Raw genomic sequence first — 72,089 nt, 5'->3', positions numbered from 1 at the left:
TTGAGGTTTAGATACCTGTGTTTAAATGATAGATTAGAGCCTCTATTTATGTCTAAATGTGATTATAAATTATGGAGTTTATGTAAGTATAGTAATATAATGCTGTCTCAAAGGTTTTGGTTTTATTTGTACATGCAGGAGGAATTTCAATTGGCACTTTTCAAGAATAGAAAGAGGGAGAATCTCTTTGCTAACAGAGTACAGCTCTTACACTCTGTACTATTTTTTAAGGAAATGTGAATAGTAGATAAGAGAGAAGGAATTAAATCCATTACAGCCTGTTCCATACATATCATAAATTCAATATAAGTTTTGAATTGCACTTGGTAGTTGGTACTATTGATATCTGCAAAGGACCGCATTTTCCCCCATATTTATAATAAGAAAGTAACACTACTAGACATGGCACATTTAAAAGTTCAAGTGCCTTGTAAGATTATATCTCCATTGCAATAAGCGAAAAAAACATTGTTATGATTTTTTTTCCTCGGTGAAGAATGTTTTATGGTTAGAGTACTTTCCTTTTGCAGATCTTTGATCTTTTCGATGTTAAGAAAAAAGGAGTAATTGATTTTGGTGATTTCGTTAGAGCACTGAGTGTCTTCCATCCCAATGCTCCACAAGAAGATAAGATAGACTGTAAGTTTATTTACATTGTTCAATACCTTTGATTCATTATTCATAAACTATATATAGTATTGCCTTCATCTGCTATTCTCTATATAACTCTCACAATGTCTTGCTTTTCATTGTCCTCTTACTTACACGTAGTGTATGTAATCCCTTGCAGTTTCCTTTAGGCTTTATGATTTGGAGAATTCAGGATTTATCGAGCGGCAGGAGGTACGATAAGTCCTTTTATTGCATTATAGCTAGATAATATTTTGTCTCTTTTACTGTATCGTTTTGTTTCAAACTTGAATTATTATGTCTATCCAAATTCTTGGTGATAATTTTCCTAGATTGGAACCTTTAGTTTATGTTCTCTGTGTTGTTAATTTCGCTCTCTTGGTAAATTCCAGTGGAACTTCTGAAAGTAACTTTCTTTGAGTACATTCGTTGAATTCATATGGTTATTGAATTTTAAAAAACTAGTGAAGGTGAAGACAACGCTATGTTTTTGAATTATTTAGAAGGAGTTAAAATGTTTTTAACAATCTTGATTGGGGAGAGTCTCCTTTGAATCAGAAATAAGTGAGGCTACATCAAACTATTTCCCCCTTTTTCCTTCTTTCTGGCTGTATGAAGGCTGGTGATTACTTATCTCCGGTAGTTCTGCTTATCTTCATTTTAGTTCATGTCGAGGTGGTCTCTGAACCTTGGTTCATGGGCAAAAGTGTATGGTGAACAGACTCGTGGCCGTGGGCATGAGCTGTTCATTAGGTCAGTTTCTCCATAGGGAAGTAAACGATCATGATGTAGATATTATTCCTTAATTTTGACGGCATGTCTTACACGGAAATGGAAATGATTGCTACTTTCACCATGCCCTTTCTTAAAAAATTAACATTTCTTACCAAAATTTTCTTTCCCTTAGAATTTATAAATATTTTTCTATTGAAGAAAAAGGTGCACCACATCTTTCAGATTTGGTTCATTCGTATAATATGCCTTTATGGGGAACTCCTTGCAGGCATCTTCATTGTATGTGATTTTGGCAGGTTAAGCAAATGTTGATTGCACTTCTTTGTGAGTCTGAAATGAAGTTGGCTGATGAGACGATCGAGATAATTCTTGATAAGGTCAGTTGTTGCATCTGAATTTAGTTAGTTATTCTTTTTTTTTTTTTGATGAACTCTATCAAGGTTCTTAGTTTTCTTCTATGCTGTTGCTACCTTAAATTCATTGAAGACTTTCACACGTTGCCGTGATCGCCATAATACAGTAAAATTTACAAAATTGTTATGGTTGCTCCAGTCTCATATATGTAACTTTGGCTGAAACACCCCAGGAGGGCATTACAATTACTGAAATTTAATTCTGGTATAGCTTGCAATCATAATTATGAAAACGTGAAATATGTATTGTTAATATGAAGTCAACTTAGAAGCACCTACGCTGCATGGAAATGGAAACAGCAAAATGACAATTTCTATAAAAATAGGTTATTAATATAAAATTGTAGAGTTTCAGAAGCGTTTCCGGAAATGAAATTATAACGTCGAAAAGTAGGACTTGACAAGTTTTCGTGCAATTTAGTGGACCACAAATGTTAAAATGGCCGCGCTAGTGAGTTTCATTTTGCTGTCCTATGTAGTTATGATCTGAGGGGGTTTGCATATATTTTGACTCAAATTTGTGTAATCGCTGTCTTTTAACAATTATGAAATTCTTGCTTGGCTTTTAATTCGGTCAACAGACTTTCATGGAAGCGGATGCTGACAGCGATGGGAAGATAGACAGACCTGAATGGAAGAACTTTGTATGTAAAAACCCATCCTTATTAAAGATCATGACTCTGCCTTACTTAAGGTAACATAGCGAAATGGGATTATCTTTTTCTTTTTAGATATGAAAGAGTGGTGCGTTTGTATGTCCTCTAATTAGTCTCCTGATTCATCGGCTTTTGACTGTAATGCAGGGATATCACGACGACATTTCCAAGTTTTGTTTTCCACTCAGAGGTGGATGAAATTGCTACTTAAAATTGATGGAAAATTACTTGGATGTTACCAATACCAGTGGTCCATAACCACTGTTTTTAATTTTTGAAATTGGTTAAAGTTTCGAGTTTAATACAGCCAGGCTTAGGTTAGAATATTTCAAAAAAAGTACGTGGTTTCTAAGGTGAACAAGGTAGATTTCCGAGGAAAATTAGCTCGGATTGTCTGTCAACTGTAAAGCACCATTCTTGTAATTGATTTCTGTCGAATCTTTTTCGTGCTAGTGATAATAGTTCTACAGCAAGCTAAAACTGTTCTTTTCTCGGATCTGTTTTCCGCTATAATTATGTGGCGTTATGATAAACGCAGGCGATTCTGCCTAGACGAATGAGTAACAAAGGCTTGAAGTCTGTTAGGTTGTCTCAGGTACACAATCAGGTCTTCTGGAAACACAAATGATTTTACCACACGTCCGTTCTGAAAATTACAAGATTCATAATTCTATAGCTCTCGGTTCAATAATCCAAATTACATTTTTCTTAATTTATTAGTTTTAAATTTTTTTAATTTTCTTGTCCTTTTTACTTTTGAATTTTAAAAAAAAAATACTAAAAAATTTATTTAAAAAAATATATAAAAATAATAAATTAAATTTATTAAATTTCTCAAAAATATAGTTTTGATTTATACATTAAGAATAAGACTAAATTGAGATTTAATAATATGAATATATCCTTTGACTTGATTTAAAAAAAGGAATAGAAAGATTGAAATATTAATAAAAATAAAAATGAGTGATTATATTATTAAATTTTCAAACAAAAAGGATGATATTGAAATTAGAAAAAATATCAGTATTTACAAAATAAATAATTATCACAAGATTTTTTTTTTATAAAATAAATTTAATTTTATTCATTTGTGACGATTGGTCGAATTTTATCTTTATTTAGTAAAATATCTTTTTATATAATTTTGACAGAATAAAAGATCATTAAACCCTTTCAATTAGGCATAAAATAATAAAAAAGTTATTTTTCGAGCTGTAATTTCAGAAGAATCAGATCAATTTCACCTCTCTAATTAATTTCAAAAGAATCAGATCAATTTCAACCTCTCCAATAAAAGAAGAGAGTAAAATTTCTAATTAAAAATAATCAATCTTAACTAATTTTAATTAATCCTAATTAAACTAATTAATTCTAATTGGTCCACCGCCACCGTCACCGTCCGAAGAAACGCAAAGCGTATTATACAATCGCAACTCGTAATGAGAAACCACAGTTACAAAAAAAATGGAGGAAACATTACACAAAGAAGCAATGGAAAGCATAACACAGAGGCTATCAACGGTCGAAAGTCTCTACTTCCCTCGCGCCCTTCAATCCAACGTCTCTAATTCCTCCCACCGCAAGTCTCTCCTTCTCGACCTTCTCTCCCGAGACGCCGCCGTTTTCCTCGGTATTATCTCCGTTCTCGTCAATTTTGCTTTAATTTCCATCTGGGTACACTTTTAATTTTAATAATTGGTTTTAATATCCATCTGGGTACTTTTTATTTTTCAATATTTGTTTTAATTTCCATCTGGGTACTGAAATTTCACTAATTTATTATTAGAGAGATACGGGGAGAATTTAACAAGTGAGGAGCTTGAAAAGTTCGATAATTTAAAGAGTGATTATGAAGTGAACTGGCATTTAAAGAATTTAAGAAGTAAGATTAGTCCCAGTGATGAGGAATTGAAGATGAGGTCAGTGAAGGTGAAGAATAGGAGATTGGCTTATTTGAATCAGTTGATTAGTGATGGGAGTTATTTTTCGGAGGATTCGATGAGGGAAAGAGAGCCGTATTTGCATCATGAGTTTGTCGGGAAGTTTCAGGATCGGAGTTGTAGGGTTATGGCTAGGCCGGGGGAGCGGTGGTCCGAGACTTTGATGAGGAGGTCTGAGGAAGCTGTGTTGGTTTCCAAGATTAGAGCTGAACAGATTAGGTTGGGTGTTGATGAGAGGGAGTGGATTGGGAATGAAATGAATCGGCCAGAAGAGGAAGAAGAGGAAGAGGAGGAGGACGACGAAGAAGAGAATGGAGTAGCTAAGGACGCTCATGGCAGTCATGCCAATGAGGTAAATTATATGCCTTTTGGCGGATTTCATTGGTGATTTATTTCGTTTAAGTTGATGGATTTAACTTGAAGTTGTGCATGTTTAGACATTATATGCAGTTATGCACTATGGTTATGTGTTTTATTTAGATTCACCGGTCATTTAGTTATGGCTTGTGCTATCTAAATTGTTCACTTTTACATAATTTCAGAATCAAATCTATTTTTATGCCAAGAGTTTAGTCCAATTTCTGCTCATGGCAGTCTCACCAATGAGGTAAAGTGTATACCTTTTGCGGATTTAATTGGTGATTTGTTTTGTTTAAGATGATAGATTTGAATTCTAGCAACTATGACCTTGCCATACACGAAAGGTGATGAAATTTAATTGAAGAAGTGTATTTTTAGACATTTTATACACATTGGTTATGTGCTTTTTTTAGATTTGCCGTCCATTTAGTTATGGCTTGTGCTATCTTAAGTGGCAGTAGTTTTGGTTATCGAACTTATGGTTTCATAAATCATATATACATGCTGGTCTGAGTCTATGGTTCTTTGTAAATATCTCCTGTTAGTTGTTATACCTGTCTTTGCTTTGAATGGCTAAAAGAAAGCAGCTTGTCTATTAGGTGTTCCGTGATTTTATTACTTCGCCTTTAATGACTCGGCTAGGGCAGTTCGATCAAGCTGGTGCTTTATTACAGCTTCTATAACTGTGCAAAAGCGATAATTTCATTGGTGCTAGTCTTAGATGCAAGACTTTTCAACCTAGTTAATAATAGCATATAGAACTCTGCTTATTTAATCAACTTGCTATGCTGGTCACTCAATTTGCTCAATTGAGTGTTTTATCATTCGCATCAGAAGAGAGAAACGAAAGTCTTTTGGTCAATCATTCCTGAAATATGGACACATGGACGAAGATAGTACCGTCTCGTCGCAGAGGGAAATAACATTGCTACATGAATCAACGAAAAGTAAATTAGTTAGCCTGCAACACTTTGGCTTTAGTTTTCCTCATGTGCATATCAGTTTATTCTGTGGTTGATTTCCTTAATTATCTTATCATTAAATTTAGAAAAATTTAAGTTCCACTTTATGTGAAATTCTTTTGATACTGTTACACAACCAGCTGGTTTTTGGTTTTATAACTTTCAGATGCTTGATGCTACAAATGTCGCCCCACCAAGCAGCGATCAGCATGGCAAGGAGACAACTATTTCACTAGAAGAGAAAGAAGATCTGATGAATCAGTTTACCTACATTATGCACCAAAAGTTTCTTGCTGGGGAAGATAATCAGCACTTAGACTACTCAAAAATTGACGACAACGAGACCTTGGATGATCACTGGCTTAGGGAAGCCAATGAGGATGCCGAGGATAAGTATTTCGCTGAAGATGATGAAGAATCTGGCGATCAGGCTCAGATGCATTGACTATACTACTAAGTGCTAATCTTTTTAACCATATGTACACTTTGTAAAGACTTGCTTATAGTACCACAGGTTTCTTGTCTTTGGAGTATTTGAGGATCAGTGCTACTATCCTCACAGCATCAAACCACTTTGCAGCTATTCAAATATTGGATGAAAATCCCCCCAGTTTAGAGATGATCTCCGTCTCATTAGTTAAAGCTGCGATCAGGTGTGCATTATGGCTCTCGACCTTATCTCTCGCAACGAACACATTGTACAATTTCACCTTCACAATGCTCCATATGTTGGTTTATTTCATTCATGATCACTAAAATTAAAGTTCAATTTATAGTTATTATACTTAGTTTCTTGCAGAAAAAACACAAAATGTGATGTTCCTTTTCATTTCTACTTAACAATCAACAACATTCCTTACCCAAAAGCGAAAAAAAAAAAAAACAACATTCCTTACCGGCATTTGCAGTCCAAAAAGGAAGAGAAAAAAAATTAAAAAAGCCTTCCTGACTGTTGTTATAAATGGGACTATGGGTCTTTGAACTTTTTATTGTGAGGAAATTTCATCCTATATCTCAATTTCTATAAAATTATAAGTTAGTGATTAAAAAAAAAAAATATGCACAAATCTCTCAATTGGTTTAAAAACTTTTTATTATACCTCATAATAATTTCAGTACCATTTTACCCCTAACTTCCCACTAACATTGTTAATTTCTTTTGTACCTCAATACCCATGTCACTCCTTATCCATCTAAATCTCAGTGAACCTCACTTTCTTCAACCTCTATCACTGTCGCCATCGATGGCCTACGCTCCGACGACCACCTACGATTTCGGTTTATGCTCCAACAACCGCCAATGCCTGTCGTAATCCTCAAGATCAACCGACAACCTTCTGTTTTACTCTCAGTTAGCCTTCTCTTTCTCGATCACGACAAATCAAATAGATCGAACAGATGTACGAGATTTATAGAAATTTTGGTATTGTTATTTACAAAGTAAGTTCATTTGCTGATTAACTATGGTATTAATTAGTTTGTCTAGATCTAGTCTGTATTTGTTTGTTTAGTTATGAAGTTTTGTTGTTAAAAGTTCTTCTCATAATTGAACTGTTTCTTGTTTATGATGAAGTACTAGTATCTAGGGATGGCAATGGGGCGGGATGGGGACGGGGAAGCCATCCCCATCCCCATTCCCGCGTCTATGGGAAATCCCCATCCCTGTCCCCATTTAATTAATGGGGATAAAATCATCCCCGTCCCCATCCCCATGGATTCCCCATCCCCATAGGGATCCCCGTTCCCCGTACAATTAAATATAATTTATAAATAATTTTATTATTTTCATAAGATATTTGAAAAAAAATCATTATAGAAAATACTATTATCTTTTATAATATTATATATTTATAGCTAAATAGAAACTAATAAAAAAATTATGTTAAATTATTTAAAATTATAAATAACATACTAAAACTTATAATATAAAATAAATATACATAAATATAAATCGGATCCCCATGGGGACGGGGATGGGGATCCCCATGGGGTGGGGACTATACTCTCCGTCCCCTCCCCATCTCCGTGGTTGGGGAATGATTTTCCCCATCTCCGTACTCATAGGGGTAATTGGTGGAGATTCCCCGCCCCATTAGGGGTGGATCCCCACGGAGAACGGGAAATCCCCTCCCTATTGCCATCCTTAGTATCAGATTATTTGTAATTTTTAGCATATATATACACCCATTTTTGTTAGTTTGTATTAGTGTTCCAAATTATAGATTAGGGTATGGTTTGTGAAATAACTAAGTTTGTTTTGTTTTTCTTGCTTTGCAAGCTTTTGTTAGTTATAAAAAAATGAATCAATTTTAGTAAATTTTGGATTCTAAATATATTTATTATTTTATTATGTATTTTTTATAACCGTTAATCAACTCACCTCAATTGTGGAATATATGTTGATATTGTTCATGTAACTATGAATCAATTTATTGTCACCTTTATATTTTAAATATATATTAATTTATCATGTGTTTTTCTAAATATGAATCAACTCATGTCAACTTTAGATTTAAAACACATTCATTAATTTATCATGTATTTTTATAACCTTAAATCAATTCGCAAATGTAAAATATATATTTATTGGTTTATTAGGTGTTTATGTAACCATGAATCAATTTATTATCAACTTTAAATTTTAAATATATTTATTTATTAGTTTATCCTATGTAAAAATTCATATAAGAGTTGCTTCAATGCAACTCAAATTTAGATTAATATGTTGAACTTCTCTTGTGTTAATATTATTGCGTATATGCTTTAAAAAAATAAAATTCATATTAGCTTCTTATATGGTTGATTTGCCTGCTCAAACTTTATTAGGCGTAATGCTAAGAGATACACCATTTTACTGTTTCTCTATAAAACTGGAATATGTATTGATGTATATATAATCTTAATCTTAATTTTATCATGTTAAATTTTGTAATTAAAAGGTTTGTGTTTCGTGATAGAATTAAAAAGACTCTCTCATCTCTCTAAACTCTCTCTTTCTTTTTAGAACCCTAACCGCAACAAGAGAGAGGTGATTTTGGCCATTGTTTGGTTTAAAATCACCTCCCTACCTTTTCGTTTTCTCTTTAAATCTCGTATTTAGTTTATTTTACGTCAATAATCACAGATCTGAGATCTGTTGGTTTTTTCTTTCTTCCTTTATGGATATTTTGTCTTCCTTAGTGGAGTTCTGGCTTTTACCCTTTATGGGTTTTGCTATTTTCTTGATGAAATTATCTACGGAACGTAGATCTGAAGTGCTATCAGTAGAAATCTTATTTCTAATATTCTCTCAATCGGACTCATTCAAAGACCAAAGAGTCGATTTGTGGTTTAAAATAACCTTCGAGTGAAGCGGACGGATCGCCGAGTTGCACATTCAAAGAGTTCCGTCAATGCGATTGAAGAAATTAGATATGATTTTTTGTTATTTTACTGATGTTCTATTATTGTACCTCTTGAATGTATTGATATATTCAATATTTGATCAAGTTGTATTTTTATTTCTCTATTAATGAAATTTTCATTATTCTCAAAAAAAAAAAGGTTTGTGTTTCATTTGACTTAATTTAAAATCAACTAAATGTCAACCGAAAATCAATCAAATATCGTCAAATATCAGCCAATTAATTTTTTTTTTCTGTAACACAGTGCAAAATTGTTGTTATCATTTTTCAATTTTAATGAACTCCCTTTATTTAGGGATTACAAAAAAGAAGAAAATGAATTTCGAACTTTTATAATTTCTAAAATATATATTTAGGGAATTCAAAGAATAAACTATAAGATCGACAAGTATCAAATTTAACTTTTTGATGGCTTTTTTAATTTGTTGAACTTTTTTCTATAATTTGGCTAAATTTAAAAAATCGGTCAAATGTCAACTGAAAAGTAACAAAATATCAGCTAAAAATCAACCAAAATGTCAACCAAATATCAACTAGATTTTTTTTTTTACGCGAAACAGTTCAAAATTATTATTACCAATTTCTCCCTCTTTAAGGTTGACAAGTATTGATTTCGACTGTTTTGACGAGTTCTCTTTAATTTGGTGAAACTCTTCTTTTGTAATTTGACAAAATTTTAAAGATCAATTAAATGTCAACTGGATATTAAACGAAGATCGACTGAATGTCAACTGAAGATCAACCAAGTGTCATTTGTTTTCACAAGTACAAAAGCGAGGACATGAATCATTTTCAATTTGGATTGTGCAATTTTAATATTTTTAGAGGAATTGGTAGTGCATATTTGATAATTTTAAGATCAAATAAACATCAACCTAAAATCAACTAAATATCAAAATAAAAAATAAAATTCTAACAATTCACATAACAAATGCTAGAAATATCAAAACAACTTATGTCAATTTTAGATTTTAAAACACATTCGATTTACATCAAGTTGATTTTCAATTTACCATAAGTGATACTTCAATTTTATTTTTTTTGGTTTTGACGTATTAAAAAGAATTCTTACAATAATATGCCAAATATATAGTCAAATATAAAAACATAAAAGATGCTACTATAAATATCAAGTTGATTTCAGATTGTTGCAAATAAGTGAAACTAGACTATGAGTAGTTAATCCAGGGTAAATTAGATTGCAGCCTGGAGCTAGAAATGGAAATAATCAAGGACCAAAATATTATTCGGAATATACAAAATCTGAACCAAACCAATGAAAAAAACATAAAATAAATACGCACCATAGATTTTAAAATTATTTTATTTACACCGGGTTGATTTCAAATTTATTTCCGCCACGTATTTTTGTGTAAAGTAAAATGTACCACTGACATCCAATTTCTCAATGAATATCAATTCTGTTTAAACAAATTTAGACTTGTCTCCGTATATCCTTTCACCTTGTACACTATGCGAGTTCTTGATACCAATCCAAGGATTCAGAGCCCCTAACTATTTACCCATAATTCATGTAGGCATATAAAAATAATGAGCAGAGCAAATGAATCCGCATGCCTTACAGTTTCAAATTGTCTTAAACTCAGCAACCTTAGCTGCAAATTCTGTGTGCTTTTTTTTTTTTGGTGTTTATAATTTCAAACACCTATATATAAGATAGCAAATCGTATGAAAATAAAGTACCAAATCATTTACATAATATAAGCTGAGGTACCAAATTTTTTATATAATTGAAACTGAGTTGTCAAATCATTTGAAACTAAATTTCAAATTATTAACCGAACTAACAGAAAAGGTTGAAAATTTGTTCGGTTCGATATCACTTAAAATTAAAATAAAATAAATTTCGCTGCGTTTAGTGTTTTTTTTGTGAAAAAAATGAATTTTTTTTAGTTCCATTTAATTTGTGAATATTATTTTAAAATTTAAAATTTATTAAGTATTTGTTAAATTTGAATACTCTTGAATTTAAAATTTATTATTTGGCCCAATTTCACCCATAATATCACTTCTCAAATAAAAAAGAGAAAATTACAGAAAAGGTATAAACACGGTACATGTTTCCAGAAATAACACCTCTCCAAAATCTTTATATTTTATACTCATTTTTCTTACATTTTTTAACCACCCAATAAAAAGGAACATCTGCCACTATTGCATCAAATGCGCCAGACACGTCAGTCTGTGGGGCGTGTCAGACACGCCTTTGTCTATTTAGTTCTATTAATTCAACTCGCAGATCACAGTCATATATATAATTTATGAAAAATTATTGCACACAACCGTTGCGCCATGTCATTCGTGCAACAAACCAATTATGCGTTAGCCATGTGTAAAATTGAATGATAAAAAAAATAAGTAATAATTAAAAGATTCCCTATCGCAAATACTCATTGGCTTGATGTAAAAATGACGTGGCGCAACGGTTGCATGGTATAAACACTCATAATTTATACATAATTTACAAATTTAGTGTATAAAATGCTATATATACACATCATATATATATAGTTTATAATTTTAGAAGATTAATAATGATTAAATGTAATTTTTTAATTTGAAAAATATTATATATACATATCAGATACATATAAATAATTTATATATTTCTACATATAATAATATAATATAATTAATTTTATTTATTAATAATTATTATGATTAATTGGTATTATTTTAATTAATATAACTTTTAATTTTTTAATAAGTTTCGTTAAAATAAAAAAATAACATAAATAATATAAAAGAAATTAAATAAGCAAAAGACTTCAAAAAAAAATATTATAAAAAAAAAGACAGCATCGGCTATGATGGCAAGTAGGAATGCGTGATAAGGAGTGTTTTAGAAATCGAACCGGTGACAGGACCAGTATAGCCAACGGCTCATGGTGTAATCGGTCCAATCAATTCAACCGGTAATTGAACCGGTTGTGTGAAATTGTAATAAAATAATTATACATAGCAACTCAGTTGTGTATTTAATGTAGATGTCTAACCTTTTTTGTTTGGCTTCATACATTATTTAACCTCTAAATTTTACCACTTTATTCCATGCGATCACTAAACTAATTTTTTATTATATTGGACATCTTAACTATTTTTTTTGTTCTATTTAACCCCTAAATTTTACCATTTTGTTTCTTGCGTGCGACCTCTGGACTAATTTCGTGTTCCATTAGACTTTTTAACTATTTTTTTGTTCTATTTAATCCTCAAATTATATTATTTGTTCTATTTAACCTCTTAACTATTTGTTTTGTCTATTACACATTTAAACTTTTAATTTTTATCCGTTTAACCTCCTCAAAAATACAACTATTGAATTTTCAGCCATATTATGTCTAGAATAAATAGTTAAAAGCATATAAATTAATTTATATACAATCACATATGATTTTTTAAAAATGTATTTTAAAAAAATATTTTTATAAATTATTGACGACAATATAAATTAGAAATAAAAGAGTAGAAATAAATAAAAATATATTTAAAGTTGATAAAATAATTAAATGATATTACTTTTTACACATGCAAATGTTTTTTTACATTTTAACAATGATAAAAGGAGTTCGTCTCTTTTAATTAACGATATTTATAACATACATAAGTTTGTTATACTTTGATAATATTAAATGAATCTTTAATTGTTTAAAAAAAATATAAATTTTAGTGTGTTTTGTAAATTTAACTCAAAATTTTAATTTTAAAAATTTTAAGATACCAACTTTTAATTTTTTACAATTTCAAATTTTTCAAATCAATTACGAATCTTTTAAATTTGTGTTTAAATTGTAAAACACGCTAAAATTCATGATTTTAAAGTAATATATAAAATACATCGCTCTTTATTTTAAATGTAAGAAACATATTCATATATTTTCTAAAAATAATACATTGTGTGAGAGGTTAAATGGGTAAAAAAATAGTTTAGATGTTCTTTGAAAAAAACACTTAATTAAGGGGTTATATAGAACAAATAGTTTAGTTTGAGGGGTTAAATAAAAAAAATAATTAAGAGGTTCAATGGAATAAAAAATTAGTTTATAGGTCACATGAAATAAAGTGGTAAAATTTAGAGTTTAAATAGAATAAAAAAATAGTTAAGAAATTTAATAAAACAAAAAAATAGTTTAAAGTCGCATAGAATAAAGTGGTAAAATTTATGGATTAAATAATATATTAAGTTTTTTTTTGAAAAGAGCCATCTACAATATAATCGTCAATGTATGCATAATCTGAATGGTTAAGACACCTCTAAATGCATCAAGAAGTTGTGATTCCAACCACGTCTCCATAATTAACAACTAATAATTGAAATTCTAAAAATACGATTTTCATCTTTAACAAAAAAAAATTACAATATAGTCTATATGTAGTTAGAATTCAAATATTTAAAGTAATCTAAATATTAACACAAAAACCAACAAAATTAGGAGCCATATGTCTACATCCACATCCACCTTCACCTTCACGTGGGTTGCCTTATTTCTTACGCTTAATATTAACACTATTTACCATTTTTTCAATTATTAATTAGTTATGGAGAAATTATTAGGTAGACTCAGTCTACCACATCATCTGTGCACTAAGCCTATCATATAATGACACGTCATTAAAATAATGTCAATCTTGTAATATTACTATTCAAAAGTGTAAATAAGTAATAAATGAATTTACAAAATTACCATCATTTTAATGACGTGTCATTATATGATAGGCTAGTCCACGGATGACGTGCTGGAGTGAATCTACCTAAAAATTTCTCATTAGTTATGACATTCCAACTTAAGATTACCTATTATTAAACTCTCTAAATTTTAAAACCGACCGCTAAACTCTTTAAATTTTATTTAATGATCAACTAAATCTCTTTTGTCCATATACCGTCCCAAAAAACCGCCTCAAGTCCATTATTTTCTCAAAAATGCCTAAAATACCCTTAAAGTCAATAAAAAAACAAACCAACCAAATCTATCCAAATCTAAAGTCGCCATCCAACCAAATCAAATATAATCCATCCAACCAAATCATACCTAAATCACCAATCCACCCAATTAAATCATACCACTCAACCAAAAACCGGCACTCGCCGTCAGGGGCGGAATTACATTAAAATTAGGATAGGCTAAAGCCCGGACTGCCGTCGAAAAATTCCAAATAGGAGGTGTAAAGAGAAGGAGGCGGTGTGGTGAAATTTCAGGCTCCTGCTTTGTCAGCCATGGCTGCTGGTATTTGTTAGAAGAAGAAAGACGAAGAAAAAAAAAAGGAAAAATGACTTGTTTTTAGGTTAAAAGAAACGATGTCGTTCCATTTAGTTTTTAATTATGAAAGGTCAAAATGTCTTTTTAGCCCTTCTTTATCTTAATAATAATACGAAGATGGGCTATATAACCTTTGATTCTTGTGTATAAATATTTTGAAAAATATGGTTTGACCAGTGTCACGACCCAATCTCAGGGCCGAGACCGGCGCTAGGGAATGGGAGTGGTTGCTCCAAAACCCGTAGCAAGCCTAAAAACGTAAAATAATTTTTCGCAAAACATAAACGTCATGCATGACATAAATAAACACGTGTCATGCAGAAGCACACATGCCAGGCACATATATCCTCTGGCAGTCACAATATAAATAACGCAGCAGGCGTAAAACGTTTAAAACTTTAAAACGTTAAAGTAATATTTACAGAAAACTTTATATTACAGCTGACTCACAAAATACTTATCTACTGCAGCTCTAAGAGTAAAGTACTGTTTCTTACATACTCAAAAATACAGACTTCTGGAAGTAGGATAGAAGTCCGTTGCTTCAAAGCGTCTTTATCCTGAAAGGAAATCTGTGAGGGGTCAGTATATTGGGATATACTGAGTGAGTTCATACATTTACTAATAAGTATTCAAATAAAACATAAAATCATAATCAATCATATGCAGCCAAGTACAGGATCCGATTGAAACCTTAATTCTCAAACATACTAATAATCAATCGATCAACCCAATCATAAATATCAATCGCGAGTCCAACTCGCTGGTGGCCCAGCCACTAGATACGGGGACTTCCAGGCTACACCGTAGCCGAGTTCACTCTGCGTATCTAACTCATAACCCAATCATAAATTTCATACTCGTCATCAGCTCCCAGCTGAGTCATATCAAAACTGGTGATCACACAGTCCTATTGTCGCCCAATAGGTAGCACGTTCCATCGGATCAATACTGGTTTCAATTCAACCATATGTAATTCATAAAAAGAATTCGCATATAAAACATGCAATTCAAATATAAAGCAATGTAAAATAATTGCTTAAATAAATACTTTAAAAGCAAATCGTATAAACTCACAGAAAACGCTTATCCAAAAATATGTCGGGGCTTTAGAAACGTCAAGCTTCCCGAGCTCCTGGTCCATCTCCTTCTTGCCTCGCTGGATCTAAAACAATTTCAAAACATTTGACTCACATCAGAATCCTATTCTAAGATTGACTCTAGACTCAAGACTCGACACGTTTCACTTTCATTAATCGTCGTGCTTCTCACGCATATCCCATTAAACGATATCAAACTCGTTTACGGATCGTGAATTACTTCCAATTCAATCTTCTTATAACCTCATTAGGTTAACTACTATTCGATTTCCGATTAAATACGTGAATTCCATTGATTCAATCAAGGCACGAAGACTCAGGGTGCGAGAATCGAAGGGTGCACGCTCGTGCAGGGAGGTACACGTTCGTGTACCTTGGTACACGTTCGTGTACCATATGATGGTACACGTTCGTGTACCTTAGTACACGTTCGTGTACCATTGATGGTACACGTTCGTGTACCATTGATGGTACACGTTCGTGTACCACAAGTACACGTTTGTGTACCACAGTACACGATCGTGTACTGTCGTGCACGATCCCCCGGAATCGATTTCCGGGGTCTCCGACCTGCTATATACGCAAAAACGCTCCAAACTCAACCAAAACGCGTATTCTAAGCTCAAAACGCTATATATCAATCCTATACTCGATAAAACGATAAAATCGTTTCGTGGCCTAAAACTTTGAATCAATATAACTTAAAATATAATCAACGAAACGGTAAAACGTCAAGCTTACCGTGATTCGCCTCGAGAGTACGATCAATTCGAGCTATTAAACGTCGAAAATGGACGAGAAACGGAATCGAGCGATGGAACCGTATGAAACGAGCGAGAGAAATGAGAAAGTGAAAGAAAGGAGATGAAGGTTCTGTAACCTTCATCTGAAGGTTGAATCATATGTATAATGGCTAACTTGCCATTTGGTCCTTGAAACTTTTCAAAAGTTTCAATTTAATCCAAAACTTATTCAATTAATCGTACTATTAATTCATATACGTATTATTTATATCCGAATAAATAATACTAACTCAAAAATACATATTTCCATCGGAAATCCTCAAATCTCTATTTTCGGGCTTAATTGGCTAATTTGCACTTTAGCCCCTAAACTTTTCAAAATTTACAATTTAGCCCTAAAATGCTTCCACATTCAACTTTTCATAATAACTCCTTTAATCCCGCTAATTGACTCATCAAATTTTCATTCTAAATTTCCGATATAATCAAATTAAATTCTCCTTAATTTAATTTATCGGAAATCTCGACACGTGGCACGACTTAATTACCTTAAAATATTTTGGGGTATTACAACCAGTGTGGGTTGATTTTTACGGTTTGACTTTTAAAAGTTGCGAAATTACACTTTTTGAGTTGAAAAATACGGTTTTTTATTTTAAAAAACCAGTAAGTTTACTATCGGGTTACTAACAGTTTACCAACGATTTACAAATAAAACGTTTACTGACAGTTTACTAACGGTTTACTAACAGTTTTTATTTATAAAAATACAGTAAATCTACTATCGGTTTACTAACAAAAAGTTTACTATCAATTTACTAACTGTTTACTTAAAAATTAAAATTACTATTAATTTATTTTTTTAACTGTATAGTTAATTCATTAATCGTTTACTATCAATTTAATAAAAAATAAGTTAATTTACCATCCGTTTACTAACAATTTACTAGTTTTACAAAGATTTATAGCTAATTTATTAAATATAAGATATAGTTATATTTATTAACCGTTTACTAACAGTAATAAACCAGACTCCTGAAATTTATAAACAGAAAATAAAAAGAAAAATTTACTATCAGTTCACTAACGGTTTACTAGTAGTAGTTTACTAAAAGTTTTATAAATTTATTGCTTCTTCTCTTCAATTTACAGTACAATCCAATAAACTTAGCATACGCTCGAATCCCAGAAATCTCAGAAATCAAGCCAACTTGAACATACCCAGAAAATCCAAAAATCATGGCACTCCAAGAAATAGAGTTTCTCTCAGGCATTTTATCGAACAGTCACCGTGCGATCAAAATTTGACCAGATTTCACATACCCATTAATCAAAGCAGTTCAAATAATCACATCACGATCACTAAGCAACCATCACAGCACCTCATCATCATAAGAAGAAAATCCATCATCGCCGCAGAAATTCCATGTCTCGCCTATTAAACTATCGCCTTTTTTGAACCGTTCGTTTCTTTTTTCTTCTTCGAAGAAACAAAGAGGAGGAGCAGCGTTGATGACGATGAATGGAAGATTCGAGGAGCAGCAAAAACAAATGGCCACTGTAATCAGAGACTCGCCATATTAACGGTGTTGTCTTTGTCCGTGTTGTCTTCTTTATGGTAGTCTTCCTCAGCAGCGGTCTCGACGTCGTCTTCGTGGTTAGGAAAAACACCGTGTTAATGAAGTTAGTTAACAGTGATATTAAAAAAAAATAAGTTAATTATCAAATAATATCAGTTTACACAGTATTAATAGGGAAGGAAAGGCCGAATTGTATATTTGGGAATAAAATAGACATGAACAGTGATGGGCCTAATTTCCTCTTCTTGTTAAGTAGTCTTATTTGGCCCATCTTTATCTTCAGAATTTGCAATAATAAGAAGATGAATTATATGGCTTTATTTTTTTCTAAAGTAGTCCTATTTGGCTCTTATATTTTTAGAAAGCATCCATATAAGTGTATAACTTATGCAAATTCATTTTCCTCCAAAACCACATTCAAAAAGAGAATTAAATTTTTAATTTCAAACCAACTCAACAATTCTCAAATGACTCGAATTAAGTCGAGTATTGAAAAAATTAAAATTGACTCGTTTATTTTTGAATATTTATTGAGTTTATCGAAAGCTCACGAACTTAACAAATTTAATCGAGTCTTATTTTTATTTAATAAATCTAAATCGAAACAATTACTTAATAATTTAATAAAAATTGAAATACTTTTCTTTTTACATATAAATAAATTTAAATTATTTATTTTAGGAAAAATATACGAATTATATATTTAAGGTTCAAAATGAAAATAATAATATATCAAATTACCATATAAATATATAAATGAGTTTACACGCGAGCTTTTCGGTCAAGTATCACTAATATTAAGATTGGCTCATTTACTAAACAAGCCTTATAAATTCAAGCTCGAGTCAGTATTATCGAGCCGAGTTTCAAGTAGCTCGCGCGTGAGATCGACTTAGTTACGCCCCTAGTTTAGCTCGAGCTGAAAAGAATTCATGGTTTCGGCACTGCCCGCCGCTACGAGTTTTCTGGCTACCACCGCTCATTGCCAGAAATTTTTTTTATCCAAATAATAAATACATCTCTCTCAATTTTAAAATATTAAATAAATAATTATTTTTATTTTTAATAATTTAAATAAATTTTTTATTATTATTTTTATATTGATCCGGTGAACAAATCTACGACGGTGGGTCTGTGCTACAAATAGCAGACCCACCGGCGTGGGTCTGCTATTTGTAGCAGATCCTCCAGCGGTGGGTCTGTTCACCGGATCTATTAAAAAAATAAAAAAAATTATTTAAATTTTTAATATTAAAAATTAATTATTTATTTGATTTTTTAAAATTGAAAAATAATTATTTTTTAATGTTTGAATAGATTTAAGTTTGGTTAGATTATGTTTGATTTGTTCTGGTGGATGATTTTGTGTTTGGTTAGATTGAGATTGTCTGTTTTGTTTGTATTTACTTATAGATTTGAGGGGTATTTCAGTCAATTTATTTCAAAAGGGGTTTAGTTGATCATTAGGTAAAGTTTAGGGGGTTTAAAGGCCGATTTTAAAATTTAGGGGGTTTGGTGATAGAGGACCCTAAGTTGGAGCACCATAGCTGATTAATAGCCCATTTTCTCTGTAAGTGACTTCTAGATCTGCATAAAATTGGTCTCTCCCTCCAATATCAGTATCAATGAGGAAGACAGTTAAAGAGCAAGGAAAAGAAAACGACACTGGCACAAACAGAGAACGACACCGTCACAAACAGAGAACGACACCAGCAGTTTACAAGATCTAGCATAGATCTGAAATTATATCTATGTCTACTAGATCTAAAAGTGAAGAAAAATATTTTGATTCATCCCTTCTACTTCTCTCGTCCTTTTTATGTGTGATTCTACAAGTTTCTCAGTAACCGGACGGTTCTGCGATTTAGAACGTCTCCGGTTCATTTGTTTTCTCCGGTTTCATATGGTCCAATCCGGTTAAACCGGAGTTCCGGTTTCTAGAGGCATTTGGAACGAACTACTGGCTGGTCACCGGTTTAACCGGTTCAACTGGCCAGTTCAATTCCAGTTTTTAAAACATAGGTGAAAAGTATGGGGTACAAAGGCTTGCGTAAGAAATGACATGCGCGTCAGCCTATTGATTAAATTTGACTTTTTCTGAATTGTCATCGTTTCATTTGTGGGTATAAAATGTAAACATTTTTTTTTGACAATCGAATAATTTTTCATTAATAATAATAAACAGTTACAGGTGTAAAAATTTAGAAAAAGTATAACCGTTTCTAATGACCTGACATAGAACAAGATGTAAACTTTAATTCGCAGATCGTCGTACAAAATAAAATCAAAATTATATAACTGCTTTATTAAAATAAATTTCAATCATTGTCTGTCTAATAGAAAACTCACAAACTCTTCATAAAAAAACAAACAAATTTTTCATAGAGAAAAAACAGCAAAACTTTCATAAAGAAAGACAATCGCTGTAATATAGTTATAAAAAAATATTAAAATAACCTATAACGATTTCATCTTCAATCTTTAAAGGCCTTAATCTATCTCTGATTGTTGATTTGTATATATATTGAAATTGATGCGCCTAGTCGTTCATTTATTTTATTTTAAAGCAATAAAAAAATGGCTACTCCCAACAGTAAAAATAAACCATTGAAAACAGCCGAAGCGAAAAATAAAAGGAGAACTCTTGACGGCTAGACTTCATGGGTATTTTTGTAAAACAGAGTTATTTTAGAATTAGTTTTGTGGATTTCCCAATAAAAGATTAACTTAGAAATTTTTGGGCCAAAATAAATTGGGCAAAAGTTTATCCAAATTGTTTTGAGAAAATTAGGTAAAACACCCTATTTTTTAAAATAATAGTAATTTATACCTCAACAAGGAAAATATAGAAAAAATACCTCACATTTTTAACACTTTTATTTTTTTACTCTGTAGTCTTTTTTTATTATAATAATACTTATTTTTTATTGTTTTTTACTCTAAATATTTTATTTTTACTCTAATATATATATCTCTTTTTTTCTCAAATTTACTTCTTTCTCTCTCTCTTTCTCTTTCTCTCTCTCTCTCTGTTTCTTCTTCTTCTTCTCCATTTTTTTCCTTCTTCATTATTTTCTTCTTCTTCTTCATTTTTTTTCTTTCTTTATCACGCCGTCGTCGTTCCTTCAACTATCCGCCATCACTCCGCCGTTGCTCCGCCTTCGCTTCATCTTCGCTTCGCCGTCGATTCATCGTTCTTTCATATTTTAGCGATTTTTTCTTAACTCGTGGTGATTATTACGATTTATTTTAACTCTCAGATCTAAAAAAATTGTTCTTGATTTTTTTTTCAGTTTGAGATCTGAAAATCTACATTAAAAACGATTTTCTGATGAAAAAACGATTTTCTGCAGAAAAAACGATTTTTTTGCAGAAAACAGCGCCTGATTATCATATTGTTATCACTATGACGTTATCATATAATTATCATAACACTGTAGAGAAAAACGATTTTCTGTCAAGAAAAGTATTTGATTATCATATCGGTATCATTAACGTTAGCATGTCTGTATCATAACGTTATCATGTAAGTATCATAATATTATACGATTATGATAATAGTATGATAAGGTTTATAATAATAGTATGATAAGGTTAGGATATAGTTATGATAAAGTACGTTATGATAATGTTATGATAATATTTTATAATATTCTTATGATAAAGTACGTTATGATAATGTTATGATAATATTTTATGATATTCTTATGATAAAGTTTATTATGATAATGTTATGATAATAGTATGATAAGGTTAATGATAAAAGGTTACGATACAGCTATGATAAAGTACGTCATGATAATATTATGATAATATATTTATGATACTGTTATGATAAAGTATATTATGATAATGTTATGATAATTTTTATAAAAACAGATGATAATAGTATGACAAAGTTAACGATAATAGTATGATAACATACGAAAAATAATTTATTTACAGAAACATTATGATACCGAGATGATAATGTCACTGCTGTTTTTATGATAATATTATGAAAAAATTTGTGATACCGATATGATAATATCACTGCTGTTTTTTTAGATATAGATTTGAAAGATCAAATTGCGAGATAAAAAATAATGATACGTAAATAATTAGAAACGTTGAAATAAAATTATAAGATTGAAGATGACGGAAAATTAAAAAAAAAGTGAAAATGAAAAATGCAGGGAAAAAAAGAAAGAAAGAAAAAGAAGAAAAGTGGAAGAAGAGAGAGAAAAAGAAAAGAAATGGAAAGAGAGAGAAAGAGAAAATAAGGAAATTGTCAGGTCATGCATTTTTTATGTTAGAGTAAAATCATTAACCTTTTGCCATTTAGAGTAAAAATATAATATCTAAAATGTTGCGATGTATTTTTTCTAATTTTTCTGTGTTGAAGTATATTATCCTATTATTCTTGTTTTTGAGGTAAATTTATAAGGAGCCCAATTGTTTTGGTAAAAATGGGCTACATTTTTTTTGGGGAGTGTTTGAGTTGGCAATCATTTGCCACCTCTACCGGCAGCACAAATCTAAGTACACTATGCCAAGTTTGGGTTTTAAATGTTGTAAAATGTATATTATCCATAAATGTTGCTAGTATAATATTTGAAACTTCCTAATATGTGAATTGGTGCGCAGTTTGGCGGTCCGGCGGATACATATGTTTGGTCAATATATAAATATGCCTATTCATCGAAAGAAAATAGTATATATAACCACATCTCTATTTTCCTTTATATTCATAAAGAATATATATAAATATACCTAAAAAGCTACAAAGAATATATCTCAAACTAAAAATGGGATTTATGCATCAAAATATTCGATTTGTCCTCCCTCCACTTATAAACCTCATTCTTTTACTCCTAAAATCCCAGCAAGTGCTTTTGCAATGGGATAATTCTGCTACAATAACCATGCAAACTCAGCTGCTTAACCCAGCCATTGTTATGATGATGATTTTTCTTGTTCTTGCTATTTTCTTTATGCTTCTCTTTCTTGTTTATCAAATTCGCTCGCGTGTTCCCGGTTTAGTCACCATTTCACTTATAGCTTCCGTTATATTGCCTCCGTCTTATTTCTGGATTGTCTTCCCTATAATTATTATTACATCGCCGTGGAGTAACTCGCTCTTTAATCTGTTCAAACGTTTCGTTGAGCTACTTCATCAAACTTTACAAGCCACGCCGACCTTATCCTATCCCACTGCGAGGAATACTGTATTTGGTAACAATAATTTTGCAATTGAATCAGAACAGAGTGTTGTTCTTGATCGAGTATAGTGCTTTTCGACATTATTATTTTCGCTAGGTGTGATGAATTAAATTCCACGGCAAGTTTGTTGTTTGCTCAGACGAGTAACGTTATTATTGAGTCTGTATTTAATTAATTTAAGCACAACAATTAATCTCAAAATCTATTACTATTGAGTCTGTGTTTGATTACTACATCAAATTCAAGTTCATTAAGTTTACTTTAAATACATATTATACTATGATGTGAAGTTATTTGGTGTTCGAGCTTGCTATAGGTCAAGTGTTGGTTTATTTCATTCATGATTTTTTATAGTCATTAAACTTTAAAATTCAATCACTTTTTTCTTTTGATTATTAGGGAAGACGAAAAAAATTTGTGCTTATGGGAGAATTTAATTCCACATTTTTCATAAGATGTTTCTCAACACACACACCATTTAAATATTTCATTAGTTGAAATTCTAAAATATAGAAAGTTCATTTCGTATAAATAAATTTAATTAGCTTTTGAAGATTCATTTAAAAATTTATAATATTTATGTTTCACTTATTTTAAAATTCTCCTTTATTTATTAATGAAATTGGTATAGTTGATTCAAATAATTAATACCTATTTTTATCTCAAATTATTCTCTTTCTTGAATTAGTTAATTAAGTAGTTTTTTTAGTACAGACTAAACTTCATTAAATGAAGTAAAAGTATTTATAATATAAAGACAACAACACCATATCACAATGAATAAGTCATACTAAAATGAAATGACGATACTGCAAAACGTCTTCCAATAGAACTTTTTGACCACTAAATGAGCCACCCAAATATATATAGTAAAGACCGAAAAATTAAATCTGGAGTAATTGTCACTTCAGCTTCTCGTAATTGTCACTTCAGCTTCTCGTTGTAGTAACAACTTCTCCATATATTTCTAAAACCTCGGTGATCTTGGCATAATTTAAATTGTCAAATATTAGCTAAAATAAAATAAAATTAACCATCAAATATAAGTGTATGGTTACTTTATTTGTAAAAAGTGTTTCAATCTATTTATTTACTATTGAATGAATTACAACAATTTTTTTCCAATAGAAAACTAAATAAAATAAATTGCAATAAAATAACAATAAAAAAAGCCATCAATTTTTTTTTTTTTGTGTTATCGCCATATAATGCAAATAACTTGGTGAAAGCTTTCTATTATGCCGCTAGATATACTGATAACTACACCAATATCTATAATACATAAGAATATTAACTATTTTAGAAGTTATTTATAAACGCAAAGCCTAATATCTTTTGTCTATTTGAAAAATAAACATAACACAAAATTAAAGAAAGCATGCACTTTGTCTCGAAGCACAAAATAACTAAAAATAACGTTTATGGAGAAGGATGTATAAGTTAATTACATAAACCCTAAAACTTTTAAATAACATGATAATCGCAAGGCCTAATTACTCAAAAAAAACCTCATCTTAAAACAATTTTTCGTTTATACCCTGACCTAGGAAAAAGTTCATTTGTACCCTTTTTTTTATTTTTCGTTTTCAATTGTACCCCAACATTTTATTTTTTGGCAATTTAATTAATTAAAAGATGAAAACTTTAAAAATAATTAAATAGAAGGGTTATATCATCTTTTTTTTTATTTGAAAAAATACAAATAAGTTAAAAAATGAAGGATTATTTTAAGCTTTTTCTAAATAAAAAAGGTTCAATTTAGTGCTTTAAGGTAGAGTTGAAAATGAAAAATCAAAAAAAGGGTACAAATGAACTTTTTCCTAGATCAAGGTATAAACGAAAAAATATTATAAGGTGGGGTTTTTTTAAGTAATTAGGCCTAATCGCAAATAGACAATATAAAAGAGGGATAAAAGAATACCTCCTTCCATGCTAATTGTGAGTGCGGAATTGTAAATATTTACAACAATAAAGAATTTTGTTTTCTCTCCCATTGCCTATATATCTTTTAGTTATGTGTTTGTTGGTGTGCTTTTGTGATGGTCCAAAGACACTATATATAGGAGAAGAGAGGACCGAAATTTTAATTAGAATTTTCCCTTAAATTTAATTTCAACCGTCCATCAACATGAAGTCATAATTGGAAAGGATCTCCTATTTAATAATCAAATCAATTAAGTATATCATATTTCCTATAGAAAATAAGATTCCTAATTAGATCACAATATGGAAAAGGAAATAGGCTTGCGGGTCAAGTAAGTACCCTTAAGTCATTTTTTTACAGCCACCCACTTGGTCGTTAGGAATTTTCATTAATATTTTCATTAGGAATCATAAGGCGTGCATAAAATGTTAAACCTTTCTTTAATTGGTTGTTTGATTAATCTAGTAATTAATGTGAGTTATGCCGGTCACTCATTTTGCATCATACTTCCTTCCATGTACCACGTCATTAACAACTATCATAATTACGCTATTATTAGGAGTTTTCATAATGTCCTATTATATCTTTAAAGATAAATTCTGTTATCATAAGTACAAAAAATAATATATGTATAGAATGAAAAACAAAATGAAAAAAATGTAGAAATTTATTCAATAATAAATGTCAAATACTGGCATAATAAATGGTCAGTAAAATAATAATTAGGAACTATCTTCAAGGCCCATACTTTCACTGTGTTTCTTAAAACATTTTGGAGGTAGTCCTTTTGTAAATATATCTGCAATCATATCATTCGTATCTAAGTGATCAATAACAAACTTTCGTCTTCTGACATCTTGTTTCAGTGATAGATATTTAAGGTCCATCTGTTTTGCTCCCTTAGAATCTGATCATGCTTGGATAGTTGGATTGCGGCGTTATTGTCACAGTAGATAGTCAAAAGCTTAGAGATGAAGCTCAAAGTCCCAAACTGAGAGACAAAATTTCGCAACCATTCTTCCTGATTTGCAGCCTCACCATATGCCACATAGTCAGCTTCCATATTAGATGGAAAGAGCAACTCAGACTTCTGGCTTTTTCATGATATTACACCTCTAGATAAGAGATACACATAACCAAGAGTGTAGTGTCTAGAATTTAAACATTCACAAAAATCTGAACTAGAAAATTCAATCATCTATAGATGTGTTGACTTTCTATACGTGAGCATGTAATTTCTTGTCCTTTTAAATATCTCAACACTTTATTTGCAGCTTTCGAGTGAGCGAGTCCTGGGTTACTTTCAAATCTGCCTAACATGCCGACTGCATGGCTAATGTCAGGTCTCGTGCAAACTTGTGCATACATCAAACTCCCAACAAGTGAAGCATAAGGATAACTTTCCGTTTCTTTGCGTTCCAATTCATTCTGCGGACATTGATCAAGATCACGTTGGTCTCCTTTATGCAATGGAACAACACTAGAAGAACATGTCATCATGTCAAATCTTTCTAGAACTTTATCAATATAGGCTTTCTAAGACAATCCTAAATTTCAAGTGCTCTATCACGGAATATCTCTATTCCAATCACATAGGATGCCTCGCTCATATCTTTTATTTCAAAGTTCTCAAATAAATAGCACTTAATCTCATGTAAAATACCAAGATCACTATTGGCCAATAAGATGTCATCAACATACAGTACCAAAAATATGAACTTACTCCCATTGATCTTGCGGTATATACATGAATCAAAAATGTTTTCCTTATAACAAAAAACTATAATGGTTTTGTCACACTTTAAATATTATTGCCTCGAAGCTTGTTTTAGTCCATAAAGTGATTTATTAAGTTTACAGACCATGTCTTCCTGACCTTCGATAATGAAGCTTTCAGGTTGACGCATGTAGACTTCTTTTTGCATAGATTGCTATTGGATGCTTTGTCTATCTATTCGATTATGAATGACCTGGAGAAATCAGAGGAAGACCATCATCTCTATTGGGTAAGATCATAACTTCATTTATTCGTTGAGTCTCTATTAAGAAAGGCGGTTTTCACATCCATTTGATGTAACTCGAGATCGTAATGAGCTACTGATGCCAAGATACTTCTAAGACAGTCTTCCCTCGGCACTAGGGAAAATCCCAATATAATCAATGCCTTCTTGTTGATTAAAACCTTTGGATCCAAGCCTAACTGTATGTCGTTCAATATTGCAATTGCAGTCGCGTTTAGTCTTAAAGACCCATTTACACCCGACTGACTTATGTCATGTAGGCAATTAAACAACGTCCCAAACTTCATTTCCAGCCATTGATTTTAGTTAATCTTTCATGGAATCAATAAATTTATTATAATTAACATCTTTAACGGCTTATTTGTATGAAATCGAATCTTTAATAATCCCAATATCATATTCTACTTGGTAAAGAAAATAATCATCAAAAATAGTTGATCTTCTCTCACGAGTAGACCTTTTTAATGCTGGTTCCTCTGGTGCTTCAGCCATATGATCATTATTGGAAATAATCTCATCATGGAGTTGTGGATCATTATTTGGGTATTCTTCATTGTCTAATTGTTCCACTACTAGAATGTCAGGCGTTAGTGACAGATTATTCTATCGCTAACACCATCAAATCCGTCGGCAAATACTATTCCCAACAGATTTCCAATGGACAACATTCGTCGGCACAGTTGTCGTTGCTAACTCTTTATACAACAAAATCCGTCGGGAAAGGTACCGACGGCCAGTGTCCGTCGATAAAAGTTGAATCCGTCGGTAAACGTCGACTAGTTTACCGACAAAGTACCGACTTTTTGCCGACAGATTGTCCGTCCGTAAATTTACCGAGGACAATCCGTCGTTATTGTATGTCAGGAATATTTAAATTTACCGACGGATTTTCCGTCGGTAAAAATCAACCCGGTCGGCAATGGGACAATCTCTAGCGATGAAAAATCCGTTGGTAAATTCAAAATCTGTCAGTAACCATGACCAACTCCCTGCAGATTTTTGCCGTTTTCCTGCCCGTTTTCTGATTTTTTTTCTATCAATTTAAACCTGTACACACACATGCTATTCAAACATACAAACACGTCGAATATGAACCAATAAAAAGTAATATATAAAAAGTAATATTCGCCGATATTTGTAAAAGATAATACTGTACTAAATACAAAAGCCTACAATCTAGTAATGTCCTCGTCATGGGGCTGCTGCGGGCGAAGACTTGGCGGCAAAGAGGTCATCATCTTCGCCAGCTCGGAACAAACTCTATCGGCAATCCGGTCGTCCACAGTAGCCTCGACTTCCCTCTGAACCATCCCCCGCACCCGCTTCTCCATCCCTTGCACCCATGTCTCGACCTCTCTCTGTATCCTCTCCTCGATTTCCTCATGCGTGTGAGTTTGCTAGGACGATGAGGAACCTCCACGGCGCAAACGGCTGGTCTGGGACGACACGAGATATGAAGCCGCAGTTGAACCAACGACGCCATGTATGCTACATAATCAGACACTAGCAAACATGTAACAAAATTTAACAATTCTAACTTAATTGAACATTTACTAATTAATTATTAGATTGCGCTAATATTTATAATTCAATAGAAAATTTAACCTACATTTACTAACTAGCTTAAACTAACTAATTATTACTAATTAGCCTAAATTAATTAAAAATTAATTTAATTACATTAACTAGATAACCTTACCTATATAGTAAAAATAATAATACAAAATTGACTAATTATTATAAATTATACTACAATTCCGCATAAACTAGCCTAAATTAATTAATTTAAAATACAACTTATAAACATAAATAACTAATTAAATTAACTAAAATAAAAAAATACTAACTGTGGGAGGCAATGGCACGGGCAGCGGAGGCTGTGGCAGCGGATACGGGTGCGGAAACTGAGACTGCGAGTGCAGAAAGCCGAAATAACCTACACTAAAAAAATTTAAATAAATCTAATTGAACTCTAAGTACGTTATAACACCTAATTTAATCTAATAAAATGTAAATAAAAACCTAATTTAATATAATCTAACCCTAAACTAATTTAACAAAATTTATACTAATTTAATCTATTTACTAAATAACTAAATTGATAAAAAAAACAGAAATAAACACCTACCAAAACTGCTTTACACCGACGGCGGTGGAGAAAAGCTTTAAGACGGCGACAACGAGGAGGAGATCGGAGACAACGGCGAACATCGGTAGAACGGGCAGAGAACAGGCGGTTGTACCTCAGGCGCTTGCGGTTGAAGAGGAAAGGAGCGACATATTTCTCATTTCTTTCAATTTGAGAAATGAGGAAGAAGGAACAGACTCCCGTTTTAGGGCTAAATTTACCGACGGATAAATCTGTCGGTAATTTTAGCCCTAAAACACGTCCTTTCATTTACCTGAGTTTACCGGCAGATATTCTAGAAATCCGTCGGTAATCTCAGATGCTAAACGAAGCGTTTTTATACCGGGGACAAATTAACAATAGATTTATCTTTCCATCGGTAAATTTACTGACGGAAAGATAAACATGTCGGTAAAGTTCGTTGGTAAAGAAGCGGGAGTGAGCTCAGCCACTTTTCGTCTCAAAGTTCTGGGAAATTGGTCAATTTGCGTCAGTAACTAAGTTTTTAGCGACAGATTTCCTATCTGTTGGGAAAATACGTCGCTATATGCGGACATTCTAGTAATGTTCGACAACTCAGAGATTCCCAACATCTTTAAGAATTGAGGGCGAAAGAATAGGTACCCTTATTTTCTGAATGATCACATCTTGTATTTTATCACTCCCACTGATTTTGCCATTTTCATAGAATCTAGCATTTCGGGTTTCAACAATTCTTATACTATGGTTAGGACAATAAAACCTACATCCTTTGAACTTCTCAGGGTAACCTATAAAGTAACCACTGATCATTTGGAAGTCCAACTTCTTTTCATGTGGGTTGTAAATTTGAGCCTCAGCTAAGCATCCCAAATTTGGAGATGTTTTAAACTAGGTTTCCAGTCTTTTCACAGTTCAAAAGAGGTCTTTGAAACTGTTTTACTAGGAACACGATTTAAAATATAAACCGTTGTTTGTAAAGCATCCATCCACAAGAATATTGGTAAATTGGCACCACTCATCATTAATCTAACCATTCCCATATAAGTACGATTTCGCCTTTCAGCTACACCATTCTGCCATGGAGAATCAGGCGTTGACTCTAAATAATTCTCAATATAATAATTAAAACAAAAGGCCATCTTCCTAAAATTTCAAAACTTAATAATAAATATTATTATATTATAAAAATTCACCTCCACCCTCTTTGGATCATACCACCTTTATTTCACAAAATTAATTTAGTTAAATTTTTTATATTGTTTTTAATTTAATTTTTTTCGGAAAAACATTATGTCGTCACCCCGGTTTTGAAACGAACCACACCTCACCGCCTTTACTTTGCAAAATTAATTTTTAATTTATTTAATTAAATTTAATATCATTTTTAATTAAAAAGAAGGCGGATGCGGATTTTTATATTATTTATTTGAATTAAATAACTAATAAATTTATAATTTTATAATTTTTGGAAAGAAGAGTTTTTTTATTGAGATTTTTAGACAAATACCTATCAAACACATACTTATTCTTAAAAATAGCATTTGACCAAAACTAGTTGAAATTTACACTTTGACCAAATTTTTTTACAAAAGTACCTTTTTTATTGACAATAATACGATTTCAGTTTCCTAAAAATTTGTTTGCACTAACAGTTTACTAATAGTCTACCATCAGTTTACTAGCAGTATTATAAAACGTGTACTAAATTAGTTTCAACTTTATTATTTTTATTTATAATAAAAATAAATTTTATTTAGTTTATATCTTGTTACCGGAAAATAGGTTAGTGTACTAACAATTTACTAAAAGATAAGTCAGTTTACTAAATGATAAGTTAATTTATTAACAGTTTACTGACATTTTACTAAAAAATAAATCAAACTCCTCAAATTCATAGATAGAAAATAATATAAAAATTTAAAAATATGATAAACCAAATGTCATTTTGCAAAAGTTTGGTACCTCTTTGATACAAATGAAATTTCAAATTGAAACATAGACAAAGTTTTGGTACCACTCAAATTTTTTATCCACAAATCTATTCCAGCTAGGCGTAATCATATTCTCAGCCGGATCTAGCGCCATTATTGTGGTTGTCGCTGCTCGTTTTGCCAGCAATCCTACCGCTGTCAGCACCTCTGCCAAAAAATCCCACAATCGATAACCGATTGTCGGTCCATCAACCGATAACTCATCGTCGTCGCCAAATCCATCAATCGACAACCCATCGCCGCCGCCATCGCCAGAAAACCCATACATCGACAACCCATCGCCGCTTTAGCAGAGCCATACGATGTAAAGTACTGTTGTTATCGTCGATGATGAGGATTTTGTATTTTTTAAATATTTTGAGCGTAAAAAAATCAAAAAGAAAGAAAAGAAAACAAGAGGAAGAAGATTGATAATTTTGAAGGAAGACACGTGTCTGCATTTGTAATAATAAGTAGGTGTTTGGTGGTGCCTAGTGTAATTTTCTCTTTTTTATTTTAAATATAACACTAAATTCTATTTAAAATATATGTTAATATATAAAATATTGGTTTGAACTATTTTTAAGTGAAAAAATATTAATTTAATACTTGAAGATACAATTAACAGTGATAGGTGTAGAATTAGATAAAATTTGTGATTTTGCAAGGCCAGGATGCAAATGAATTAGGCTAAAATGCGAAGAATGTTTTTTAGGATTAGCCTCTAAAAAAAGAAGGACAAATTTAAAAAAAGGCTAAATATACATATTGGATCCTCATGTTTGATTTGATTTTGAATATGCATCATAATCGACTTTTTTTATGGACGTATTTAACGTTATAAAAAAAATTCATATCGAACCGTTCGAACCTTAAATGCCATATGTCTGTTAGTGACTAGCGAATGTGAACTATCGAACATAATACGTCAGTGCTAAGTTGACTAGTCAATAACTGACATACGGCATTGGAGGATTCGATATGAATTTTTTTTATAACGTTAAGTACCTCATGAAAAAACTGTTCTTTAAGGTTCAAATTTCAAAACCGAACCAAATGAGAGTAGGGGAGAGCATCAGTCGGTTCGGTTCGGTTCGGTTTTGAAAAGTCAGAAACCGAAGGTGTCGAAGTTCCCATTATTGAGGACTGAATCGTGCTAAAAGAACATAAAACCAAACTAACCGATAATTTTTTTCGGTTCAGTTCGGTATCGGTTTTTAAAGTCGGTTTGGGCTTCTACCGAAGCCCATTTTTAAAAGACCAATTTTTTTGAAAACCCAATTTTATAATATAAATATACTATAAAAATATGCACCAAACATAAACATTCACAAACTTTATATACTAAATTTACAATACTATATTTTCTACATTAATACAAGTTAAACATTTAACTTGAATACAAAAAATAATAGCTCTATCTATTACAAAAAATTTGTGCCCTATTTTAATACAAGTTAAACAGTTAATTTATATGAAAAAAATAATAGCCCTATCTATTACAAAACAATTGTGTCCTGTTTTAAGTTAAAGAGTTAACTTATATGCAAAAAAAATAATGAACTGAAACTAAAATCAACAGTTCACTTGCTTGCACAACTAAAGCATGCAAAATATAGGCAGTAGACATCATTTGGCAACCACCAGCAGCAGCAGGCTAGCAGCAAATAAATTCTGAAATTTCAACAAATTCACTTTTCAAGTTTCTTTTAAAATGGTAATTTATAAACTGTAAAGACTAAAAAAAATTGAGGGAAAAAGGGCTCAGATATATATTTTTTCCAATCAATATAAGGTGATCCAATTCGCACGGTTTCAATTAGCCTCATTATGCAAATCAGAAGGCCTTATGTGATAGATAAGGTGGAAGCATCATCATAGCCCTAAAAGAAGTTCAAACAAATGACTTACTTAAAAGTTCAACATGTTCATAAGTTTAAAGTTCAAACAGATTCTGAAGTTAAAGTTCAAATAGAATAACAAGTTCAAACTGAAAACAGATTGAAAAGTTCACAGTTCAAACAAGTTCATAAGTTTAAACTGAAAACAGAATCAAATGTTTAAAATTCAAACAAGTTGACAAGTTTAACCTGAAAGCAGAATCACAATTTCAAACAAAAAACAGATTCACATCTTCAAACTCAAAGCGGGTTCATAAGTTAAAACTCCTAACAAATTCAAAAGTTCAAAATTCAATATACAAAATACGTTGAAAGCAAAAGTTTGAAAAAAATTCAATGAGATATATAGTTTTTAAGGATGTATTAAAAACAAGTAAAAGTATAACTTATAAACAGAAGTTTGAGATATAGTAGATTGAAAAAGCATTAAGGCATGTTAAAAAGCTAAGAATAATATAAAAAGGATTTAGAATTGAGCTTCCACCTTTCACAGAATGCCAGAACAGAAGGGACCAAAATGATAGGAACATATAGAGCTCAGAAAGGGACCAGAATGATACTTCAGTAGGGACCAAATGATACTTCAGAAGGGACCAAAAAGAACAGGCACATTGCTTGCTTCCAACAAAAAAACAAAATGCAACAGACTCCTTCAATTGGGCAAGTCTGGATCAAAGAAAAGATAATTCAGATTAGCAACCAATCAGAAGAGCCAACTAAGTAAAAAAAATCAATAATGAAAGTAGAGAGTAAGAATGCATAACCTTTCTCAAAGGGTTCAAGCTCATCAAAGCATTCTTCAACCACAAGAGGGATGGTTTCAAATCTGAGCCAATCCTGGATACACACTAAAGCTTCCACAATTCTTGGAGTCAAAGAACTCCTGAAACAATCAAGCACTCTCCCAGATGTGCTGAAGGCAGATTTAGAGGCAACTGTAGAAATTGGGATAGCAAGGATATCTCGAGTCATCCTTGAAAGGATTGGAAATCTTGCAGCATTAAGCTTCCACCATTTTAAAATATCAAACTCATCATCATTCTCCACAGGGGCCTCGTTCAAGTATGTTTCCAGCTCAGTTTTCCTTGTCCTAGTTTCTGCTTGCCCTTTATTATGCTCAGCAAATTTAGCCTTCATTAAAAATGTATGCCTCTTAGCAGGAGGAGGCATAGGCAGGATTGGCATTTGACTTGAAACAAGTCCCTCTTCAGGTTGACTAGAACTAAACTGAAAGGATCCACTTCCAGATACACCACCCAGATATGCAGTTTGGTACTCATTAAACAACAAATTCAACTCATACTTAACAGTATCAAACAACACAGAACCACTCTCTTTACCAAACAAATTACACAGAGAAAACAACAGATCTTTTAATTTAGAAGTAGGATCAAAGATATAAGAGAAAAATATCAATTTGTTCATCTTTAGTGGATCACCCCAGTACTGGTTAAACTTTTCTCTCATTTTCTTACTCATCTGTTTAATCTCCACATCCTCACTAAGTATCATTTCATCCAACATGATAGACAAATCACATACTTCCAAATAATGCATATTAGAGGTCACATATAAAGATCCAGATATGCGCAAGTAGTGATATAAAAATAAGATAAGCAAGTTGCAAATTTCTTTGCTGTATGCCAATCAAGAATGTTAGGAATGCTATCTACCATGTCATTTCTAAAATTTTCATTCACCTCTTCATAAGAATCAAACACAGATTTGAACAAACAGGCAGTATCAAACATAAGATAGGTGGAATTTCATCTAGTAGCAACATCAAGACAAAGGGACTTTTTGGTACCAAGTTTAGCTTCAGAGGCAATATCATTAAACTGTTTCAGCCTAGAGGGACTGTTCCTTATATACCTAATGTAGTCCCTAATCTTTTTAATAGAAGCATTCATTTCTTTTAATCCATCAGAAACCACCAAATTGATAACATGTGCAATACACCTCATATGCAAGTACTGACACTTAGAAACATCATGCCCCATGAAATCATTTTTTTCTTAAAAGCAGCAATAGCAGTATTATTGTTACCAGCATTATCCATGGTTACAGTGAAAACATTTTTCAAACCCCAAACAAGCAAACAATTTTCCAAAGTTTTTTTAATATAATCACCTTTGTGACCACAAACATGAACCAGGGACAAAATTCTTTTATTAAGCTTCCACTCATTGTCAATCCAATGGCATGTTACACACATATAATTGACCCTTTGAATACTGGTCCAAGTATCAGTTGTTATGCTTACTCTTTGGCTCTGATTTTTTAAAAAAGTTTTCAGCTTTAACCTCTCATCTAGATACATTTGGTAACAATCTCTGTTAACAGTCCATCTAGATGGGATATTAATGTTAGTGATATGCACTAGGTCAATCATGTTTGACCATGTTTTGACTTTATCATTTTATTATTTATTGATTGGCAGTTTTTATCATTTTATATTAATGATTAAAATACTTGAATGGTTAATTCTTTCTAAGGTCATCAAGTATGTGACTTGATAGTAGAACCCTTAGGTTTAATAAAAGAATTATATACCATCTATCCTTAGTCTTAATACAACATTGAGACTAGTATGATGTTGACTGATGATTATGTTTTACTAATCATGTATATGAGATATTAAGTCAAATCATAGGTGCTATTTGAGAAATAAGGCACTGGATGACCCACTATGAGAATGCTACATAGATCACTGTCATAAGTAATTCTCATTACAGTTCTATTAGTATAATCCTTTGACCTTGAAATCATCATGGATTTCTACATAGCTATTTCATATTTTGATACAGTCTTACATTATCTTTAACAGGATAATGGAATAGATTGTCATTGGATATGAAAGTAACTATGTGAGAAATGTGAGTGACTGAGAAGGAATTTGTCCCTCATTTATTTGAGTAAGATATCTATGGGCCCCTTGAAGAAGATAGACTGAAGAAAATGCATGGCCATGCTAATTGATAAGAAGTTATCATTTTCAGTCTACTTAGAGTCAAGAAACTAATGATTGAATATTATAAGGATGACATAACTATGCCTTATATTCAATCTGGATATCGAGAGACAAAGGGATTAAAATATTATTGTAAATGGTTAAATCGGATTATCGATATTCATATAACTTGGGTAGTCATAATGTCTTGCTAGAGGCCACTTATGACTTGTGGGCTGAAATAGGGATTTCGAGCCTACTGCCAATGTTATATGAACCTACAGGGTCGCACATTAAGAATAGGCCCAAAACAGTTATGGGTTGTACAAGCCCAATGTGATTAAGTGATTATATATATATATATATATATATATATATATATATATATATATATATATATATATATATATATATATATATATATATAATTCGTAATATATATATATATATATATATATTAATAAATATATATTAATTCGAAATTTAAGGATAAGTGTTTTCCTTAATTTATTATTTTTTGGAAGATAATAAATATAGTAATTAATATATATGGATAATTATCAAAAAGGAGTTTTTGATAAACATAAACTTGTACAATTGCAATGAGATTGAAATTCGAATTTGTCTCAAACCCTAGTGTTGTTTATCACTATAAATACACATTAAGCAATTGGTTTGATAATCACGAAATTCATTATTCACTAAATCACTAAAATTCGAAATTGCTTGTGAAGCAATAGTGCTAGCACACAAGCACTAGTTTTGGCTAAAATCTGTTCGTGTGGATACTCGTAGAGGAGCTTTCTTTTGGAGGCGTTTCTGATCCGAGGCCAGATATCACCAAAGTGAACCACCTCCTTCCTTCCTACATTGCTGTTGAATTCGACATACAAGTAAGTAATTATTCTGTTAATTCGAATTACATGGATCTTGGTTTGGGTTTTTAGATAAAATTTTGAAATTCCGCTGCGTTATAAACCTATAAAACCCAACAATTAAACCTAGGGCATGCAACATTCGTAAGTCTCTTAAAGCCCATACCCTCTACAAATCTAAATGTAAGTTCATCAACAATAATCATATAAGCAATTGCATTCCTAACAGATTCTTGTGAAAATTTCCAGGTACCCAACTGCCCCTGCCCTTCATCCCCCTCACATTTAACAACAGGTTGCAGAGTAAGTACGGCTTGCCTAGTATCTTTACTATATGGGTTTTTAAGAATGCAAGATTATGTGATCTAAGTGTTGAAGTACCATTTAGTTTAGTGTCAGAATTATAGACTCTAGCACAATATAAACACTTAGCCATAAGCAATTTCCCAGTATCATCAACAATACGCTCATAATAATCCCACACTTTTGATCTTACCACTATCTGCTTTCGTTTTTTTTCACTGGCTTATTTCTAGTGCCAGTTGCATCCTTCACCTTGTCCTGCTGCTGAGTGGCTTGAGGTGAGCCCTCATCAGCACCAAAAGGTTGCTGCTCACTGGGGAAAGGCAATGGATCAAGCAGACCAAATAAAGGATCCTCAGGCTCAGCAGCAGTAGAAGCAATACCAAGTTGTCCAAGCTCAGACATCTGCAAATACACAAAAGCACATTACTATTTTTTACAAACATACAAACAATCAATCAATATAAACAAAACAAGGCAGGATCAAGAACTCACCAAGGAATAAGGATGCAACAAACTTATAAAAATGAAAGCAGATTAAGTGATTCTCATATCAGAACAAGTGAACAGATCAACAAAGGGTCGTTTGTGCTTCCACCAATGATTCAAAGAGACTGTGAATCTTCTCCAACCAAATGAATCATGAAAAAAAAAACAAAATAATTTTAGATTAGGGTTTACAGAAACCATCAAACACAGAAGGTCAAAAAATAATCAAACATCTGTGTTCAATACTCATAAGTCAGAAGAACACAGAAACAATGAACATAATATTTACCTCATATGATAGAGACCAAGTGTAGGGCTTCCACCAAGCCTCGATTTTCAAATGCAAAACATGAAAAACAGAAACAAGAAACCATCAAACAAAGAACAAAAAAATATGAATCAAAGTTTTAAAATAGAACCTAAAAAAATCAAAAATCATAACAAAAAAGTCGAAGATCTCTATATACTCTCACCTTTTTTTATATCAGGCTACCACTACTTGCATGAAGCCTCCATTTTCCAAAGAGAGAGAACACATGCAGTGCAAGGTAGAAAAACGAACATCAGTGATAAATCATACACAAATAATGAAACCAGTAAACCACATAAGAACTCAGAAAGGATGAAAAACATAGAAAAGGAACCAACCTCACAATTTACAAAACGAAACGAAAGGTTAGATCTCTATAGATTCATAATCAGAGCACTAAGCTGAGTATGGGAAATCATTTATGGCTTAGATATTATGTAATCTAGAGTAAACCAGAACGAAAGAGTAGAAAGATTAGGGTTTGCATCAAAGGAAATGGTTGAAGCTAGAGAGAGGGCAGAGGGTTTCAGAGGATAAGATGACTAGATGAGTGAGAGAGAGATCAGAGAGAGTGAATGTTCTGGAAGAGATGCGGCTGTTTAGGTTTAGGTAAATTAGGTTAAAAAATTATAAAAGGGTATATAAGGCAGCACTAAACGGCGTCGCATGCACCTAGGGTTAGAGGTAACTGGTACGTGCCACACGTGCTACCAAAACGACGTAGTTTTATAGGTTTGGTTACATCGGTTTTTCGGTCGGTTCGGTTTCTAAAACCTAAAATTCAAATCAAACACCAAACTTCACACTTTCTTATATTTCAATCCAAATCAAACCATTTCAACCGAATAACCGTACCAAACAATAAACTTTGGTTCGGATCGGTCCGGTTTTTCAGTCCGGTTCGATTTCTGCTCAGCCCTAAATGAGAGGTCTGGTCCATACATTTGGCCTCTAAAAAAATCTAAAATACCACATAGCTTAAGCTTTTCAGTCGCATATCTTCTTGTTTCATCCTCTTTTCTTCCTCAATTTCAAATTATTTTTATCTAAAAAAAGAATCCTATGCTTGAAGCCTTCAACCAACCAAAATAATTTTTGAAATTAAATTTTATTAGCATACTCTAGCTTAACATTAAAATTCATAATAAGATGTACAGAGAGCGAGCCTCCAAGATGGAAGTGGTAGGCGGCGCCACCGCAATCGCCGTCGATCGGAAACGGCTCATCAACGACCGATCTTCAGCCTCTACTTCCTCAGCAATAATCAACAACGGCGGCAAAGATTTTACGCCGCAATCTAATCATAATTATCTCGTCACTGGAAAAAAGAGCAACGATAATCATCCACTCGCCACAAATAATAACAACAATAATAACAACGCCTCTGATGATGGTATAATTATTATTATTATTGTTAAACTTTTGAATTTTTTTTCTTTGTTAATAGTATTAATTGGGGCCAGAGAGATTAAATTTGAAATTTGAAATAAATAAGTATGGGTTTGGAGTGTTAATCAATTAGCTTGCATAAGTAATCAATTTTTATATATAATTAATGATTTTGGCTAATAATTATGACTTATTGGTAAGTTTAAAGTGATTGACATTTTGACAAATTGCACGTGAGGGAGGAAGTGAACCCACGACCTAAGCAGAATGCTGCAACGCTTATACCATTTGAGTTGTAGTTTGTTGCATAATCTTGTTATTAATGAAAGAATTGACTAAATAGAATGTAGTTCGATCGATTTCTTGCTATTTGATTATCCAAGCTCTGTGTTGTTAAATCTTCGCCTATTATTGCTTGTTAACTTTCTTTGAAGACCAATGAGTAAGAGCTCAAATGGTATAAGCGCTCAAGGTCGTGGGTTCAATTTAATTCCTCACATAAACGCTCCCCTACGTAATGATAAACAAAAGTTTCTATGAAAAATTGAAGCTTCAGTTTTACCAGTAATTTGGGAGCATCTGTGATGGAAAAGTTAAATGCAATTCGTATTTAACATAAGATGTTGATGCTGCAAATTGTTTTCACCTATTAAAAACAAGTTTTGTTATATGCAAACGATGCACGGATTTGATTGTTGATGAATTTTTTAATTTAGTTGTTGTTTTTTGCTGCTGTTTTTATTTATTATGTCATTTTACCTAGTGCATGTTTACTTAAGAGAATAATACTAGTCTTTTAAGTGGCTGTAGTGTTCTGGTATTTTCTTTTGTTAATGAAGCAACTATTTTTTATAGTCCTTATGCTGATGCTTTATCTTTTCTATGTTGGCAGAGGAATCTGAAACTGACAGTCAAGAGTCTGATATTAGTGGTTCTGATGGGGAGGACACATCTTGGATCTCTTGGTTTTGCAATCTACGGGGTAATGAATTCTTTTGTGAAGTTGAAGATGAGTACATACAAGATGATTTCAACCTCTGTGGTTTAAGCAGCCAAGTTCCATATTATGATTACGCTCTTGATTTGATTTTGGATGTCGAATCGTCTTATGGTAAGCTTTAATTGTCTTCAGCTTGCATGTTCGTTCTTACAAGAGTGATTAAACTATTTGTGTGTTATGATCATGCCGATTTATGCATTTAATATGATTTATTTTCACATTTAATGCATATGCACATTGCTGCCATTTTATTTGTAATATTACCTGAAATATTGAACTACATTTGTCTACATCTAATTCTTTGCATTGTTTCTTGTAATTGCTTTTTATAATTTAGTTTATGTCCATATACGTATAGAGGTGCATGTTTGTGCCCTTGTTACTTATTTGTTTGTTTCTCGCAATTGACTGGGATAGGGGATATGTTTACAGAGGAACAACATGAATTAGTTGAATCAGCAGCAGAGATGCTTTATGGTCTGATTCATGCTCGATACATTTTGACAAGCAAAGGGATGGCAGCTATGGTGAGAGTTTTCTTAAATTTTATTAAACCTTTTTCTAATTTGGTAACTGCAAAAATAGCTCACTAGCAAAAATCACGATGTTGAGAATTCTACAGCTGGACAAGTACAAGAACTGTGACTTTGGTAGATGCCCAAGAGTCTACTGCTGTGGGCAGCCTTGCCTTCCAGTTGGTCAATCAGACATTCCTCGATCAAGTACTGTCAAAATACTTTGCCCTAGATGTGAAGATATTTACTACCCACGATCCAAATATCAAGGTAGTATCCTTTTATTTCTATGAACCTTTTTACGCCTTAAGATCCATCTATGCATTATAATATGCTCCCATAAATCAGCTTTTGTTGTGCAACTGTGGCAGCTATGTTTGCCAAAATTGCGAAGGGGCAATTCATTTGTATGCACTGTGGAGTTAGTCTTGCAGTTCAGTTCTTGGAATTTATTTCCAACTCTCCTTGCTTATTGCTGGGATTGTTTGAGCACATGTGTATCTCCTGGTTAATGCTGGTTCCCCTCCTCTCCTCTTATGTTTTCATTTTTTGATTTAAACGAACTGATTAGTCCTCCTAAACCATATGATGCTTTATATTTGAAAACATAAAAGAAGAGGAGGAAGAGGAGGGAAACCCAAGTATAGGTCAATTTGTTGAAGTTTTCTTAGCCCAGTTAAGAAGAACTCGGGCTTTCTGAGTGTTAAATAACCATTCCACCCAAAAGCTCACGTTGTTGGGTATTGGGTGAGGCTGTAATAATAGTTATGTCTTAACATACTCCCCGCACGCTTCATATTCTTTGTGCTTGAAGCTTGAACAAACAAGCACACATGCCCATCTCACCTTGTGCTCAAATTTGTTTTTTTATTAATTAACCAAAGGTTGCCAAGGATCAAACACTAGACCTTTCGGTCATAGAGGCTCTAATACCATGTCAAATAACCTATTCACCCAAAAGCTTAGGGTGAGGCTCAATAGTTATATCTTAACACTCAGGTACTAGCTGAGCTCAATTCTAAGATTTGGTCATTTTGTTCGAAGATTTAGTTCACACTTGCATGAATTTACCTAGATAGCAAGCATCTGCTAAACTATATTAATATTTATATTGTTTTCTGTAGTGCGTCTTACTTATTTTTATTGATGCTCTGAGTTGAGCTCAACAATTGATTTGTCGCTTTTGCAAGCAAAAACACCGTAAGGTAAATTATGACAAATTAGGGATGTGGATATAATTTAGGCAAGTAGTAACCCATTTTTTATGCAGTCGGAACAGTTAAAAGCTATTTGCTATCTCAAGTAGTTGTCATCTGTTATGATGTTCTCTTAATTGTGCTAATAAATGCTATGGGCTTGTTTATAGGCCCTTTATCTCTAGGTCCTTGTTTTGCTTTAATATTTAAAGTTCCTTGACTCTATTTAGACATTGACGGAGCCTACTTCGGAACAACATTTTCTCACCTCTTCTTGATGACATATGGGCACCTAAAGCCACAGAAGCCATCACAGAGCTACGTTCCAAGGGTATTCGGGTTTAAGTTACATAAACCATGACACTGGAAGTGGAAGTTTCTTTTGACGAAAGTCCACAACGATGAATTTATGCAAGATGCCATGAAGTGCACACTCCCGTCTCTAAAGCAAAATACAAAGCAAGGCAACAACAGAAAGACGGAACTGTTTTCTTACTTTGAAGTACCCGAAAGAAAATATGCAAATCTAGCTTTGAACAAGTAGTCATCAGGCTTCACTTCTCTACAAATCTAGCTCAGTTTTTCGCTCGTAGAGCAGTTTTATAAAATAACTTGTCATCTTTGTACCTGCCACTTATTTAGCATCATAAACGCTATTGTTGCAAAATGATTTAGGATGTCATAGCGGTTAGATGTTGACCGCATTACTATCTATCAACTAATCGTGTTTCTGTTTTGCAGCTGCTAATGTTTCGTTGAGGTTCTATTAGCAATCAATTGGTTTAACCCTCATTAAGGTAGCTGGTGGTTTATCAGTCTTCTGCTCAATTTTAAAGGTTCTCTCGTAATTTCTTTACATTTTCTTAATTTATAGATTGGGAAATTATGGAGTATAGGTACCGATCGTATGAAACATTCAATTGTCTTTTAATAATTTAGGCCTTCTTTCACTATAGCACTCCCTCCAATTTAATTGACGTTTAAGAATTTGCACAAAGATTATGAAATGCAGTTAATGGGTAAAATATTATTGTGTTCTTATAATAAATCCCCCAATTATTAATTACCTTTAGTAGAGTACATTTTACGAGAAGTGTAATAAATAGGTGTATGTAGAAAAGAAAAAGAAAAAATTTAAATAAATATTTCATTTTTATAAATAATATGATCTTTTACCTTAATAAGGAAAATATAGAAAAAATATTTTTTACTTTTAGTATTTTGATTTTTTTACTCAAAAACCTATTTTTATTATAATAATACTCACTGTTTTAAAAAAATCAAATTGAACCGGCTGGTTAAATTAGGGATCCGTTTGCTATCCGATCCAATTTTCATCTATGAACCGGAAATCAAGTCCAACCGTGTAGGACCGCATTGGACCGTCATAACTGGAGAAAACTGGCGGACCAGAGCAAACCGACTAGTTATTATAAAAACTTCATATATATTGATTTTAATGGAACAAAATAAAAAGTTCCGGCCAAACTGATTAATTATTTGTGAGAAAGTTAAAAAAACAAAATCGAACTTAAATAGAAGAAGATGCAAAAACATTTCTCATTGTCATATTTTTATATATCTTTATAGAGCAAAATTTAAAAAACAAAAACAAAAAAAAAATTATTTAAGAAAATAATAACAAACACTGTAATTTCGTAGTGGAACCTCTGAGAATAATGAATGAAGAAAAGTGGAACTGAAAAGAGATGTATGAGTTGAAAGTAATAATTTTTATGTTTTTTTTTCGATACTAGTGTCGCTTTACATGTTACACACGTGACTCGTAGCGTGACTCGTTAAATTAGCAAATAAAATTTAAAATAATGATTGATTTGGAATAGTTTATCTTATTAAATAGTTAAAGTAGTCTGTTTTAATTAGTACTATATACAAGTATCTCAACATAGTAGTTTATTTTGGTTAGTATTCTAACTTATCTTAACATAGTAGTTTATTTTAATTATTACTCTAATTTTAATAATTATTTTAATAGTTTTTTTATTAATAGTTAAATTTTATAAGTGAAAAGGACATTAACGTATATGCGCTTGCCCCCCCCCCCCCCCCCTCCTCCTCCTCAATCCGTACTTTTATATATAGTATAAATTAAGTGTATGCATATGCTGGATTTAAAAAGTAAGGAACAAAAACGAAGGAAAAAAAATACAAAGTTTTATCACAACATAGCTTCTGTTCACTTCAGACACAATGCTATTTTTTCAATACAAGTTGGACCTGATCATTTTATTGAACTACATGAAGTTAAGTTACAGATCAGAAATTTTTCAAGTCCCTCTTCACCAAACAGAACCGCTGTATCTTCTCTTTATCGGTGTTGCATTTTAATTTGGTCACATCAGCTCATGCAACTAGCCTTATTCGGGCTTCTACAGAAGCTGAATTATTTGCCACTCTGTGTCTTTGTAATGAACATGAAGTTCCGGGTCCAGATGGATTCAACTTCTACTTCTACAGGCGTTCATAAGATTATTTGAAATCAAATATTGTGGATCTTTTTAATAATTTCTATATGACCACCTTTTTACCCAAAGGAATTAACATTTCTTTTATTGTTTTGATTCCTAAGGTGGCGGGTTCGGAAAATCTGCAAGATTATAACTTTGTCACGACCTAAATTTATGAGCCGCGACCAGCGCTAGAAAATTGGAGTGATAGCTCAAAAACCCGTAGCAAGCTTAAAAACATTTATAAATTTCTCTCTTTACAAATTATATTTAATATATCAAATGCATTATACAAAAACGTAGTCAAAAACATCTAGACTACTGCGCACCACTAGAATAAGAAATTCTTTCATGTCTTAAACAAATGACTTCATTATCGTCCGATTAGTTTGATAAATGGGATCTATAAGCTTTTATCGACATTGCTTTCTTTTCGATTGGCTCCTCTGCTTCCATTTATTATATCAGACTATCAACATCCTTTTATTAAGGGTCGAATAATTTTGGAATGCTCAATGGTTACTAATGAACTTTTGCATTTGGCTTCAAAACGAAGAGACAATTTTCTTATTTTAAAACTTGATTTCCATAAAGTTTTCGACACGATTGATTAGTGATATATATTATCGCTAATGGAAATGATGAACTTTCCTCAAACTGGATGTTTAAATGTTTATCAACCGCAATGACATCTATTATAGTCAACGAAAGCCTTATTGCGCCTTTTGATCCGGAACAGGGAGTAAGACAAGTAGACCCGATCTCTCTGTTTCTCTATGTTGTTGCCTTGAAACTAAAATCATTGTCTCTTGTTTATGGCTTTTATTTCAATGATAACCACGATTCAATCTCTCAACTGCAGTTTGTGGATGACACAATTCTATTCATTCCTTATAACTTGGGAAAATTAGAAATGTGACTAGACTTCTTCGATGCTTTGAGCTTATCTCCGGCCTCAAGATAAACTTCCATAAAAGCTCAATGGTGGGTATCAATATTGGACAATACGAGCTGATTGAAGTTGCTCTTATAGTTGGTTGTAAGACTGATGTTTTGCCAGCAAAATACTTGCGGTGCCTTTACTTAATCAAATAAATCATTTCTAGTGTTTGGGACCATGTTATCCAGAGGTTCAAGTCGAGATTAGCCTTGTCGAAAGGCTCTCTTTTATCACCAGATAGTCGCCTTATTCTCATTAAATCGGTTCTTCAAAGTATTCCTATTTACTACATGTCGGTCTTTAAAATGCCGATAAGTGTTCGGAATTCCTTACAAGCTTATATGAAACGTTTTCTTTGGAAGGGAGATACATCAAAAAGAGTTCTATGTAAAATCTCATGGGATTATATTTGCCAAGATTATGATGTGGGTGGTTTGGGTCTCTTCATACTTTAATAAGAAATCAAAGTTTGCTTTATAAATGAGTTGGAAGCTTCTATCTATTAATCAGAATTCGCTTTGGTTTAAACCATTTCTTCTTGATCATTTATCTTTAATTGGAATAGTTTTAATTCTTGAGTTGTTGGTAATATGTCTCTCGTTTGGAAAGGAATTCGGAGCTGCTGTATTATGGACAATCCTGTTTGGAAAATCTTCATCGATAACGTCTCTTTCCGTATTAATAATTGTTCGACTATCTCCTTTTGGAATGACAAATGGATCAATGAAGTTTCACTTGCTTCTACCTTCCCCCGACTCTTTAATCTCTCAAAACAGAAGATTGTTTCTGTTCAGCTTCTAAAAGCTTCGGCCTGGTCTTGGCGGAGGAGACTTCGAAGTGTTGAGAAAGAAGAACTTCATCAGCAGCAAGTTGTTGTAGATAACGTCAATATTAGCATCAATAAAGTTGATATTATTCTTTGCTGTTGGAAGCAACAAATCTTACACAGCTAGCTCTTTGGGATATCATGAACCACATAAGTTTTTCGTCTTCAACTCCGGATGCACATTTATCTAGGTTGAGCTTCATTTGTTACATATTTAAAGTTGTGAATGTTTCTTTTAAGTCTCTTGCATGGATCTCCGCCTTTTCACTTTTTATTATTAGGTCTTCCACATATATTTGGAATCTCTTTCTAATCTCATCTTTGAACATAATATTCTCGAGTCGTTGGTATGTAACTACTGTGTTTTCAGGCCGAAAGGCATTGCTTTATAATAATATGTCCCCTTTCAGTGACGAACGAAGTTTTTTTCTTGACTTTCCTTTATTGGGATTTGATGGAAGTCTTGTGCCGCATCTGTTAAGCTATATAATTTGTGTCATGCGGTTGAATCTACAAGCCGATCTATATCTGATAATGAGTAGTTTTCTATTAACATGCTTTATTCACATCAGTGTAGTCAACACATATTCAATTTTTTCCATTCACCTTCTTTACTATCACCACTTTGGCAACCCACTTAGGATAATGAACTTCCATGATGAAACCTGCTTTCAGTAATTTGTCGACCTCGTCTGCGATTATTTTTTATTTTTTCTCTAAGAATTTCCTCTTTTTTTGTTTCACCTCCACTTCTTCTTTATTAACACTGAGTTCATGAGTTAAGATATGGGGGTCAATCCCAATTATCTCTAAGGCTTTTAGGGCGAATGCTCCCACGTTTGATTTCAACATCATGGCAATTTCTTCTTTGATATTTGGGACCAAATTAGCCTCTATGTTAATTTTATCATCATGTTCTAGCTTCAATTGCAACATCTAGCCTTGAGGTTCAAAATCTTTCATTTCTATATCATGATTTAAAATTTCTTCTATTAACTTCGCCTCGTAGGATTCTTCTACTGATTTGTTATGACATGTTTTGGCTATCTCTTGATCTCCTCTTATTGTGATGACTCCTTTTGTAGTTGGGATTTTTATGGCGAGCGCTTTTATGTTGGTTGCAGGCGCCGAGTCATGGAGAAAAGGTCTCCCCGAGATGGCGTTGTAGGGAAGATCGATGTATGCTATGTTAAATAGTGTGTCAATCTTCTTGTCCGCCTTTTTCCTTTCAATTTTTATTATCAGGGAGATTGTACCCAAAAGGTTACTGGGTGGTCCTCTGAATCCCGAGAGTGGGATTGAGACTCGGTTTAATCTTATTGTTGTCCCTCTGAGGCCTTTAGAGGTTTTTTTGTCATTAAATGTATTGTGCTTCCTTCATCTATCATGATTCTTTCCACGTTCCAGTTCTCGATGATCATTGTCAACACCAAAGCATCATTATGTATACTTTTAACATATCCAAAGTCTTCCATGTTGAAAGTTATTGCTGGCAACGGTGATTTTCTTATATTTAGTTCCTCCTTCCTTCGTTTTTTCTCGAGGTAATAATTACTCGATATCATGTTAATTGTTCTTTCTTCTAGTAGTGGAGGAAATAGCCCTGAGCCGCTTGGATCATTGGTTGTTTGTTTTTCGGGTTAGTCTCGTCGGGATTTATCTTTTAATAGGAATTTGTTTCGTTCGTAGAAAGTTTTATCCAAAAAAGTTTTGTAAAATTTCCCACAGACCGCGCCAATAGATGGAGTCTACCTTCTCAGAGGGTTAACCTATAAAATAAGGGTTAGATTGTTGATCAGATGGTGGATGTCCGATGAGCGATCTGATGCTTAAGTCTGTATTGACTTCAAGAGAGTTTCAAGTAATTATAATAATGTGTGCGTATAGGCATACCTTAAACTTCTTATATAGAGATAATATAGGAATACTAGTAGAATCCAAATAGAAAAGGATTTCGATTAGGATATGAGTTGGAATAGGAATATAACTCCTAAATATAAATATAATTCCTGATATGAATGTATTTTTTATTTTTCTAGAAGTTTGGAGTCTTCTAGAATCTCCTAAATTATCAGTATTGTAATTGAATTAGGAATCTAAATCTTCATATACTTCGGAACGTCCACGTTTACCAAATTCTAAGGGATTCGTTCATTTTTTCTTAGGCGAATCTTCATTGACTCGATTCTAAGTGGGCGAGTCTTATAGAACTCGGCTTCACTAGTACGGCTTATTAGGTTATATCTGTGAGTTGATCTCGTCTTTAACTTATTATTCTTCTGCGAGTTCTGAGTATCGCTTCAGTGTGCCAATCCTATAGAGCTCGGCTCATTATCTTACTATATGGAATCGGTTTTCTTTAGTAAGTCTATCAAATAAAATATTCACTATTATTTATAAAATACAAAGAAGATGGTAATTCCTTCCGGCTTCTAATGTATATTAGATTTTGTTTATTTCACTTGATTTGATTTTATGTTTGTATATAGTATATACTAGTAATTTGTAACAGAATGTATACAGAACCTATTTAACTTTTTATTAACTACTACAAGTTTACAATAATAGCTTATATATTATAAGGCATGGAACTTCATAACATATTCGTTGACTAAATTAAGTAAACATGAATTAACAATTTATTCATGTCAGCTTAAATTAGGTTTTATTTTCTAAATTTATTCATTTCAAATATAACCTAAAACAGCTACTTTTTTCACTTTATATATTACACTTTTTTCTTTGTTTTCTACACATGTTCTTCCTATAAATTACAAATATTCATTTTCATTATCTTATCATTAAAATAAATAAAACAAACTAGAATGAAGCTATTCCAATGGATTTTTCTTGTGTTTGCATTAGTAACCTTTCAAACAGGTGAAGCTGGACCTTTTCAATTATTCACAAGATATCATGTGCACATTATTAATGCATTGAGTACAGAAATTCTGCATACCCGTTGTCAATCTAAAGATACTGATTTTGGAGTTCATAATCTGATGCCAAACAATTTTCAAGAATGGGATTTCAAAATGAACATTAAAGCCACCACTCTTTATCATTGTAGATTGTATTGGACAGGAGGATATCAAACATTTGATGTTTTTTGGGGAGATGATGATTTTATTTTTAATCATTGTCTCCATGGAAAGGATTGCTATTGGAAGGCAGCAGATGATGGTATTTTCTTATCAAATAGTCATGATTGGAAATATTATCTCAAATATAAATGGCTTCAATCATAAGTGTAATACATTTTTTATTTTAATATTAATTTCTTATATGAAAGAGAGAGAAAATCTTGTATTGACAAATAGAAGAATGATGTATTATTACTAATGAGCACAATATGTAAATTTTGAGATAAATGAAATTTCTCGGTTGTTTTGCGCATTATATCTGCTTTTAAAATGTGATTTTATATCTCTTTAATAATATTTTGGCGTTCAGAAATTCGATAACACACTTGAACATCTCAACTAGTTTGATATCGTCGTAACATATACTTCTTTCACAAAAAATGATGATATTAAATATTCAATCAAAAACAACCGAAACAAAATTAAGCATGCATCTGAAACAAATCTCTCGACGAGAAAGAATGTCTCGGTCGAGCAGCAGTTGGAGTTGATCATAATTATCTCGAAGATCATAAATGCTCGACAAGTTGTGATCATTATCTTCACAAAGGAGCAGTCCAGGAGGAAAGCTTGATGATGAAGTGAACTCAACGAGCTTTGCCTACATCCTCGATAAGGGACAAATACTCTATTTAATGAGCTCGAGAAAATTGGTTTGCGAAAAGAGCTCGAGTATGTTCCTTGGTTGGCAATCAAATCAAGGGGATAGAATAGCTCGATAAGCTAAGTGGAAAATCTAGAGCTGGAAGAATGGCGGATTTGAAATTGCTCGAAGAACGAAGAAAACTCGGCAAGATAGCTAAATTACTTTGATAAAAAAAATGAACAAACATGCTGAAACAACAAACAAACAGTTATTGAAATATGAAATATTTCATTCCCGCTACATCCCGAACTAAAAGATTGTTATAAAATGGGGATAAGAGTCCCACCAATGGTACCCCTGCAAAATAAGACCCATAGAAGCTAACTTATCCGCCACTCATGCATGACTTATTAAAATGTGATTTTCAACTGTGCTAGAAACAGGAAGCACGACGAGCTACGGAGAAAGAATATGATGTTACAAAGACTGACAAAAGGGTAAACAAAACCGTTGCGGCAGCTAATAAACCGGAGCAGTAATAAACCGGAGCAGGACCAATCGATATGTACATAAGTTTGAGTCAAAAGTTGTACATAGACGCCTCTGTTATGCATAACTTTTTACAGTGATGCTGGGAACGACAAGGACATCTAAAGGATAAATATAAATTTTAGCTGCACCCATATAAAGATGATAATTCACGATTAGGAAAGAAATAAAATAATTAGCCTAACTTAACAAATCGCATATTTTGATGAAAAGTAAAAGATGAAAAAAAAAATAGATGCCAACAATTGTCAATAACTAAGCAGCACGCAGTTGATCACAAACAAATAAGCACCAAATGAAGAGGTTCAAATTCATGAGATTTCAATTCCATGTTAAGAACACTACATAGATGAAAATCAACTCTTTTAAAGAAAATTAGGTTTAACAAACTCAAAATATTTCGAAGTAGCCTATCGCTAAAACAAGAGTGCGAATATCCTAAAAATAGTGACATAGGCTTCGTAATAATGCTTAACTCTCGGTTTGTTCCCTCAGCCTTCTGATTGTGCTCCTCACAGTCACAGCACTAGCAGTGTTCAAAGTGTAAGCACCGCCTGCTTTGACTTTGCCGCAGTCCTTGCAACCCCAAATTCCGACAGCCTTCCTCTTCACAGCGTACTGCAAGGGTACAAAAGAATATAATATAACTAAACAGATAAAAGTGACTGCGAAGGTGAATGTAATTCAGAATTTAGCAAAAGAAATGATGATAAATAGATGAAAAAGGGTATTATTGCTTACCTTGCCACAGAATTCACAGAAAAATTTGCTGTGCTGACTAACCTCCATCTTCTTAATCTGCTTACGCAGACTGGCACCATAACGGGTACCTAAGTCAAATAGTAAATTAAACAATCAGAACCAGGAACCTTGCAGGAAATAATTGCAATGTGAATCTAACTTAAAACCTCAAATTACGGAATAAAAAGAAGTTGAGTCCATAATCTAAAATGAAGTTAAATTCACAGAAAGACTCAAATTTCAAAAATTCTTTATATCTAAAAATTTTATCCAGCTAGATTAAAACATTACTATGATCAAGTAAACTCACGATAAAAAGTAGACTCAACAAGGTTCAAAACACCAAAAAAACAGCACTTGGATTTTATAACTAATGGAAGTTTTGTCACTATATCCAACTCAATTAAAAATTATTAACTCGGGCTGATGAAAAATCTGAAATACGAAGCCTAAAGTTTTAAATAAAGCCCTATGTAACCAAATAAAGCTTACCATATTTGCCAACAATACCAGCCTTCTTTGTCCGCTTTGTCTGCATCACATCAAAAAATCAACAACACATATCAGCATATCAGGTTCCACAAGTACATTAAAAAATCCAGAATGAAGAAATAGAAAAACAATCACAACGCCGGAAAATCACAAAATTATCATTACATACTAAAAAAATGAAATTCTAAATCCAATAACTAAACTGAAAAACATTGAAACAAATGGATTAAAATATTTGTAAAATGAAATGAAAATTCACATAATTAGGTCAATAAAATCCCAAAATTAATTTGTTAGATGTCATCAAAAATTTAATTCAATCTACTGCCAGTTCCAATCAAACAAACAAATTTAACATCCAGTACAACAAACAAATTAAAATTAAAAAACACAAAGCACAAACAAACCCTAAAATCTCTATAAACGATAGAACATACTCAAAGAACACATGAATTCAAAATTAAAAAGAAATAGAAATTCACCATTGCTGTAAGATTGGAAGATCTGTGTCTAAATGAGAAATAGCGGCCAACAGACTTGTGTATTTAGCTAGTACGAAAAACCTTAGGGTTTCTTTAACTGCCGATTTATATACAGATATTACGGTGAAATGGGTCTGGGTCTGGGTCTGGCTGCGGGTGGCTCCAAATGGGTCCGAAATTAAAGTCCATTTTATTCTGGATTTGTGTGTGTTGGACTCTTTATGGCCCGGTATCGTTGAAGGCCCGCTAAAATTGAATGGAATTTCGTTTTGTCTAATATCATTAGAGAATATCGAAATGCTTTATTAATGTAACGAATTTAACAATTAATTAATAAACTTTTCATTTTTTTTAAAGGCTAAATCCTCAAAAAATACCAAACTTTTGTATTTTTTGTCAGTTATGACTAAATCTTTCTAAATTTGCAAATATAACCCGTTTTGGCAAATTATGTTCCTTTTATAGCCAAATTCGAATTAAACCAATTTTTTCCAACATGACAAATGTATATAAGATTTAATCACAATAAAATATTAAATATTTGTGTGTTGTGTCATAATAAAAGGTTTAATCACAATAAAAAAACAAATTGATTCAAAAATGGCTATAAAATGAACATAATTTGTCAAAACGGATTATATTTGCAAATTTTGAAAGGTTAGGTCATAAATGACAAAATCACAAAGATTTGGTATTTTTTTAGAGTTTGTCCTTTTTTAAATTCAAAGTGGGGTGAAAATCACTCTCTACAGACAAGTCTTTTTCGCTCTCTACTTCATTTTACAAAGGATAAATTTCAAATTTTAAATAATGAGTCGATTACTCTAATTTTAAAATGTTATATTTTTATTTTAATATAAAAAATTCATAAGTTAAATTAAGGGAAAAGGGTTATTTATACCTCTAAAGTTTGACTTCAGGATCAACCACCTTCTAATTTTAACTATGGTTTTCTTCAAAAATCTATTAATGAAGTTTCTCTTCTCTTTTTCTTTACTCGATCTTGGATTTTTACTCGGATCAAAAAAGTTAAAAGCTTTTTGATCGGATCTAAATCCTCGATTAAAAAATAAAATTTTTATGGCTGTTTTTTCTAATATGTTCTTCAATGTTTGAACTATAAATATATTGGGTACCCATTTGGTGGTTTGAAAAACCCTAATCGATGACTGTATTTACAATTGTATCTACAACTCTCATCATTATTTTAGAATATTTCTTTCAATTTGTTGAAGAACCGTTTACTATTGTATTTTCATTATTATTAATAGAAATTTTAGCCTTTGATAAAAAAATAAACAAACTACTTAGAAAAAATAAAGATGCAAAATTATGTAGTTTTAATTCGTGTCAGTTCGTCTATCTGCTAAACAAACGAGTTTGTGAACAAGCTCGTTTTGTACCTCCACGAGCTTATTCGCGAGCCCGTTTTGTGAGCTCATTCATTTAACAGATAAACGAACGAACACGAGGTGCACATGAACATAAACATGAACACTGTAAAAAAATATTGAAAATGAACATTTTATTTAAAACTCGATCGGACATAAACCGAACATGAACATCTTATTTGTGTAACAAGCCCAATATAAACACCTCAAACTACCGATCGGCTCGATTTATTTACAGGTTAATCCCGATGCTTGGTGATTCATCAGGTAAGATTATTTATATTAATATATCTTTTTTGACTCATTTATTAAACATAATCTTGATGGGAAAAAAGTTGGTTGTTGACTCCTCTTTCCAATTAATCGCTGGTCTTTTTTTCTCTCTCTTTAGGACCATTTTTTCTGATTTTTGTTACTTGGCTCTTTTTTGTCTGGTTTATGAAATGAACTAAGATTTACTCAATTAGCAATCGATTATAAACTGAACCAAATGAAACTAGAAAATTCTGTTAGGTGCAGTTTGATTAGATTTTTTTTTTTATAACTGAACATATAGGGTGACAGATGGTTCGATGACGGAATCGACTGTTGCTCACTCCTAGTCCTAATGAATTTAATTTCTTGAATTATATCTATCTTTGCCATTAGTATTATATGCATTCTCTGATGAGGAAATTAATTATCTATATCTTATAGAGATGCATTTTAAATGGATAGTAAACGAGTTGATAGCTATAGTAATTTGATTTTAGACTTTAGCGGATAATATGATGGTACGGAGTTGTAATAATTTTGGTGTTTTTTGGTTGATAATTAAAAAATGTTGATACTGCAGTTCCTCAAGAACTATTTTTCTAAATAAAGCATAATGTTGATACTGCAGTTCCTCGCAATCTTTATTATAATGTAACGTAATCTTTATTAAAACCTGCTCATTACGCATCCCTGTGAAGGTATTGAATCGGGGAGAGGCTGCTGCTACGGGGGCATCAGACATTGTTTGGCATAACCTAAACGTTAAAAAGCTAAAAGCTCCGAGTTAGACTATGCTTTCATATTCTATTTGCATTTCAAAATCTTCTACTGTATAAGTATTGTCTGATGGTGTAAGCAGTGGGTATGTTTGTCTATCATATTTGGAAAAAATAAACCCTTTTTCTCTCTATTCTGCGGTTGCTATGCAACATGTAAACGAAAAATGCTCAAACGAGAAACACGGAAATGAAAAACACTACAATAAATAATTTTGAAATTTCATAAGCCTGCATGTTCCCTCTATCCAGCAGCTCCTATCAATATACACATAAAAGAACATTGCAATGAAAAATTCATCAAAAAAAACATTGCAATGAAAAATTCCAAAATGAAAAATGCTCAAATGAAAAATGCCAAAATAAAAAATGCTCAAATGAAACATGCCGAACCAAATTCCGCATTGTCTAGGCAATTATAGAAAACTAGAAACTTTTGATGTACCTGATATGAATTTACAACAATAGCAGTTTATGTTCAGAAAACAAAACGCCAAAACATATTCAACAAAGCGGCCAGTATCAAAATATTAAAGCAAAGCAACTCGAGTAATTTTCAAAACCCAAGAGCAGCAGAAACGAAAAGACGAATATGCTTCAGATTTCAATGAACCGGTCAATTAATTGGTTCCAGCAAAAAAGATGTTTGTTCTTTGCATCAGTTGATTTATACATTTCAAATTGTTGCCTAAGCCAAAAACTGTGCAATCTTAGAAAAGTAGAACTGTCAAATTGAACTTCATGTATCATGTACCTGATATGAATATACAAGAATATTGCCAAAAATCCCGATAGCAATTTATGTTCCGGAAACAAAACTCCGAAGCGCATTCAGCATAGCTGCCGGTATTGATTCCTGGGAAGCCAGAAGTTGCTGGCATCAAAATATTTAAACAAAGCAACTCTAGTAATTTCAGAAATTGAAGTTCACATATGATGTACCTGGTAAGAATATTGCCCAAAATTCCGATAGCCCACACAGCTGCTACTGTTCACTCCTGGGAAGCCAGAATTAGCTAGCATCAGAAATTAAAACAAAGCAGCTCTAGTACTTCCGGAAACAAAAGAGAAGCAAAAACGAAAAACAAACATGCTTCAGTTGATAGCTACATTTCAAACTGTTGCCTTAGCCAATATATAATCCTAGAAAACTAGAAATGTTCTATTGAACTTCCCGTATGATGTACCTGATGTGCATATACGAGAATAGATGGCAATTGGTTAGTAACTTACAGATTAAGCAAATTGAAAGAGTCTTGAAAAAACGACTCCTTGGGTTGGTAAATAATTTTCTTCAATTCGTCTTTCAGATTGTTGCGGCGGATTATTTCTTCCAAAAGTTTATCCTTTTTCTCATATGATATGCCGGACGATATTTTCTGTGAGCTATGAGCGCTGTCCGAAGAGTAAAACACCAGCTCAGATAGACGCTCCTTTCGAGCCTGCCGACAGTACTTGTCCTCTTCGGTTGTTTCCGATGCGATTAGATGATAAACATATACCACCTTCTGCTGCCCGAGCCTATATGCACGGCTTATAGCTTGCCGTTCAACCGATGGATTCCACACCACGTCAAGTAAAACCACCCTTGAAGCACCAACCAGATTTATACCTTCTGAACAGGCCTTTGTTGATGCAAGCAGTACTTTTGCGTCACTCCTTCTATCATTAAAATCCTTAATCAAAGATTGACGCTGATCTGCATCGACCGCTCCATGCATATGTAACACTTCCTTCCCTGCAGTCCATTTAAACCGTGATTCAAGCTGCTTTCCGATCAATTTCAGTGGAGCGAGATATTGGCTGAATACTAAAACCTTCTCGCCGACGGCTTCACTAAGCAAAATAAGCTCCATGAGAAATTTTGTCTTGACTCCGATATCTGGATCCAAAATTTGTTTTTCGTCAAGTGAATTATTCGGCATCAGAGCTGGATGTACAGAAGTTACAGATAAGCAATATTCCAATCTAAAAGTTTGTGGGTGTCCTTCAGCTTGAATTTTGTCGAGGAGGCGCTTCTGCAAACTGACCGGTTGCAAAACAACCACGGAATCTCTCAAACCAGGAAGTCTCTCCTGCAGAATATTGCCTTTATGCACATGCACAAAGGAGTCGATGGTCCGTCTCACTTCATCCAACATCTCAACTTTCAATGTGTTGTTGCCATCTTTAACAATAGAACTAGTCAGAGAAGTCCAAGTCTTTTTCGCTCTGTTGATTTTTTCGCCACCCTTCTTTTTGGCAAGAGAAGCACTATTATAAGTTAGTCGATCTGCGAATTTTGGTCGCACCAACAGAAGCGTATTATACAGCTCGTCAAAGTTGTTTTGGAAAGGAGTTCCCGAGAGAATAATTCGCTTATCCGTCCGTACATTCGACAATGCCTTGAAGATAAGACTTTGGTCATTGCGTGGCGTGTGTCCTTCGTCGAGAAACAAGAGACCCGGGAGTTCGAGGAGGGCTTTTCTCACATCACCGTTAGATTTATTTCTAGCATTACTTCTCTTAGTGTCTTCTCCGACAAGTTCTTCGAAAAGCTTATAGCTAATTCCGAGGACACTCTTATACTTCTTCCAAGAATATAGCTTAACCATCCGGATGGAATTTACACTAAGCTGTCCAGGTTTTATCAACTTCATAGCAGCGGCATTTTCCTTGCCGGAAAACCTTGTCTGGTTGAGATTGTGAAACGGAATATCAACCTTCCATTTCTTAAATTCTGCTTCCCAAGAAAGGAGCATGCTGCAAGGCGCAATGATCACCGGTCTACAATTCGGATATAGCTTCATGTAGGAGTGAAGAAAAACGATTGCCAAACGGGTTTTTCCTGTCCCGGGCGCATGTGAGATAATGCATCCGCTCTCACCATCAAGATCGGTCGGCTCTTTCAGCTTATTAAGATGAATTCCTCCAGCAACCTTTTTCCAAATAAATTCAAATCCATCGCGTTGATGTTGATGAAGGTCCCTTTCGATGCCTGGAATGATTTCCCACACTGTGCCTTGTGCAGGAGTAAAAGAATCATAGACGTCACAGTAATCTTGATCATGGAGCTTGTCATCTAGATCAAAATTTTCTCCATACGGGTCTCTCCTTTCTGAATATCTCGATGGATTTTTACCCTGAAATAGACCATACCAAGTTTTAGTCCTCAATTGCACACTCAACTATAGTTAAAATCCGTCTATTAAAACTAGCTTATGAAATTGAATTTTCAAGTATGGCAATTAGATTGCTAAAGAGTTAACAATCAGGTATCTCTTTTCATTTAAACAAAACAATTGCAGGCACATAAAATAAACGCTATTAGACACAGACTGTTTAATTACGCATCACCATAGCATGTAAAACAAATTTTGCACAAATACAGTGCAATACTCAAATGTGCAAAACAATTAGAAATAAATATACATATAAATTTATAGAAAGAAAAATCAAATCAGTAAATTTTATAAATTATTGTTTTAATATCTGAACTTTTTATTGTAAGCTAAAATTTAAAAATTTTAAAAAATGTGTCAAATAAGTACAAAAAAAAAAAATATATCCATGTGGTCAGACAATGCAAATAAGAACACTTAAATCAAACAAACTATCAAAGGCAGGCTGAACAATAAAAAAAACTAAAGGAAAAGCTAATTAAGATCATGAAGCTTACGAAAGGGGCGGTATAATATTTGATCTCGACATCGACATATGAGCAAAATTTGCAGATAATTCCAATCTCTTCGTTAAGAATAAATTGGTGAATCCCTTGTTGGCAAAGAGCATATGTATGAAGTTCGACCACAGGAGAAACATCAACTTTGCTTTCCTCCTGCACATCAATATAAATTAACATGAATTTCACTTTATAAGAGGAAATCATTTACATATTATCTCAAGTGTAATACAAAAGATGCTTCAAATCTGTAATAGAAAACATAATAGAAGAAAAATGCGAATAAGCAAACGAGAGCATGCATGAAGAAGTTGTGAAATATTAAAGCTCAGAACCCGTTCTTCTATTCAACATTATAGAGCACAAATAAACACTTAAGTACATGGCTTCAGTCCTTGCAAAGTGGTTTATGTGCAAGACATGGAAAATACATAAAACAGTTCATTGCAGATTGACAATTCCATCTGTAAAACTTAAAATGCAGAATTATCGTGCAGCAGAATTTGCATGAACAAACTCTAAATCGGTAGTTCTGATGTAAGGTATTAACATACAAACTTCAAATAGAAGATAATTTGAGATTGTAACTTCAAGACATTAAGTTCTTAGTGTTCAATACAGTTTGGTAATGTCAAACAAGATCACACCACATAAGCACAAGCATAAATCTCACCAAAATAAAGGTTCTTCTCACATAAAAACCCTTGGAACAAAAGGTTAACAACAATTTAGTAAACACCAAAAACCAAACTTAGTGACAAAACATATTAACAAAGATTAGCATGTAATCAACTGATGATATCAATTAGATATAAAATATACCTCCGCGGCATCATTTTGACAAAGAGAAAGCGCCATTTCATCCCAGAGCTTGTCCAGCTCCTCTCCTTCTGATATATCACATTCTTCTTCAGAAAGCACTTTGTCCTCGTCGAACAAAGAATTTCCGAGAATCTTGACAACATCATCGTCATCCAAGGCATTGGCCCTCTTTTTGGCTGGCTGCCTCCTTGAGATACCGTGAGCTTGCTCACCACTTTTCAGTTTCTTGGTTTTCAAACTTGGACCAGAAGTTTCATCATCACCAACTCTTTCACCACTGTCTTCCGAGTCATCATCCTCCTCTTCCTCGTCACTCGTGCTACTAGTGGCTCCGAGTTTAGTAGATTTTTTTGTATTACAATGTGACCTTGTTCTGTTTGAAACAGAGGCAGTTACAGAGGACCTCCTCCTTTTCAATCCAGCCTTAACCTCCTCCTCTTCTCCGCTCAAAACATCAGTGTCTTCGACATCAATAACCTCAATTTCACTATCATCAAGACTAAGTTTTTCGTCTTCCATTTTCGATTCAAGCTTAACCTCCTCCGTTTTTTCTCCTGAATCCTCCTGAGACTCTTCCTTCTCCGACTCATCATCCTCCTCGCCACTCGACTCAAAAGAACTGTCAGATTTCTCCTCGTCGTAATCCTCATCCGAGCCTACATCCTCCTCCTCCTCCTCATTGTTCTCTTCTTCACTGTCAACAATGGTTGTAATTTCCTCAGGCTCAGACTTAGACTCTTCACTCCCCGAAAGAACCACAATCTCATCATCACTGGATAACAATTTGCCCCCACTACAACTCCCCTCCACCTGAACACTCCCAGTTTTCTTCTCATCGTCACTATCAGAAACCAAACAAACCACCTCATCACTATCAGCAACCAAATCAAACCCCTCATCAAAACCCCTGTTCTTCCCTCCCTTCTTCTTCTTCTTCATCATCCTCTTCGTCGTCGTCCTCGTCCTCGTCTTCTTCTTCTCTACCTTCTTCCTCCCTTTAAACCCACCAAATTTAGCACACCCAGAGACCTCCTTCTCCACACTAACCCCATTACCGCCGCCATTTGTTCGTTTAATCTCGTCGTGAATCCGCTTAAACATCTGAGCGTCTCTGCCTCGAGTTCTTGCTGAAACGGACTTCCTATAATCCATCTTAATTTACCCTAAAACAGATTTTGATAAAGAATCAGAATCTTTGGTTGCAAGAAACAGAGGAGGACCACAATAAATCAAATTTACCAAGAAAAGGCTATGCGGACTTTATCTGACAACATGCATTGACGATCAGAGAGCGATCAAGAAACAGAAAGTATTTGAGATTTGGGTAAAACTTTACAGAGATGGCAAAAGCGCGCCAAAAGAAAATCAAGGGTTTTTCTTGTCTCTTTGCTTCTTTTTAGCGTTTTTTTTACCTCTTCAACTCTTACATAAGATTTTCTACCAATTAATATTTAGGATTTTGTCATTTTATTTTAAATGACTAAATTTAACCATTTTTCAATTGAAAAATGTTTATCTCAATTATAATAAAATGGACAAACTTAAAAAATAGTTATAAACAAAAAAATGGTTTTTTTAAAGAAAAAATAGTTAGCTAAATGGTGATTATATATAAATTTTTAGATAGACCGAGTCTATTATGTCATTTAAAAAAAATTAGATAGATCGAGTCTAATACATCCTCCGTAAATTAAATCAATTATATTATAATATTTTATTAAAATAATGATAAAATTATAATAAATGTGTATTAAATGTGATAAGATTTTAATGATTAATGACGGTGTTACATAATGTGTAATTAGGCCTTATAGTAAGATTTATGTTTCATAAGTATCTATGTAAAATACTCTAATTATGCCCCTACTATTTTTATACTTTACCCTATAGCTGTTTTTTTTAATAAAATTTTGTATTTACATATTTTATAAGGGTGCTCTATTTCCAGAGTAAGAATTGATATGGACAGAGCAAATCTTCATATTTTTATAAAATTATCCTTCTTTTGTAAATAAGAGAGATATGAATTCATCATAAAATAAGTGTAGTTTTATCATAACAAAAAAATTTGCTCTGTCCTTATCAAATCTTACTCTGGAAATAGCACCACCCATTTTATAATTCTCAATTAGTATTCATTTGTTTAGACATCTAATTTATTTTGTATAAATAAATAATATTATTAATATTTAATAAATATTTTGTTTAATAATAAAATAAATAAAAAATCTTCTTCTCAAATCAATTTTTGAATCAATTAGCTTTAATGATTCACATTACCATATGTTATGTTTTAACTTCTTACTTTTTCCTCAATTGGAATGTTTTTATTATTCTTCTGATGAATCTGATTTCTAAAAATCGGAAAAGTAAACGACAGGGAATCTTTTAAATGCAATTAAGGGTGAACAAGAGTTTTTTAAAGTAAAAAATGGTTGACACGTTATAGGTAACTTGCAGGGTTATTAATAATGCATTCAATTACACCTACAACTGTTATGAGTAAGTGGAGAAGACCAGGGGTGGGCACGGTTCGGGAGAATCCAAAAATTGACAAATTTTCGGAATCAAACTAAAAATTGGATATTAAAAATTGAATTTTTAGATCCGTATTAATAATCGGTTTGGTTCAATTTGGAGATTTTATTTTTCGGTACGATCAGTACGAGATTCAATTCTAATGGTTCGGTACGGATATCACTGAACCACAGATATTGTTTTAATTTAAAATATGATCTCTACTATATTATAATATAGTATTTTAACTTTTAAAATTAATTAGTTGCTTATTCATTCATTTTTTTATATATTTTTAACTATCACAAAAAATAAACATCACTAAAATAAAAAAGCACAACATATTATCGTTTGATTTAATATATTTTTTATTATTTGATAAGGTTACTTTTATCTATTATCAAGTCGAAAACTATATCATTTTTATTAAAACTATATAATTTAGTCAATGATAGAAAGTAATAAATATGTAAATTTTTTATATCAATTTTTAAAAAAATATTTTTAATAATAACTAAATATTTAATAAATTCATATAATTTTTATTGAAATATATAAATAATTTCATTTTTATGAAAATTGGTAATATATATATAATATATACATCTTACTAAGTAATTGTCAAACATATCCTCATTTTTTATAGGAGAGATTCTTAGGTAGACTCAGTCCACCACGTCACCCGTGGACTAAGCCTATCATATAATAACACGTCATTAAAATGATGGCAATCTTGTAAATTCGTTTATTACTTATTTACATTTTTGAATGGTAATATTACAAGATTGCCATCATTTTAATGACGTGTCTCTAAGTGATAAGTTTAGTCTACGGATGACGTGGTGTACTGAGTCTACCTAAGAATTTCTCTTTAATATAGTGATAATTTTTGTTTTTAGCGACCTTTGTTGTCTTTTCAAGATATTCTCTATAATTAATGAGGGTATATTTGACAATTACTTAGTGAGATAAATATCTAATTCCTATAATTTAGAAAAAAAATGAAATAATGCCTATCAATTTAGGATGAAGAAAGTATTATCTTCCAAATCTATCCCTTCCTAATACTCCCTCCGTCCCATTTTATTTGTCTATTATACTATATTTAGATGTCCCAAAATGATTGTCACAATTGTATTATAAACACATATGTTTCTCTTTTACCCTTAATGTTAATGGTATTATTTTTACATTTATGTTGGCATTTAATGTTGTTAGTATTGTATTGGCTATTTTTCTTTTTTCAATATAGTAATTCTAAATTACTTCACGAATTAAAAAAAGGTACAAAAGGAATAATCGTTAGCATTTAATGTTTTTTTAATATGTGTGAAAATAGAAAGTGAACAAATAAAATGGGACGGAGGGAGTATATAACTCTATAATTCAATTTACAAAACATTTACTCCCTCCGTCCTAATAAGTTTGTCCACTTTGCCTTTATCGTACAGTTTAAGAAAAGTAATTATTGTTTATGAGTTTTGTAAAATTTTCCTGATTTTTCTTATCATACCCCTGTTTAATATGTGGTCTACTTGCAATTTACTTTCAATTTACTCATTAATGGATTTAAAATAGGGGTAATATAGAAAAATTGAGTGTAAAAGTTTGTTACTTTTTGAAAGTAAAATTTTTAGAACAAAAAGATTTTTCAAAGTGGACTACTCTATTGTGACGGAGGGAGTATTATATAGTAGGGTTATATTAGTATTTATTTTTATAATTTAAGACAAAAATTCCACTTTTTTAATATGTAGGATTTTGGCTAAATGGACAATTAAATAAAAACGGAGGGAGTAGTATTTTTTGTCCCATTTTAAAATTTTCATAATTTATTTTGAAATATCCTATTTCAAAAATTTCACTTTTATTTTTAAAGTTTTTTATATTAAACTTTTTTTTATCCTTCATTTGTCATATCTCAAATAAATTTTATAAAAAATTTCACTATTATTAATAGAAGCAAAACATAGAAAGATAAAATAATAAATGTTTTTTATTCTATGGAAAAGAGGGAGTATAACATTATTAAATTATCCTTTTTTAGTTTTTGATAATAAATCTATGAATAAATTTGCAAAAATCAAAATGCACATTTAATATTTATACGATAAAGTTTTAAAATATTAATAATTTTATATTTAATTAACACGAATTTTTTAATATCAAGGGACAAAAAAATGACTTTTTTTTATTTTGATTTGACTAATGATTATAAATAAAATAAATTTTAAATATGCACTATGACAAACAAATGTGGATTCGAAAAAACAAGTGTGAACTATGAATAGAGAAATTTAAGAGATCCATGAGCAAAATTATGCATGTATAAATATACTTTTTTACAGAAAGATATATTCATTTATAAGAAAAATCCAATTCATAAAGTCTCGCATCTAGCCACAACATTTGGACTAGAAAAATACAACATAAACTTTATTAATAAGTACTTTTCTAACCACGAAATGGACTATCCAGTTACAAGATCGCCTAATAAAACCAACCAAAAAAATTTGAAAAATTGACACATAAATAACCGCAATCCTGCACTATAACATCATAGTCATTTGATGCAATATTCACGGATGCGTCAAAATTAATTTTAATTACATCAGGAGGAGAGGGCTTCCACTTTTTTTTTTGCCGGAAAGATTAATATCTTCATTGATAATTCGACTATAAAAGTCTCAAATCTAGCCACAAAATAATTGTGCTAGATATTACAATAACATTCTAAGGGTTTTTCGGCTACTAAGAGCCACCCAATCAACTCATCAAACACTAAATCTAATAATAGATCTAGTCAAATGAGTATATCAACCTACAAATTTAAATGATTACAATAATTAAAGTCATAGATCTAAACATCTAAAAAACTAAAATTAATTGCAAACATTAGAATCTGTAAAACTAATCTTCCAAACGGAGACGCCAGAGACACGTCAGAAACGCCGGAGACACGCCGGAAACGTGAAAATAACGTCGGAGCCGCTGGAGAGACTGAAGCTATCGGAGCCGCCGGAAGCCGCCGAAGCCGGAAACCATAAGAGAAAAAGACTAACGAAAACCCATTTAGGGTAGATAAACTAAGAAATTAAAATCTAATTTCTTCACAATAACATGTGAAAAGACCAATAAACTAAATATCTAAGATAAGCAAGCCATTTATTTATTTAAAATAGAAGAAATTGAAGGGTGGGGAGATGGTTTTTGGCCAAAAAGGCCAAAAAACCATCTCCCCTTGCAAGGTGTGAAGTGCGGCTGCAAGGAGTTTAGGGTTTGAGAGGGAGAGATAGACTGGAGAGAGAATTAAGTCCCCGAGGGCTTCCACTCGCCTAGGCGAGACTGGTCTGTCTCGATTCAATGCATAGAGTGTACCAATACTTTCCAATTTAGAATGCCATAGCCAAAATCCTATGGCCAATTATCTAATTTAAAATTCGGGCTTTTATTGATTTTTAAAATCAAAATTTAAAATTCGAGTCGAATTTAATTAAATTCTATTTTAAAAGATCAAGTTTAAATTAGATAAAATATCTAAAACTGAAAACCGACTCGATTTAATTGTATGTAATTATATTTATAAATTACTTTTAATATATAAAAATAAATAATTATTGCATCCATCTCATAAAGATAAAAAAAATAATATTATTGAGAAAGAAAAATAGTTAATTGCGGTTAATTTATAATAATACTATTATATTATTTTTTAAATAACTTTATGAATTAATAATTTGCAAAAATCAAGATGTATATTTAATTTTATGTTAAGATTTTGAAATTATTTTGATAATTTTATATTAAACTAACACCTATTTTTAATAGATAGGAGTAAGAATTATTGAGTATTTTTTTATTTTTATTGGGACATAAGTTTTAAGTTTGAACTATAAATACAGTCGATTCTCTAATAATTAATATACACGGTGGATTGAAAAATTATTAATTATTAAAATTATTAATTTATTAAATATTAAATAAGATGTAATATTGAAATTAGTTTTCTAAAATTTTATTAATTATTTGAATTATTAATTTAGTGAGTATTAATTATTAAAAAGTTCACCATATTGAGTAATTTTCAAGAGATAAACGAGCCAAACAATGCACAAAAGGGTACAGGTACTTTCAATTAAGTCAAAAAGAAAGGTAAAAGTTTGAATGGCAGAAAAGGTAAATATCTAACAAGTACTTAAGTAGAATTAATTCAAAAAGATCTTCATTAATAAATGATGCTCTTTGTTTTATCCTCGGGAAAGCAAGAAAAGCAGGTACTCCCTCGGATTTGAGGGCTTTTAGCCATTGTAGAGGTGGCCATGGGCTGGTTTAGCCCAGGGATGAGCACCATTCGAAAAAATCCAGGGATTGATAAATTTTTGGAACCAAACCAAAAATCGAAAATATTAAAAATTGAATCTCCGGATCCATATCAATAATTGGTTCGTTTCGGTTCGGAGATTTTATATTTTGATACGGTTCGGTACGGAGATTCGGTTTTAATGTTTCGGTACGGTTCGGTACAGATATCACTATAACGATTAATATTGTTTTATTTAAAATATGATCTCTACTATATTATAATATATTATTTTGATTTTTAATATTAATTAGCTACTCATTCGTTTTTTTATATTTTCAACTATCACAAATAAATAATCATCAATAAAATAAAAATCCACAACATGTATATTATCGTTCGATTTAATATTAATTTTTTTATTATTTAATAAGGGTACTTTTATCTATTCTCAAATCTAAACTATATCATTTTTGTTAAAATTATGTAATTTGGTCAATAATAGAAAATAATGAATATATAAATTGTTCATATATTTTTTAAAAATACTTTTAATAATTATTAAATATTTGACAAATTCATATAATTTTATAAACAATTTTAATGTTTAGTAATTTAAAGTTAATATGAATACAATAATCAAATTAAATGTAGAATAATATATACATAATTTCGGTTCTTCAGGTATAAATTCGGTACTTCGTTTCGGTACGGTTTGATTCGGTTCTCGGTACGGTTATTTATATCCAGAACCATACCAATAAAATTTTCGGTACGGTTCGGTTCGGGAAAGTCAATGGTCAACAGATATATTTTGGTTTCTGGATATTTTTGGTCCGGTTTTCGGTTCAGTTTTGGAGATATACAGGATCCGTGCACACCCAATCCGGCTCGGAACCGGTATGTAATGCCTCGAAAATTTTAATTGTTATTTAATTCACACATCTTAATTTGAGCAATTGGAATTATGAAAAATAGTTTTTAAATTCAAAATATGAATTTAAATACATGTATAAGTGAATAGGGATATGGATAGCTTAAAATACTATTTTTGAGTATTTAAAGCAAATTTTAAAGAATTTAAATTTAAAAACGCTAAAATAATTATTTTAAAATCCCCAAAATATTAATTTTGAATTTAATATTCATAAGATAATATTTGAAAGTGATCAGAAGAATTTGAAATTGGATAAAAAAATCAGTTTTAGCCCTAAAATTTGGTTTATTTATAAAATTGTAATTATGACCAAGTCTTTTAAAGCCTATCTCATCTTCCTCATTTCATTTTCACCATTTTTCAGGTGTTTTTCGAGCTCTCCCCATTAACGCATAGGTGTGAGCGGAGTGGACTTCAGGAGCCGCTCACCCAAGTAGGGGTGAGTATTGGTCGGTTTGGTTCGGTTCTGAATCAACCAAAACCGACTGATGCCAAAGTTTTTAAATTATAAACCGAACCGTAATGTTTTTCACCAAAAACCAAATTTTTTTTGACCAAATTTTTCGATCGGTTCGGTTTGATTTCGGTTTTTAAACTCGGTTTAATCTTTTTGAACAGCCCTTTCTAATCCAAAATTAAATACAAACATTAAAAATTAGAAGTAAAGCCCAAAACTTTATAAACTACCAAATGAAAACCGAAACTCACTCCATTTACATAATCATACTCCATAAAATGAACAACTTTATAAATCATAATACAGATTATGTCAACATAAATTAAAATTACTCTTAATACCAAAAATAATTGAAAAGAGATAAATACAACGAATTCATAAATCTAATTCAAAAGAAACAAAAAAAAGAAACAATATCTTCAGCAACTTGTTCTTGTTTAGAGTTATAGATCTGTCAAATGTAAAGAAAAAATGAATTAAATTTTTTTTATACCATTAATAAAGCTAAAATGAAACACGCAGTTCCAAATTTATACTAATAATACAAAAATATTAATATTAAAAGAAATGCATATGATTAAATGTTTACCTTTTAAGGGGTTCAAGCAAAATCTCTATTTGTGAAGAAAATTGACAGATTCGAAGAAACTAAATAGATGGTTTTCCATCGAATCACCATGCAAATTCATTGAGGAAAAATATGATTAAATAGAGTGTTAATATAGAAGGTATTAGTTAGAGAGATTTAAGAAACCAATTAGAAATTTAGGGTTTTTAGTGGTGGAAAACAAAAATAATAGTAAGAGAAGGAGAGAGTGGCGGCGTGTGAGAGAGAAGAAAAAAAAGTAGGGTTTTAAAATGTCATAAGGAGGAATATATATATATATATATATATATAATATTGAAACGACGTAGTTTAGTAGGTATTTTATGGATAAAAATAAGTTGGACCAAATTAGGTCATCTTATTCGTTGTTATCGGTTTTTTCGATTTTCAATAGTTTCAAATCAAATCAAACACCAAATTCCAAACTTCTCCATATTTATCTCTAAACTAGACTGTTTTGATCGAAAAACCAAACCAAACAACAAATTTTAGTTCGGTTCGGTCCGATCTTTCAATTTGGTTCGGTTTCTGCTCGCCCCTACACTCATGCATATGGCTAACTTCAGATCTGAAAAGGTTTGAAAAATGGAGTCGCCGCCTAACTCAGTTAGAAAATGTCTTTTATATCGACTAGATAACCTCACTCATTTATGGATGAGATTATCGTACATCAGATCAAAAGACCGTGTTTGATACTACCGAAACTATTGTACTTGACTTATCGAAACCACCACATAACTCCATGTTTTCATGATTAAAACCTTAACTAAATAATATTAATTCTTAAACTTAAGTTTTCTAATAATTTTTCAATTAAAATTGAAAAAATGAAACAAAATTCAAACTTCATTCCATCAATATTTTTCATAAATTTTTTATAAATTTAATCACCCCAAACTCACCTCAAACTTCCACAAAACTCAAAAACAACATCAAAAAAATAATTAGCTATTGATTTAAATTGATTTTGTAATTTTTTTTAAAGAAAAGGAAAAACCCATTTCCATATCCTTAAACTATACCTGTTTTAATTATCTAGTTTTTAAACAAAATTTTGTCTTTTACTGGTCCTTCGACTCCACGGATTCGCAATTGTAGGTTCTTGTATGGAAGTCTGTCAAATGCGTGAAATCACGCTCCAAATTTAACGCGTTAACTTTTTAAAAACGTCCACCTAAGCTACACATAGGAAAGAGAATTTATTTTTTTTCAAAACTTTTTTTCCACCTAAGCTGCAAACAAGAAGTAAATGGTTAATTTTCTCTCTTCTTCTTCTCTATAAAACTGTCAATTCGTATTTATGCTTCTTCTTTATTTTTTCCAATTCAACAATCCCATTACTCCAAAACCCAAAAACCCAACCACCATAAAATAATTAATCCGAGATCGTCGTTGAAAAGGAATAATTTGTTGCCGCTGATGAACAGGTGGACGCCGGAGAAGAACTGCCGCTGCCAATGAAGAAAAACTCAAAATAATTAAACACTTCAAATTAATCAATACTCTTTTCAAACAGACCAAACCCATTTAAACAAAGTCTAATAGAAAACAGAGGCTAAGAGAAAACTAAACAAACCCCCCAGAATTAGGTGAACTAATGCACAACGATTGACCTCTATATATGGGTTTAATTACAGACAAAAATTAAAGAAATAATTAATTACTGGAAAACCCAAAAACCCAACCATCACTGAAGAGGAATAATCTGTTGCCGCTGGTGAACGGGTGGACGCCGGAGAAGAATAACCTGCTGTTGCGACGAAGAGAGGCGGCAGTGGTTTCTACAGTTCCTTCGTTGATAACGTAACTAAAATTAAAGGCAATTAAAAAAGGAAAATCACCACCAGAAATTTGTAATACCCCAAAATATTTAATTATCTAATTGCAACACGTGTTCAGTGTAGATTCGTCAGAGTAGTGAAATCGGAAAGATTTCTGATAAAGTGAAGATAAATAAATTTCAAGTGGGTCGGTTTCAGGAAATTAATTATAAGAAAATTAAGATTATAATTCAATTCTAAAGTTAGAATTGGAATTAAAAAGGAAAAAATGTTAAGAAAAGCCCAAAATAAGATATAAGGACCAAAGTGGTAATTTAGCCACTTTGTGTCGAAAATAGAAATATTGGATTTTGACGGGAAAGTGTTAATATCGAGCTTTGTATTATTTATCGGGTATAAATAATACGTTTAAGTCGTAATAAAAGAGTTTATCGATTTAGTTATGGACTAAATCGAAGGAAAGAAAAGTTTAAAGGATTAATGATAAGAAACAAAAAGAACAAGGATCAAAATGGCACTTTAGCCAAATTATATATGAAACAAGAATTGAATGAGTGAGGCACAGAAGCTTCGTGAGAGAGTGAGAGAAATCCGTTCGATACCGTCGTTTCGTCGCCGTTTCGCCGTTCGACGTCCGATTCGAGTGATTTTCGCGGCGATTTCTTCAGAATCAAGAGCTCTACTCGTTCTAAGCCTCATCTCAAGGTAATATTTCGAAATTTGGTATTCAAATGGGATTATATGGGCTGTTTTTGGCAAAGGATGTGAATTTGGCGTTTTTGGCTCGGTTTAAGCGTTTTAGTAAAAACGGAAATATGGGTTTTGAAGGATTTGAGGTTGTTGATGTGTGTAGTAGGTCGGGGTGCGGCGGAACGTCCCGGAAACGACGTTTCCGGGGCCGTGCATAGCGGTAGCTATGCGCCCGCATAGCCACGCCGTGCATCGCTCGCATGACGGTTTTTCAAAGGGGCTAAAATGGACTTTTAGCCAAGGGGCTAAAACGGACTTTTAGCCAAGGGGCTAAAATGGACTTTTAGCCAAAAAGAAACGAGACTTTGATATTTTGAATATTAAACCCTAATATTCAATTAAAGGTCCCGATAACTTAAAAAGTGAAATTTAGCTCGACGTTTTACGCGAGTTATGATTATGAAAAATGTTAAGGAAATTATATAATTCTCAAATACAAAGTATAGTATTCGTTAAGTCGTGGATACGACTAAGAATTTCTGAATTCGAGAATAATACTAAGAATGAAACCAATACTTAAATTATGAAAGTATTATATGTATAAACACATGATTTACGTCTGACTATTCAACGTTAATTAATATGTATCAGACGTACGACCAAGCAGTGAGGGCACTAGAGGTGTACTAGTACGAGCATATTACCACGTCGATCTTGTTATAGAGTGGATAGCGGTCACTGTGAGTTGTACTTTACTTTCACGTATTATATATTAAAGTTATTTTATATAAATATATATTGTTTACACGCATCGCAATATATATAATTGATTGAGTTGTTATATGTTTTATTAATTTCTATATACGAGAACTAGTATGCGATCCGGAGAAACTAGCTACCTATTGGGTGTCAATAGGCTGTGTGATCACCAGTACTGAGTCAGTCTAGTGTGTTTGCATTTGAGAAATGATTGGATGCGTATGATATGATATGAATTCGATACGAGATTGAACTCGGCTACGGTGTAGTCTGGAAGTCCCTGTATCTAGTGGGCTGGGCCCACTAGTGAGTTGGACTCACAGTTTGAAATTTACGATTGGATTGAATGATATATGATTATTCGAGAAATGTGTCGCATACTAGGATATTAGTTTCGTACGGATCAAATACATGTTTATATGTTTTATATTAATGTTTTCTTGAGATGCGATGCTAGGTTTCTATATTAATATTGTTAGTAAATGTCAACTCACTCAGTATTTTCCCAAATACTGACCCCTCACCTTTGATGCCTTTCAGGTGCTTAGTTTGTGGACCTAGCTAGAGGCCAAATTTTGAAGTTCAGAAGTCAGCTGTGTATGTATAGTTTCTGACTTCTGTGAATGCTGCAGTAGTGGTCCTGTGTCGACAGAGTAGTAGTCTAGACAGTAGTTCATTTTGATTATATATATTAACTGTTGTCATTGTTTTATATGCTTTTTGATAGGCTACGTGTTTGATATATGATCTACGGCCCCAGATGCCGGTAAGATGTTTTGAGACATTAACTGATGTATATAGTACCGCGAGGCTAGTTCGTACAGGGTACGGTAACTAAAGCCCGCGAGGTTTAACAGTTAATGTAAATATTTGGTTATATGATATATATGTAATTGCTTCCGTTGTTTCATATTATTTGTTTATTATTTGCAAAAAAAATATTATTAGT

At 32.1% G+C, this 72,089-nt stretch overlaps 5 protein-coding genes across 12 annotated transcripts in view; 3 read left to right on the top strand and 2 right to left on the bottom strand.

Moving 5' to 3' along the window:
• The window catches only part of LOC126674853 (calcineurin B-like protein 1), a 4,878-nt gene extending 1,964 nt beyond the window's left edge, over positions 1 to 2,914 (top strand). For both annotated transcript variants that reach the window (XM_050369377.1, XM_050369378.2), the window contains exons 4-9: positions 139 to 198; positions 531 to 639; positions 791 to 843; positions 1,662 to 1,742; positions 2,360 to 2,472; positions 2,582 to 2,914. In XM_050369377.1, coding sequence (XP_050225334.1) covers positions 139 to 198; positions 531 to 639; positions 791 to 843; positions 1,662 to 1,742; positions 2,360 to 2,472; positions 2,582 to 2,645 — 480 coding nt within the window. In that variant the 3' untranslated portion in view covers positions 2,646 to 2,914. The remainder of the gene's footprint in view (positions 1 to 138; positions 199 to 530; positions 640 to 790; positions 844 to 1,661; positions 1,743 to 2,359; positions 2,473 to 2,581) is intronic.
• Positions 2,915 to 3,838: 924 nt separating this feature from the next.
• LOC126674901 (uncharacterized) lies at positions 3,839 to 6,438 on the top strand. 2 transcript variants are annotated; one of them, XM_050369441.2, is made up of 4 exons: positions 3,839 to 4,064; positions 4,221 to 4,726; positions 4,917 to 4,981; positions 5,863 to 6,065. In XM_050369441.2, the coding sequence occupies exons 1-4, from the start codon at positions 3,899 to 3,901 to the stop codon at positions 5,930 to 5,932; spliced, it is 807 nt and encodes a 268-aa protein (XP_050225398.1). In that variant the 5' UTR covers positions 3,839 to 3,898; the 3' UTR covers positions 5,933 to 6,065. The 2 variants fall into 2 exon arrangements, with proteins under 2 accessions (XP_050225398.1, XP_050225397.1); XM_050369440.2 differs by lacking the exon at positions 4,917 to 4,981 and having other exon boundaries at positions 3,847 to 4,064; positions 5,863 to 6,438.
• A 32,411-nt stretch (positions 6,439 to 38,849) lies between these two features.
• Positions 38,850 to 42,700, top strand: LOC126673831 (casein kinase II subunit beta-1-like). Of its 3 annotated transcripts, none has more exons than XM_050368134.2 (5): positions 38,850 to 39,253; positions 40,142 to 40,360; positions 40,682 to 40,776; positions 40,872 to 41,037; positions 42,191 to 42,700. In XM_050368134.2, exons 1-5 carry the CDS (start codon positions 39,010 to 39,012, stop codon positions 42,319 to 42,321), a joined length of 855 nt encoding a protein of 284 aa, XP_050224091.1. In that variant the 5' UTR covers positions 38,850 to 39,009; the 3' UTR covers positions 42,322 to 42,700. The 3 variants fall into 3 exon arrangements, with proteins under 3 accessions (XP_050224091.1, XP_050224090.1, XP_050224089.1); XM_050368133.2 differs by having other exon boundaries at positions 38,851 to 39,253; positions 40,667 to 40,776; positions 40,872 to 41,034; XM_050368132.2 differs by having other exon boundaries at positions 38,851 to 39,253; positions 40,667 to 40,776.
• An 8,057-nt stretch (positions 42,701 to 50,757) lies between these two features.
• Positions 50,758 to 52,320, bottom strand: LOC126675398 (60S ribosomal protein L37a). Of its 2 annotated transcripts, XM_050370038.2 has the most exons (4): positions 52,188 to 52,320; positions 51,706 to 51,745; positions 51,214 to 51,302; positions 50,758 to 51,090 (listed from the first exon to the last, which is right to left on the bottom strand). In XM_050370038.2, exons 1-4 carry the CDS (start codon positions 52,188 to 52,190, stop codon positions 50,944 to 50,946), a joined length of 279 nt encoding a protein of 92 aa, XP_050225995.1. In that variant the 5' UTR covers positions 52,191 to 52,320; the 3' UTR covers positions 50,758 to 50,943. The 2 variants fall into 2 exon arrangements, with proteins under 2 accessions (XP_050225995.1, XP_050225994.1); XM_050370037.1 differs by lacking the exon at positions 52,188 to 52,320 and having other exon boundaries at positions 51,706 to 51,751.
• A 2,380-nt stretch (positions 52,321 to 54,700) lies between these two features.
• Positions 54,701 to 68,142, bottom strand: LOC126674810 (SNF2 domain-containing protein CLASSY 3-like). Of its 3 annotated transcripts, XR_007639627.2 has the most exons (7): positions 67,893 to 68,142; positions 59,093 to 60,255; positions 58,268 to 58,426; positions 55,843 to 57,731; positions 55,552 to 55,607; positions 55,364 to 55,465; positions 54,701 to 54,867 (listed from the first exon to the last, which is right to left on the bottom strand). XR_007639627.2 is itself a non-coding variant. In XM_050369324.1 (6 exons), the coding sequence occupies exons 2-5, from the start codon at positions 60,242 to 60,244 to the stop codon at positions 55,595 to 55,597; spliced, it is 3,213 nt and encodes a 1,070-aa protein (XP_050225281.1). In that variant the 5' UTR covers positions 60,245 to 60,255; positions 67,893 to 68,142; the 3' UTR covers positions 55,203 to 55,465; positions 55,552 to 55,594. The 3 variants fall into 3 exon arrangements, 2 of the variants coding, with proteins under 2 accessions (XP_050225281.1, XP_050225283.1); XM_050369324.1 differs by lacking the exon at positions 54,701 to 54,867 and having other exon boundaries at positions 55,203 to 55,465; XM_050369326.2 differs by lacking the exons at positions 54,701 to 54,867; positions 67,893 to 68,142 and adding an exon at positions 60,332 to 60,509 and having other exon boundaries at positions 55,203 to 55,465.
• Between the last annotated feature and the right edge of the window lie 3,947 nt (positions 68,143 to 72,089).

Source organism: Mercurialis annua, linkage group LG3, assembly GCF_937616625.2.
Source record: "Mercurialis annua linkage group LG3, ddMerAnnu1.2, whole genome shotgun sequence".
Classification (NCBI taxonomy): Eukaryota; Viridiplantae; Streptophyta; class Magnoliopsida; order Malpighiales; family Euphorbiaceae; genus Mercurialis; species Mercurialis annua.
Note: the sequence above shows the minus strand (reverse complement) of the source record. Positions and strands in the feature narration are given on the sequence as shown.

Coding starts and splice junctions, on each gene's coding strand:
- LOC126674810 (XM_050369324.1), bottom strand. CDS start 60,244: ATGGATTATAGGAAGTCCGTTTCAGCAAGAACTCGAGGCAGAGACGCT. Junction 58,427..59,092: donor GTCAAAATGATGCCGCGGAG/GTATATTTTATA, acceptor ATTGATGTGCAG/GAGGAAAGCAAAGTTGATGT. Junction 57,732..58,267: donor AATATTATACCGCCCCTTTC/GTAAGCTTCATG, acceptor GGTCTATTTCAG/GGTAAAAATCCATCGAGATA.
- LOC126674901 (XM_050369440.2), top strand. CDS start 3,899: ATGGAGGAAACATTACACAAAGAAGCAATGGAAAGCATAACACAGAGG. Junction 4,065..4,220: donor AGACGCCGCCGTTTTCCTCG/GTATTATCTCCG, acceptor ATTTATTATTAG/AGAGATACGGGGAGAATTTA. Junction 4,727..5,862: donor ATGGCAGTCATGCCAATGAG/GTAAATTATATG, acceptor TATAACTTTCAG/ATGCTTGATGCTACAAATGT.
- LOC126673831 (XM_050368132.2), top strand. CDS start 39,010: ATGTACAGAGAGCGAGCCTCCAAGATGGAAGTGGTAGGCGGCGCCACC. Junction 40,361..40,666: donor GGATGTCGAATCGTCTTATG/GTAAGCTTTAAT, acceptor TGACTGGGATAG/GGGATATGTTTACAGAGGAA. Junction 41,038..42,190: donor ACGATCCAAATATCAAGGTA/GTATCCTTTTAT, acceptor GACTCTATTTAG/ACATTGACGGAGCCTACTTC.
- LOC126675398 (XM_050370037.1), bottom strand. CDS start 51,751: ATGCAGACAAAGCGGACAAAGAAGGCTGGTATTGTTGGCAAATATG. Junction 51,303..51,705: donor TGGTATTGTTGGCAAATATG/GTAAGCTTTATT, acceptor TATTTGACTTAG/GTACCCGTTATGGTGCCAGT. Junction 51,091..51,213: donor TCTGTGAATTCTGTGGCAAG/GTAAGCAATAAT, acceptor GTACCCTTGCAG/TACGCTGTGAAGAGGAAGGC.